This window comes from Pyrus communis, chromosome 11 (assembly GCF_041283825.1).
Source record: "Pyrus communis isolate YQ-2024b chromosome 11, ASM4128382v1, whole genome shotgun sequence".
Classification (NCBI taxonomy): Eukaryota; Viridiplantae; Streptophyta; class Magnoliopsida; order Rosales; family Rosaceae; genus Pyrus; species Pyrus communis.
Genome location: NC_142575.1, coordinates 11,903,802 through 11,974,964, shown reverse-complemented (window position 1 = coordinate 11,974,964; position 71,163 = coordinate 11,903,802). Strand labels below are relative to the sequence as shown.

General features: G+C 37.8%; 7 protein-coding genes across 8 annotated transcripts; 3 read left to right on the top strand and 4 right to left on the bottom strand.

Moving 5' to 3' along the window:
• Positions 1–7,004: 7,004 nt before the first annotated feature.
• Positions 7,005–8,471, bottom strand: LOC137741510 (uncharacterized). Its single transcript, XM_068481215.2, has one exon. It carries the CDS (start codon positions 8,035–8,037, stop codon positions 7,132–7,134), a length of 906 nt encoding a protein of 301 aa, XP_068337316.2. The 5' UTR covers positions 8,038–8,471; the 3' UTR covers positions 7,005–7,131.
• A 10,073-nt stretch (positions 8,472–18,544) lies between these two features.
• Positions 18,545–19,030, top strand: LOC148692902 (uncharacterized). Its single transcript, XM_088680259.1, has one exon. The coding sequence runs from the start codon at positions 18,545–18,547 to the stop codon at positions 19,028–19,030; it is 486 nt and encodes a 161-aa protein (XP_088536385.1).
• Positions 19,031–32,915: 13,885 nt separating this feature from the next.
• LOC137743738 (uncharacterized) lies at positions 32,916–34,436 on the bottom strand. The gene is made up of 3 exons (XM_068483684.2): positions 34,195–34,436; positions 33,973–34,073; positions 32,916–33,189 (listed from the first exon to the last, which is right to left on the bottom strand). The coding sequence occupies exons 1-3, from the start codon at positions 34,335–34,337 to the stop codon at positions 33,158–33,160; spliced, it is 276 nt and encodes a 91-aa protein (XP_068339785.1). The 5' UTR covers positions 34,338–34,436; the 3' UTR covers positions 32,916–33,157.
• Positions 34,437–38,105: 3,669 nt separating this feature from the next.
• Positions 38,106–41,933, bottom strand: LOC137743608 (phosphoglycerate/bisphosphoglycerate mutase family protein). The gene is made up of 9 exons (XM_068483534.2): positions 41,446–41,933; positions 40,420–40,525; positions 40,081–40,297; positions 39,866–39,984; positions 39,548–39,646; positions 39,333–39,386; positions 39,144–39,242; positions 38,834–38,941; positions 38,106–38,564 (listed from the first exon to the last, which is right to left on the bottom strand). The coding sequence occupies exons 1-9, from the start codon at positions 41,838–41,840 to the stop codon at positions 38,190–38,192; spliced, it is 1,572 nt and encodes a 523-aa protein (XP_068339635.2). The 5' UTR covers positions 41,841–41,933; the 3' UTR covers positions 38,106–38,189.
• Positions 41,934–42,253: 320 nt separating this feature from the next.
• Positions 42,254–44,738, bottom strand: LOC137742721 (putative ribosome biogenesis protein RLP24). Of its 2 annotated transcripts, none has more exons than XM_068482659.2 (5): positions 44,541–44,738; positions 43,690–43,799; positions 42,978–43,091; positions 42,712–42,848; positions 42,254–42,615 (listed from the first exon to the last, which is right to left on the bottom strand). In XM_068482659.2, exons 2-5 carry the CDS (start codon positions 43,768–43,770, stop codon positions 42,459–42,461), a joined length of 489 nt encoding a protein of 162 aa, XP_068338760.2. In that variant the 5' UTR covers positions 43,771–43,799; positions 44,541–44,738; the 3' UTR covers positions 42,254–42,458. The 2 variants fall into 2 exon arrangements, with proteins under 2 accessions (XP_068338760.2, XP_068338761.2); XM_068482660.2 differs by having other exon boundaries at positions 44,566–44,707.
• A 2,154-nt stretch (positions 44,739–46,892) lies between these two features.
• LOC137742080 (nucleobase-ascorbate transporter 12) lies at positions 46,893–57,244 on the top strand. Its single transcript, XM_068481826.2, has 10 exons — positions 46,893–47,716; positions 47,981–48,078; positions 48,178–48,348; positions 49,856–49,956; positions 52,899–53,034; positions 53,167–53,217; positions 53,381–53,668; positions 54,362–54,596; positions 55,238–55,524; positions 56,577–57,244. The coding sequence occupies exons 1-10, from the start codon at positions 47,185–47,187 to the stop codon at positions 56,796–56,798; spliced, it is 2,121 nt and encodes a 706-aa protein (XP_068337927.2). The 5' UTR covers positions 46,893–47,184; the 3' UTR covers positions 56,799–57,244.
• Positions 57,245–57,919: 675 nt separating this feature from the next.
• LOC137741360 (agamous-like MADS-box protein AGL61) lies at positions 57,920–58,874 on the top strand. The gene has a single exon (XM_068481082.2). The coding sequence runs from the start codon at positions 58,042–58,044 to the stop codon at positions 58,597–58,599; it is 558 nt and encodes a 185-aa protein (XP_068337183.2). The 5' UTR covers positions 57,920–58,041; the 3' UTR covers positions 58,600–58,874.
• Positions 58,875–71,163: the final 12,289 nt, after the last annotated feature.

Genomic DNA, 71,163 nt, shown 5'->3' with positions numbered 1-71,163 from the left:
CATCAGTAGTGAAGGCCACCTCAGATAAGATTTGTTAAATGATTGTTAAAGCTGTTAGATTTTGTTAAAATGTTAGTTGAGTTTGTTAACATTTAGCTTAAGGCATATGTGCCTTCTCCCAGCTATATAACTCTAGTTGTATCTCATTTGTATACACAGATGAAATAATCAAAAGCATTTTGAGCTACTTGTTCTCTTTCAATTGTTTCTCTCTCTAATTCTTCAGTTTCCTCCATTCCTGATCTCATTCTTTCTCAATGTAGTTAATAGAAAGATGTGGAAGCTGTCCGGTTGCATTGGGTTAGGGTCTAGCTGGTACCAGTGGCGGATCCAGGATTTTAAACTCGGGGGTCCCAATTATAAAGGTCAAAAAAATTATAGACAAAAATAACATTGAAAATTTAAATATAATACATTTCATTCAAAAATCATATGCAAAACAATATTACAAATTATAAAATCATAATTCAAGTGTCCATTACGAGGTTTCATAAGTTACTAGGGATTACCTAAGTTATTGATTATCTAATATGAAGCACTAAATTTAAAGGGGTGTGCTATTCACACACCCCTTTTTGCTTCTCACACACCCTTTGTTTATTTCTGTCATTTGATCTTCTTTAATTCAGTCGATCTGACGGCCGCAAATTAAGAGGGTGTGTGGATAGCACACCCCAATTTAAAACACCGGTCAAATAAAACTCTCCCCAAACTCCCACTATCTTTCTAACCAAACACACCATTTTTCTCTTTTACTAGTTTCCAAACATCCACCTTCTCTCTCACTAAGAACAAAGCTGCCATACCTCCACCAACCGCCTCCCTCCCCATTCTCCCGAAGCCATGGTAGCTCCACCACCAAATTTCACCAACCCATGACAGATCATATCCATCTTACTAACCTTATGAAGGAAATTTCACCCATAAGAAAAATTACTAAGATGGTTGAAATAATTTGGGAAAGTTTGGGCTTATGTACTGCCCCCGCCAGACGACAGAGAAAGGTTGGAGGAGAAGTGGGTGGCACCGACGGATGAGAGCATGGCAGAAGCAGGGAGGAGAGAGGCAGGAAGGGTCCCTATTTCTTTCTTCTCCGTGCGCGGTCATCTTCTCCGAGAAGAAGATAGCCACTGCAACCTACACAGACCTCATGCACGAGTACGAGGGGTCCCCGGAAAATTTATAGCAACGATTTAGGATTGCCAACGGGTCCTGGGACCTCCCTGGTCCCTATGTGGATCCGTCCTTGGCTGGTACGGCATTGTGTTTATGTTTAAACAATAACAATCTTTGTCACTGGCACAAATGGCTTCCAAGAGTTCTCGTTTGCACGGGAACTGCCGGAAAGACTAATTAGTCGAATTGTAGTGGCAAATCGTTTTGATCTTTCGGTGGTTCCCTTTAACCTTTCTGGATAAGAGAGTTCACCGGTTCAGTTGTGTTAATCAATACTAGTAGCATGCCCACACGGCATGAGTGTCCAATAAAATTTGTCATTTTTTTGCTACGAATTAATTTTTATAAGCATAATTGAAATTGAAACATATCCTAGTCAGAAATTTTTATTATGTCGGATTATAATCAGAGATTAATATGTGTTTTGGGTGGTTTGAATTGCACGAAGTACGGCGGTTTGAGAAGAGTTGAGGTGGTTTTTTTTTTTTTTTTTTTTAATTCCTTGATTCGTTTATTTTTGGTTTTTTGTTGTATTATATTTTATTTAACTCTACATTCTTTAACTTTCATGGTGTTGATAATAAGCAAAGCTGCGCACTGTCGATGGTGCTGATAATAAACAGAGTTGTGCAATTCCGATAGAACAAGAGCCGCCCTTACTTATGGTTTTTAGATTGTGCTATGTGTGACGCTCTTTTTTTCACTCTAGAGTTTTTTTCTTATGTAATTTGCTTGGGGAAGGTTTTCACTGGGGTCATGTTGTCTTTTTATTTTTAATTTATCCATGATACTTCTTTCTTTTTTTTCTTTTTTTCTTTTTTTTTTTTTTTTGTGAAACGATAGATTTTGTTAGATTAACCATCGGCGGAGTTCGAACCCACACCGTCATGTAAGGGCTCAACTTCTTTCTACCACTGTGGTAAATGGCCACTTGCTTCTATCTGTGATACTTTTCGAGCAACGTATCTTTTGTAAGATGCAGCTTGTGGAGCCAATAATAATTCGAAAAATTCAGGAGCCTCCACATGAACAATTGCAGAAAATACAATTAAAAGGCCGAAAAAAGAGTCAACCCATAATAACAAAGGCCCTAAATTTGGAGAGGAAAACATCAACCTTCACCAAGTTAGTTGTGCCTCCATGTAAAGGCCGCCGCCACCACCAAGGGAACGAACCTACAAAAACAACTAGATCAACAAGCAATGGGGGTAGTGTAATGACCCGAAATTTCTAATTCGGAAGCTAATTACTTAGATAGGCCCCAAATTCATTTTCTTAACAAATTTCACTAAAAGATTAATCTTAGTTATTTTATTATGGTTGCATCTAACCTTCTCGTTAGACTGCTTACGTACCCTACTAGGGATCAAGCCATTCATAGTTCACATTACGCTTCTAGAACAACATACTAAAATTTCATTTCGATCTAACGGTCGGATCTCCGCCAATCACAACATTTGAGTGGCGGTCGACATTTTAATCTACTAATTTGCAAATCCAATTCAGAAAAATTTGTACATCAGATTCCCGATCTGTAAGTTCCTAAGGTCTTCAAATATTATGTACTATAATGTCTACAATTTTGGTGACGATCCAACGGTTGAATGGTCATCAATTATGAAAAATCGTACAACTGTACAATTATCCAAAAAATTGAATATTTGAATCATCGCATCAAATTTCAACTAACGGACTTTGGATATGGGCTCAAGACATCAAGGATGTCCCGCTGTCCAAAATCCATGTAAACAGATTCTCCCCCACGCGCCGCCATATGCGCCGCCGCGCGTGGTGGTTTTCGGCGATCGGAAACCCACTTTTTCGTCTAACTCCATATTCTACCAAAATTTACAAAAAGATAGAGCTCAATAAGAGGAACAAGTTTTATACCTGCCATGAAGTCCAAAACTAGATGGAAAAGGGTTAATTCTACTGATAAAACCGGCCCGTGCCTAAAGCTTCCTGGTGTCGATTCGTGGCCCACGGTGGTCCAACGGGATCAAAGCTGGTCGAGATTTACTCCTGGGATGATGGGCTACAAAACCCAAGTGGTTGCATCGGCCATTACTTTGCCGATTCACCGGAAAAATGAAAAGGGTGGCCGGAGCACCATTGGTTTTCATCGGTTTTTATGGCCTCACACCTCCACATACAGTGGCTAATCAAGGTATTTCTTGGTTGGATTTTGTAGAGGAGAGTGAAAGCTTCAAGATGGTGGTGGTAGCGTCGAAAAATTCCACCTAAGTTGGCCGGAATCGACCTCGTAAAATGGGAGGTCGCGGGAGTTCGAATGGTGGTTTTTCTAGGTTATTTGGGCCTCTTCCCCAAGTTTCCCTCTTCTTTCATGCTGACTAATTATAGACTCCCTACTAATAGTAAGTCCACATGTTTAAAAAGTCTCACTACTTATGAGGCTCATAACTTCTTCGTTCGAATTCAGAATTAGGATCCGTTTGCACCTATGCTCTCGTATGGTCGTTCTCTATTCAAATATATTTAGAAATACGATAAAGTATATGAGGATAAAATACATTCTCATAAAATTATATTTAGTCAACGAAAGATATTTTCGTCTTTTCACTTTCCGATAAATTTGTTCCTCATAATCATATATTTAAAACTTTTCAGGGTATTACAGGGTAGCAAGCCACCCAAGCAATTAGCGCTACCATAATCCTACCAAATAGTACTAAAAGCACTTTAAAAACCACACAACACCAAAGTGTTCCGCCGAAAGAAGACACCCGATAGGTTGAATGGTGGAGGTTAATGGTTGAAGACTTGTGACGTAAAACGGCTACTGAGTAAGAGAGGGGCATGAAAGCCAAAATCTGAGAGAAGCTCATAAAATTGAGACAAAAGCTCAGATAAGGGCACCAAAACTAGGGCCAAAGTTAATAAAAGAAGATAAATAAATGCCATATTGATAAGGGGCTAGAAGGAACATAATATTTGTCGTTGTCGCTGACTCCAACCCTAAGATTAGAGTCGGCAGTAAAGCGAGAGATAAGCTAGGTTTGGTCTTTCTGCGAGAGGGAGATAGAGGGTTTATCGAAGGTGTGGTATTTATCAACTAGATTTTAGGTTAGAAGCGTCTTTTTCTTTCTTTTTTTTCTTTTTTTTCTTTTTTTTTTTTTCCTTTTTTGTTGAAAAAAAATTACAGTAGTTTCACTAAAAAAGGGTGTGTGCCTAGCAATCCCTTATTGCATAAAATCATGTTGCAAGAGCTCAGATGTTTGTTCACCAATTAATGAAATAGCTCTTAATTATAAGTGATTTATTTACACAACAAAAAAAGAGAATTCAAATTCCAACTTTTCATCTACGAATAACTAAATTTATTCTTTTCCAATTTAAAAATTAAGACTCAAAACCTCCTTCAACAAAATCCAGACTAATTAGGTCTTGTTTGGCAGATCGGATAAAGGATCGGATAGGATTAGTTATACGGACTCGGGTGTTTGGTGTTCACTCGTACTAAATAAGCGCCGGATTAATTTAACCGGTCGGATAAGATAACACGGTATACACCCGCTTAATAAAACCAACCAAAACGCCCGGATTATTTAGTCGGGGAAGAAGAATATGGGAGAGAAAGGGAGGGAGTTTGGGGGGTGTGGCGGAGAGAGCTGGGGAACAATTATTTGGGATTCTTCTACAGTTGGGGAAGAAGAAGGGAGAGAGAGGGAGGGTGTTTTGGGGGTGCGGAGACATCTGGGAACAAAAAAATGATTTCACTTTTTTTTAATTTTTTTTTTTTAAGTTTGATTCCTCTTATCTAGTATAATACCAAACACGGTATAAATAATATGGTCACTAGTCCGATACTGCATCAAACACCCGACTAATTTAGTCAGTACTATCCGGTGGCTATTTATCCTATCCGACAAAAATAGTCAATACAGTCCAAACTGCCAAACGAGGCCTAAGGTGGTAAATGTAGTGTGGATGCTCCCATGATAATTAAAGTTGTACTGTGCTCTTGGTTTTTAGGTTGTTGTCCCCTGCCTACTAAATGACCCAAGATCAACCTTAACTTAGCTGTAAATTTGTGTTGGAGACGCTCCATGCATGCATGCCACTGAATCTTTATCTTGCCCAGGGACATAAATCTTCGTCAGAGCATGATTTGGCTTGAGAATATTTAATGAAAAGCAGCCCCCATCCATCCATCTACTAGTCTTACACCAATATATTACCACACACGTACACACCTGCCATCCAATTATCCAGCCCTTTTATTATGAGAGCTAGCAAAGCAAGGCGAGGCAGCCTGGCTGCTTATTACTTTATTGGGACTTCTTCTCATGCATACACTACATAAGAAAACTATAGCCACTTCACCGTTGGATTAAGATCGAACAATGAATTATTACAATTTTCTTGGATCTTGGAGTTTAGAAGAACGATTAAGATCGAGCAGTGAATTGCCACGATTTTTTTGGACCCTGAAGTTTAGAAGGAGACTCTAGTACTGTAATTGTATACTCTACAGATTTTAAGTTCACTCTAGAAAATCCAGATATTGCCTTATGCTTTGTAGGTCATCTACCCCATGGAAGGGCTTTTTTTGTTGCTTTGGGAAGGCAAGCAATCATTCGATTCTGCTAGTGACCAAAACAGTTGGTTTAAAGACAAGGGGGACCATGGATTTGTACTACCAGTGGGTCTGAGATGTAACGAGTTTTGGCCCTATCCTCAGTTTAGTAGCCATTTCAAAATTTACTTGGTCATACTAGTTAAGCATTCGTTCTTGGCAAAGCTGAGATAGTGCTTGTTTTACTTTGTACTTTGATAATTTTGCCTTACCAATTAAATTGTTTGGAATATTTGAATTCACAACATTGTTGTTCGGTAAAGTGAAGGCTAATTGTAAGTAAATCAAATGTTCATCGACAATTCTATTTTGCATTTGTTCTTGGTAAAGCTATGAACAACTTGCCCCAAAGACTCTTTCTCTCTATATATAAGTAATTTAGTTGAATTGTTGAAAAATAACAAAATGAAGATTTGTTGTTGAACTGTTCTGTTTGCCTAACTCAATTCTTCATAATCACACCCTATATCATTCAAGCAAAGCCTGATAGAGTTGGCTTCTTGGACTAAATTGGATTTGTCCAATTTTTCCTGACAAGTCAAGAAAAAGGTGCTAACAAGGTGGGATACTATGATGTAATAAATTAAAATTTAAATACTACACAAAGGATGCATGCAGTGTTAATTTGTTTGTATTCATAAAAACTGAATTTGCCAAAAAAAAATGGAAAAAGAAGTGAAATTTCCATTAGTTTTGATACCAAATAAACAATAAAAGTAAGCATTAATATTGCAAAGTCCTATTAAGCTATATATACTAATCAATCATATGTTTCCCTTGCTTAAAAGATGTACTTCTCAATTTGGCTAATTATTATGTGGGAGGATTTTCAACTTTATTTGATTCCTACAAGCCTGAAAGCAGTTATCATACATGATTCTCACAATTCCCACTTGCCTTTTAGCAAATCTTCTGTCATATCTCTTGCTATCTTTTTGTTAAATTATTTAAACCTTACAGTCACCCCTCTATCATAACTAATTAACTCATTACCGCTTTGCAACCAATTTGATCCAATGACTTGGAATTGATGATGGATTATCGTTGGATCAACCGTGCAACGACACTCAATACCTATAGGTACCCAAACAAATGGGTTGCATACCATTTTCTAATTGCCATGCAGTATTGAGAGAGAGAGAGAGAGAGAGAGAGAGAGATCAAAACTTGTCAAATTCATCTATCTACAATCACAACCCTTGAACATTAACTTATCTTGTTTTCTTAAAAATGATGAAAATGAATGGCTATCTATTTCTCTCTTGAAAGGAAAATTAGAAGAATAGTTGTAGTAAAGCTTAAATGTCAAGAATTAACAAACAAAAAAGAAAAGACTTAATGACAACATTTCATATTAATTAAGAGCTCTTACAGGCATACATCAACAAGGAGAATTCAACTTTGTCCTGCTCTTTGTGCACCATCTTCTCTTCCAACCACAATCGGCTGTCCATCCCACTTCTTGTTCTGAACATGAACACTGCATACCTTGATGAAGGATTGAAGAACCAATTATGAACATCCCACATCAGATCAACAAGCAACCCATCAACAAAAATTGTCTGATTCCCTCTAAAATTCCATTGCAGCCTCTTTACTCGGATCACCGTCTTTTTGTCAATGCAAACAGATAAAACCGGATGTTTTAAGCCTTCATTTTCTCCACTACATTTTATCAAAATGTCATGTGCAATGCCTGTGTCACAGAATTGAGCTCTTGTGGAATAAAGAGCATTTCCGGAACAATTCTCTTGCCTCGAAACAAGACAGGCTTTTGCAACACTACTAGTCTTGAACTTCTTGCTTACAGCTTCTTCAGCCATGTCACCTAGAACTAGGCCTATTTCTGAATCAACCAAGACCAAAATGTAAAATCCCTCAACAGGTTCAGGACCACTAACATCATACTTTGCTCTAGAGAGATCCCAAAAGATTTCCATCCTCGATTTATCGGATTCGATGACTTTGGTGCCTTTCTTCTTTCGGAAGATACGCGAATTCGTGTTCAACTTGAAGGATGCTGCTGATGGATCATCCGCTAGCTTAATGGTCAACCCTTGTACATAGTGGTTTTTGCACCAGGAGACTGTAACCATGAGCTGCTTTTGAGCGGAGGAGAGAGTGATTCTGTAGACACACGAGACTGCATTTTGGACTGAAGGAGTTAAGTTTGGAGAAACACAAGCAGTGTTTGCATAGCTAGAACATGAAGGATGAGACACTTTCACTGCATTTTCATTGAAACAAGAAACTATGTCTCTCATTGTGTAAACAAACAATTCTAAGTTTCTAACCCAATAAACAAAATCCTGCAGGCAGGCAGGCACTACTTTTGAGAGAGAGAGAGAGAGCTTTTGAGAGAGAGAGAGAGAGAGAGGGATCTGAAGGGTTTGGAGAAATGGATCTGTCTGGTTTGGTTTGGCTATTTGAACTGTGTTTTCTTGTTAGAATTTTGTAAATGGGAAAAACTTGAGAAGTTGAGAATGAGAAGGAAGCTAAGGAAAGAAGAGAAATGAATTTAATGCCTTGAAAACTGCATCTTGAGAAAGGAAAGAGGTAGAAGATTGAGACAGAAAACCTTCAGGCTTGCCTTGTTTATCTGCTTTGCCAGTTCATATGAGACATAAAAAACTCAAAAGAAAAAGGAAAGGAAAGGAAAGGCTAACAAAGGAGTTGGACCTGGTCTGGACCGTCTGGTACCAATACTATTTGTGACAGGATCATGGCTGCTTTTAATTCCTTTCTTTAAACATAGGATGTGAGAAAAAGGCAAAAGACAGGTAATTATAAATTTATAATGGATAATACTTTGCTCTTTTGTTCAAAAAAAAAAATTACTTTGCTCTTAATATGTAAGGAGTTGTTTTCTTTTATAAGAGGACGTGTCATCAGTTAACTATACAACCGTTATATAAAATGATTTATTTTCTTTTTATCATTTTCTAAAATTATCTCTAAAAAACTCATTTAATTACGATATTATTTAATCATTTATACGCGTCGAACAAATTAACAATTATAATACAAGTAATATCCCATCCTTAACCGTAAAATTGCTTGATTCATATGAATGTCTGAACAATTTTCAAATCGAATGAAATTTTCTAAATACAAGAGAATAAATGGTTTGGATTATGACGTTCGTACGATGAGATGATATCAAGTAATTACGGGCTTGTTTGGAAGTGCTTTTAAAATGACTCAAAATACTTTTGGTGAAAGTGCATTGGAACTAATCTTTAGTAAAAATGTAAGTGAATCCTGAAAAAACACTTAAAGTACTACATGCAAAAAGCACATAACTGGACGCTTCTTGCAGAAAGCACTTCATTGGCTTTTTGAAATCTAAAAACAATTTCACCAAAAGTACTTTCAGTCATTTGAAAAAACACTTTCAAACGAGATACATAGAGAATTCACTCCTTAAAAGTTTGGAGTCAAGCATTGTCCAATCATATTTTCATGTTCTCAAATTTATAGATTAATTACTTGTCAATTGTCATCCAACCAATTTTATATAATTCTACATGTGTAAGTTTATCTTATGATATTGGTCCCAAGCCTGGATAAAGAAAGAGGGAGAGTGTGTTAGGTAGTCGACGTCTACACTCTGTTTTTTCACATTGAATCCCTATGTAATGAATCCTAAGTGCTAAAGCCAGGTCATTACCTAGAAGTGATGCGTTGTGAGGCATGGGCACAATGATAAGTGATCAAGGGTCATTGTATCTCCACTGAAGTTGTTTGGAAGCATCTGTTGACACTAACTTTACCTAGGACATGCAAAAGAAGAATTTTAACGTTACTAGATGGGTGAGGTCAAAGAAGTTAGAACATAAGTGTAGGGTTCGAAAGAGTAGAATACATTTAGGAACGTGGAATATAGGAACCTTATTGGGAAAATCTATGGAAGTAGTAAAAGTTATAGTAAGAAGAAGGATAAGTATTTTGTGCCTCCAAGAAACTTAGTGGGTTGGTCTTAAGGCAAAGGATCTCGAAAACATAGGTTTTAAGCTTTGGTATTCAGGCACAAACATATTGATAAACGGTGTTGGCATCATCGTGAATAAGACTTTAACAAAAGATGTTGTAGATGTTAAGAGGGTTGGAGATAGAATTATAGCAATCAAGATTGTAATAGGATAAGAACTCATCAATGTGATTAGCACGTATGCACCTCAAGTGGGGTTGGATAAGAGTCTGGAGGATAAATTTTGGGAAGATTTTGAAGAATTGGTTCAAGGAATCTCTCAGACAGAGAAGTTACTCATAGGAGAAGATTTAAATGGACATGTAGGCAAGGAGACGTGAAACTTTAGAGGTTGTTATGGTGGTCATGATTTTGGGGAGAGAAACAAAGAGGGGAAAGCCATTCTAGATTTTACTACGGCATACAATCTCTTTATAGCCAATAGCTTCTTTAAGAAGAGAGGAGCATGTGATCACTTATAAGAGTGGGTCATCAACAAATAAATAGATGTTCAAGATTTTGGGGAGAGAAACGAGGAGGGGAAAGCCATTCTAGATTTTACTACGGCATACAATCTCTTTATAGCCAATAGCTTCTTTAAGAAGATAGGAGCATGTGATCACTTATAAGAGTGGGTCATCAACAAATAAATAGGTTTCCTTTTAATTAGGAAGAAGGATCGTATAACTTGTAATGATCGTATAACATCGAATGTTGGTAATGGATGCACATATCAAAAGAGATAAAAAGAAATAACAAGACCTCGAAGTGTCCAAGAACTAGATAGTGGAATCTAAAAGGAGAAAAACAAGTTAGTTTCAAAAAGAAATTATTCGCCTAAGGTATTTGGGATATAGAGGCGAACACTATCCAAATGTGGAATTTCATGGCTAGTTGTATCCAAAAGTTGCAAAAGGGGTATTAGGAGAGCCCAAGGCTTTCTCTTCACATCAAAAGTAATCTTGGTGGTGAAAAGATGAGGCACAAGAAAGGGTTAATGCTAAAAACAAATGTTGTAAAGCCTTATACAAGTATAAAACGATGTAAAATGTAAGAGGTATAAGAGCAAATAAGGAGACAAAGAAAGTTGCAAGAGAAGTGAAACTATTGACTTTTGAGGACATGTATAAGCGAGAGATACCAAAGAAGGAGAGTTGGATATCTATAAATTGGCTAGAGCAAGGGAAAGGAAGACGAGACTTGAACCAAGCATGGTGCAAGAAGGATGAGAATGGAAATGTTCTAGCTACGGAGAACGCGGTTAAAGATGGATGGCTTATTTTCATAATCTTTTCAATGAAGGACACGAAAAGAGTACTTCTTTGGGTAAGTTGAGTAACTCGAATGAGTATAGAAATTACTCCTTTTATCGCAAAACCAGGAAAGAGGAAGTGATTATAGACGATATACCGATCGAAGTGGTGGAAGGTCTTGGGAGAGTCGGGTATAGCATGACTCACAAACCTTTTGAATAAGATTTTGAAAAGGAAAAAGATGCCAAATGAGTGGCAAAAAAGCACTTTGGTGCCTATTTACAAGAATAAGGCCGACATATAAAATTGCATGAACTATAGGAATATTAAGTTATGAGTCATACAATAAAACTTTGGAAGAGAGTAATTGAGCATAAACTGAGGTAATTGATTTTCAATTTCAGGGACCATCTTGATGGTGAGGGTCAATTTCAAGGACCATTTGTGATAAAACCCCTTATTTACAATAAGAAGAAAGGTGGGCTTAACCTCACAATGAGCTATCAATAACGTTATTCAAATTTTCCTTTGACGAGAATCGAACCTTAGACTTCTCACTTACAAGTAAAGATGACATTAGTTAAATTAAAATAGATAAATAAATAGACTCAGAGAAATAATATAAAGTAACTTCATCTAAACTATAAGGGAATGATGATTCAAAGTTGAAAACTTGAAACACAGGGGGTATACCACACTTCTTATTCTAACTTGAATAAGCTGAAATTTACTTTCATCGTTATTTATTTTGTGTCCAATCTGTCCAATTTGAGATTTTAAATTTAGGATGAGCTTGTTTTAACTCGTAAAAAAAGAATTTTTTACTAGATTTTTTAGTTTAAATATTTATTTATACTATAATGAAGAAGACATTTATCTATACTATAATTTAGAGAAGGCTTTTTGTCCACTATTTTGACAAATTGTCCTTTGTACATTTCCTTTATGAGGATTCAAACTTGCGTTTATATATTTGCTAACTTGATTGAATCTAAGTTTGTTTAGCACGCGACTTTCTTCTATATTTTTCTGTTTCCAGTTTGTCCAATTTGAAAATTTTAACTTAGGATGAGCTTCTTTCAATTTATACAAAAATATTTTCTTACTAGATACCTTTTAGTGGACATATTTATCTATACTATAACTAGGAGAAGGTTCTTTGTCAGCAATTTTGACAAATTGTCCTTTATACTTTATTTTCATTATATTAAAAAGGGTTTTTATCATAAATGGTTCTAAAATTGACCATCACCATCAAGATGGTTCCTGAAATTGAAAATCAATCAATGTAATCCCTGAAAATAGGTGTTGTAAATCAATTAATGTGGCACATAAATAGGCCCTACAAGATTTACGAGTTTTTAACACAAATGGTTCCTGAAATTGACTCACACCATCAAGATGGTCCCTGAAATTGACCCATACCATCAAGATGGTCCCTAAATTGAAAATTGGTTAATGTAGTCCTGAAAATAGGTGTCGCAAATCAATATGATCATTCCGCCACAATTCTGTAAAAAAATTTGTTATGTGCTGATGTGAATTTAATAATTAATTAAAAAATTGTCTAAATACCTTTTTGCACAATGAAATTTTTTTTCTTATAGTAGGACCTACTCTGAAGATTTGGGAAACTTACTTGCAAGACTACATTGATCGATTTTCAATTTCAGGAATCATTTTGATATCGCAAGTCAATTTCAAGAACCATTTTGATGTTGCAGGTCAATTTTAAGGACAAAAAAAAAAAGACTTAATGGGACCCATTTATGTGTCACATCAGCACTTAACGGTTAATAGAATTGTGACGGAATGACCATATTGATTGATTTTCAATTTCAAAAGCTACTTTGATTAATTTTCAATTTCAAAAGCTACATTGATTGATTTTCAATTTCAATGACCATCTTAACGGTGATGGTCAATTTCAATAACTATTTGTGATAAAAACTCTTATAAATAATATTATTTGTTAGTAAAAACTAATGATGATATGGGCATGCAATAGAATTATTATGAAGTAACTATGATAGTGAACGTTGACCCGCAAAATAAATTCAGTCTGTAGACGCACCGACTCCCGCTCCCAACACATGACCTCTAATTAAAAGCAAGGCATAATGTGTACATGCAATGAGCTATAAAGTTTCCTCCATGGTTTTCTTTTTCTATTTCTTACTGAATATTTGCTCCACCGTTGCTCAATCTCAATTTTGTTGAAAATATTTTGAGTTTTAATCTCATAAACGATAGGTTAGATAAAAAATAAATCAAAGAGGGATCATCTGTGACTATTTTAATATAAGTTTTGGTTTATATACATTTCATTTATTTATTATATGAAAAATATCATGTGGTTCCTGGTTGGAAAGTGGGATTAGGAATATTGATTTAATGGGAACCCATCACATGAGCCCTATTTATGGGTGAGTGAGCAGCTCCTCCTGTGTCCCTTCCTTATGATTATTACATATATAGGTTCCCAAATTTGTTGATATAGTGATATGGATTAAAGTAGCACTAAAGGTTTTAGAGGAACAGAACTAGATATGATTTAGACTACGATTATGCAGGTATTAGATATGCAGCTATTATGTTATCATGTTATCGTGTTAATTACACCCATTAACATCATAGAGAAATGTTACCTTGTTACACAAGTTTGAGGTATTGTATATTATGTTGTAACTTGTCAGGCTATCAAATCCAACCATTCTTCGTATTAATAATCGTTTTTGTTTCAAGTTAAGAAATGGTTCTGTCAAAAGAAAAGTTAGGAAAATTGTTGAGTTTTATTTTCAACTGTGTTAATGCTTACATTGACGATAAATTTGCATTGTAAAAAGTACGGTTAATTACAATTAAGAAAATTTCTATATATCTGCATATTAACGAGGCTTTATATATTTATAACTTATTGAGTCTTGTTGGTACAAGCGTGAGGCATACCTCTGAGCTATGGACCCCAGATGTTGTGGCTGTGGTACATACATATTCTTCATCATGGCTGAGTTGCTCATGAAAAATGTGGGTATGTCATGATATATTGTCTGTTAACAACTTCGTACTGAATATTAATTTACCTCCATGCAATGTAGAACGATTAAGTTCCCTAACAAACACATTAGGTAAATTCCTTTTATCAGCATATTTCCCTATTATTTTTCCTGCAACGTTCAGTATTTCACATTACCATGTTTGATCATCCAGGTCGTGGAAAATGGGGTTTACCATAATACCATTTAAATTATTGGTTAAAATATTCACCTTTTTAAAAAAACTGAATGTTTCTCTTGCTAAATATACAACTTTTAAAAGTAATTCACCAACATTTTATGTCATTTGACAAAAAAAAAAAAATAAAAAAAAATAAAAAAAAAAAAAAAAACCTCATAAAATGTCAAACTGCCACAAATTCTTCATCGCCAATATTCATATATCCTTAGTATGTGATCTTTGTGATTTCTCTTCGGTTTCTCAATTATTTCTAACTTTGTCGTGTTGTAATTTCTCGTCGGTCCAAAATATATTACTCAAACAATTGAAAAATAATGCTTTATGTTGTGAACTTTTCTAGTTTAAGTGTGATTGTGTAAATCTTAAATTAGATTTGATTCTAGTTATTCTTTCTTATATGGACTTGTATTCCTTAGGGATGAAGGATTTCTTCTCTCCTTTTAGTACTATAAATAAAGGCACTACGTAGGGAGATAACAGATCCTCAATACACATTTCCCCTAAGATTCTACAAACACATCTCTCCTCTCTTTCTCTACCCTTGCCGCCGGTCCCCTTCTCCTTGTCAGATAAAATAGGCTATAACATGTTATCATCATGCTCCTACCATTGTGCTTAGGAATCTGACGTTGAAGATTTTTCTGCATCAAACTAGTTCATCCATATCATCACGCAATCAGGTTCTTTCAAAACAACAGTTTTTATCTCGATATTTTTTCAACCTTGATAGCTTGAACATTCATCATAATACTTGACCCAACTTTACATTTTTCGAATTTTAGATTCTACATAAATTGTGTATGCATTATATTCATAATTGTTGAATTATGTGAATTTGATATTTGCCATGAATTGCATCAAATATATGTAATGCATTAAAATTATTAAATTGAATATGCTACGAATTGAATTGAAAAGAAAAAAAACAAAAAAAACACATTGAAATCACCATCTGGGTTCTTCGAAATCGTGACCCCGAGCAAGCATGGAGCATCAAGCTCTTTTGGAACTCGACGCCTATGGCATCCAAACCCAGAAAAGCCACATCGCCTGAAGCGAGACCACGGCCTTGCCTTGTAATTTTTTGCCTAAATCCGACTTGGTGTCGTGATTTTTGATCCAATATCATTGAAATTCCTGAAGAATTCCATCGAATTTAGGTGAAATTCCAGTTTGAATTTCTTAGGTTTCCTTTTTCCTTGATGTCGAGGTACTATCTTCATCCCTAGGAACTTGCTCGTCGTCGAACCCATGACTTTGCACCGAGAAATTTCTCCCAAAACATAGCCGCATGCAGTGCCGGCGCCGGCCTTCATCCCTTGTGACTGCACCCAGCTTCAACTGAGGTGTTCTTGGTTGAAACCCTAAGCCCAATATTTGGGCTGGCCTTCTTAGCCCGCAGAGAAAGAAGAAAAAAAATTCTTCTAGAACAGGCTCGCAGATACGGCCCAATACCTAGCTCAACCAACACTGGCCGAAAGGGCCATGGTGTCCTAGCAATGTGTGCCGCACTAGATCCTAGACCGGTTGGGGTATCTGTGTTCCCCCGTGTTGCATCACACATGATTTGGCCCTCGTCTGGGCCATCCTTTTGGGCCCGACTCTTTTTGTGCAGCCGGTTTACCATATTGGGCCTGCAGCCCACTATGAATATTCAGGCCTGATCAGCCTGTGCCCACTCTGTTTACAATATCCAAAGGTTGTTAGAGTTGTTACCAAAATTAGTTAGTTGAATAGATTAGGCTGCAAGCTAGTCATGATGGCTATATAAACTGTATTCTAATAGTTGTAAAGATCAATTGAGTACCAATGTAATCAATTACTTTCTCTCTCTCTCTCTCTCTCTTTCTCTCATTTCCTTCTCTCTTTTCTTCTTCGATACATGTTCTTTCTACATCTCTGGGTTTTCTGCATTTCTGTTAACATGGTATCGAGCCAGTGATTCTGCTGTGAGAGTTGAATGTCTGCTATGTTTCCAGTTCTACTGTTGCGTCGTTCTGCTACTTCGTTAATGGTGATTTCAGATATGGCAAGTCTGCTTGTCTCGTTTTTCTGGTGCTGACTCAGGTGAAAGTTTCTAAGTTCTTCTTGATCTCTGTGTTTTGTAAAGATTTTTCGAAGTTCAAAGATGTATGTTCTTATACGATCTGGGTAGATTTCTTATTTTTATGATCAGTAGAAGAATAGTCAAAGATTGTTGGGGGCATGAAGCCATTTCTAATTGAGTAGTTAAAGATTGTTATGGGCACGAAGCCATTCTTGGTTGTTCAATCTTTAATCAGCACAGTGGATTGTGAATTGGGTTTAATTCCTTATTTGGTAATTATGATTCTTGAATATGGTCTTAGGGATTCAATTTGTTCGTTTTGGATTGCTGCTCAAAGGACGTACTGCAGTTTTAGGTTTCGTCTTTCTTTATGCACTCCATCTGTTTGTTTGATTGTCTCAATGAAGAAGGCACAAAATCTTCTCACTTTTGATAATCTTTTTTGGGTTTGAATAATTGTTTCAACCTTCGAGGCTGTTCTTCTGTTGTGATCATTGAGGGTTTCTTTCTGTTCGTCGAGGTTTTTGGTAACTGATTTGTTGAAGCTTCTGTGATGGGGTTTTCTGATCATCCCCTCAAGTCTCAGGTTTTGTTACTCAATTCTGCACTTCATCTGTTTGTTTAATGTTACACTGAAAATTTGCTTCTTCGATGGCGTTTCTTGTATGCCAGTTTGTTTGATAAGGCCGATAGCCATTTTTTGTGAGATTGTTGAAGGAATACAAAGGCCGATAGCCATTCCTTTCTACTGTTTGACTAGTTCTTGTTTGAGATTTGTGCACTCCATAAGGCCGATTGCCAAAAGTGTATTGAATGCAATTTGTTTCCTCCATAAGGCCGATAGCCGGAGTGAAAAGTTCTGTCTCAGAAATTGTGTATTACTCCTTAAAGGCCGATAGCTGAACTAACGTTCTTGACAAGTTTTGTTTGTTGTTATTGTGTGCAACTCGATTAAGGGTGATTGCCGGAGTGCAGTTCTTGTGCCCTTTCTTCATTGAAGGCCGATTGCCGAAGAAGGTTGTGTTTCTTGATTTCTGTGATTGTAAAGCTTGTTGTTGGAATTTGTGAAAATTGAAGGTCTTCTAGGAATGTTGATTGTGAAATATTGGAAACCTTATCGCAAAGAACACATTAGCTACAGCGATGTAGAAATCAATTTTAGGGGCTGAAATTCTTTATGGTTGGGTTTGCACCTCTAACTTCAAGAGGATCACAGTAGTACCGTTCTCTATCTATGCCCAATTTTACCCAGCAGATGTGGGATGCCAAAAAAAAAAAAAAAAAAAAAACATGATGTGTGCTTCTAATCCGTGCTATGGACGTTACCTTACTACATCTGCTGTATTCCGTGTTAAGATGAGCACCAAAGAAGTTGATGAACAGATGATTCATGTCCAGAACAAGAACTCCTCGTACTTTGTTGATGAACAGATGATTGATGAGTGGTCTGCTTCAATCTCAAACTAGGCAATTCCAGTTGAGATTGAGGGGGGATGTTGACAATATCCAAAGGTTGTTAGAGTTGTTACCAAAATTAGTTATTTAAATAGCTTAGGCTGCAAGCTAGTCATGATGGCTATATAAATTGTATTCTAATAGTTGTAAAGATCAATTGAGTACCAATGTAATCAATTACTTTCTCTCTCTCTCTCTCTCTCTCTCTCTCTCTCTCTCTCTCTCTCTCATTTCCTTCTCTCTTTTCTTCTTCGATACATGATCTTTCTGCATCTCTGGGTTTTCAGCATTTCTGTTAACACACTCAAGCCCAATTTTTGGGCCTAGGCCGTATATTTCACACCACTCAGCCCACCCGTAGACTTAGGCCTTATTTTGGGCCCCGAGTTTAATTGCCTAATTATTTTTAGGCCCAATGGGTTTTATATTTTTTTTCGCCCGCACTTTTAAATTTGGCCCAAAGTCCAAATAATTAATTCAATTATAATTTTAGACCTCAAGTTCAATTTGCATATTTTTCTTGTTGCATATTTCTATGTATATATTTGTGTTTATCTACAAGAACATATGAACCTGAAGTTCATAATTATTTCAAAACCTGAAGTTTCTATAAACATGCCTTGTTGGAAAACCTAAAGTTGTTCACTTAAAAACATCACCCATAAGAACCTGAAGACTTTTTCATGCGAATATTTAACCAATACATGTCTGTTAGAACATGAATGTTCTACTCCTACATGAATGGGTTGATTTTTTTTTTTTCCTCCATTGCACTAACCACATCTTGTCCTTTATTTTGTGATAGGAACATGTTGAATTTGAACAAACTCTACTTCACCACTTTGGAGGTCTCTAGAAGGAACTACCTCAAATGGGTCCAAGATGTGAAGCTCCACCTCACTGCAAAGAATTTGCATCCCGCCATTGAAGATGAGACAAACAACCCTATTGGCAAAGCTGAGAAAGCCACTGCTATGATCTTTATCCGAAGATATATCCACGACACCTTGCAAACTGACTATCTTGCTGAGGAGGATCCACGAGCACTATGGGTCGCTTTGGCTGATCGTTTTGATCACCAAAAGGATATCTTCTTGCCTGAAGCAAGACATGACTGGCAGCATTTGTGCTTCCAAGACTTTAAGTATGTGAATGAATATAATTCTGAAGTTTTTCGAATCCGATCACTTCTCAAGTTTTGTAATGAAACTTTGACCGAAAAGGATCTCATAGAGAAGACCTGTTCGACCTTCTCTGCTACTAATATTATCCTACAGCAACAATATAGAGCTTAGAAGTTCACTAAGTTCTCGGATTTGATCTCTGTTTTACTTTTCGCTGAAAAGCAGAACCAAATGTTGATGAATAATCATCAAGCTTAACCTACTGGGACGACTGTTGTGCCTGAAGCACACTATAGCACAAACCAACGCCCAAAATGCCAAATGAGGCGTCGTAGGGGAGGCCAGAAGCCATCCCACCAAGGTCAATAAAGTTAAGGCCCATCCAAATGAGGAAACAAAGCCCAGAAGCACCCAAACCTCACTCCCAAGGCCCCTAAACTTCAAGAATAAGGGCAAATCACCTAAAACCATGGATGTGGATATATGTTATCGCTGTGGTTCAAAAGACCATTAGTCCTATATTTTCCGAGTTCCCCAGAAGGTTGTAGCTGAATATCATTCTCGTCGTAAAAAGTTTGAATCAAACTTTGTGCAAGTGGATGATCCGGAGAGTACAAAAATGGAGGTTTCTGACATTCATGAGGCTATCACACCTATGGAAGATTAGAATCTTAGACATAGACTTATTTTTTAGTTGAAGTAAAACCATAGGGCCAAATTCCACAGTAGTGGCCGAACCCCCCTTATTTTTTGGTTAAATTTTGAACAATTATCCTTTATATATGGATTATTTGTTGGTGATTTATTTTTCGGATATTAAGTTTTTAACTAATTTTTGTCCTTGAATACTTAAAATTATTTTGAATGGATATTTGTTTTTAGAACTTTTATGCATGTGACCGATTCCAGTTAATTTTTCATTCTAGGTATGATTAGTGGGAAAGTTAGTTGTCTGGCAGATAATGCAACCACACATACCGTTTTGCGTGAGCATCTAGGTTACGAAGTTTTTACCTAATAATGCACCTCTAACAACCCTCTCAAGCCTATCCAACCTGATCGAAGGATACGGTAAGGCACATAGAATGTTGTCCAATGGTACAATTTTGACCATTGATGAGGCATTCTAGTCTCCACGTTTTGGAAGAGCGTTGTTGAGTTTTAAGGGCATTAAAGACAACAATTACTACGCTAAAACCCATGTAGAAACCGGAGTTGAATTTCTGTGCATAACTTCCTACAAATATGGCCAGAAGCATATTCTAGAGAAAATGGAGCGTATCCCGAGTGGTCTGTATACTACAACCATACGCCCCATAGAATCCCATTATATGGCAGACCCTACCTTTGGGACCGCATATGAAATTACACTTTGGCATGATCGTTTAGGACATCCTGGACAAATAGCGATGCGCCGTATCCCCAATTCATCACACGGGCATCCACTAACCCGAAGTTTAGGTTCAATTTAAGGAATCGCATGTCAAACATGTTCTATGGGAAAGCTTATTACTAAGCCTTCTCATGACAAGATTCGTTCGAATCCTCCCATTTTTCTACAACAGATTCAGGGGGATATTTGTGGACCGATTCACCCTCTATGCGGACCATTTAGATATTTTATGGTTTTGGTTGACGCTTCCACACGTTGGTTACATGTGTGCTTGTTGTCCACAAGGAACGCTGCATTCTCCAAATTGTTGGCTCAGATTATCAAGCTCAAGGCTCATCACCCTAATTATCCGATCAATTCTATTCGATTGAATAATGCTAGATGATTCACATCTAAAACTTTTGATGACTATTGCATGTCGGTTGGGGTTGAAGTTGAACATCCAGTACCCTATGTTCACACCCAGAACGGCCTGGTAGAGGCATTTATTAAGTGCTTACAAATGATTGTTCAATCGTTGGTCATACGTACCAAGCTCCCGATTGTTGCTTGGGGCCATGCAATATTGCACGCAGTCATGTTGGTCCGCCTGAGGCTTGTTACTACCCAACCATATATCGCCCTTCAGTTGGTTACCGGATACAAACCAGACATATCGCATCTGCGCGTTTTTGGTCGTGCGGTCTATGTGCCAATAGATTTCACGGCCCTTACATACAAAAATGGGTCCTCAGCAAAGGATAGGAATCTATGTCGGATATGATTATCCTTAGATTATTCATTACTTAGAACCTTTGACAGGCGATCTTTTTACCGCTCATTTCACGGATTGTCACTTCTATGAGACAATCTTCCCGTCCTTTGGGGGAGATAAGAACGTCAATGGTCCTGAAGAACAATGCAAATTATCGTGAAAAACTCCCACTTTGTCTCATTTATATCCCCGTACCGCTCAGTTTGAAACTAAAGTACAACGCATACTAAATCTCCAGAGCATAGCTCAGAGCATGCCAAATGCTTTCATCAATCTAGCACGCGTGACAAGATCACATATTCCAGCTGCGAATGTGCCTGCAAAGATGGATGTACCGAATGTATGACGGACTTCCCTCATGGAAACCCGATGTAACGACCCGAAATTTCTAATTCGGAAGCCAAACACATAGATAGGCCACAATAAAATAATGGTTAATTATAATTCTAACTAACCACACTAAACAAAAATTATAATCATTTTGTTTAATTTATGGCTGCATCTAACATCCTGGTTAGATTGCTACGTACCCTAAATGAAAGGACCAAGCCATTCGTAGTTCACCTTACACTTCTAGAACAACATACTAAAATTTCATTCCAGTCCAACGGTCAGATCTCCGCCAATCACGAAATCAAATGGCGGTCAACGTTTTATTTTACAAAGTTGCATATCCAATTCGTGAAGATCCGTATGTCGGATTCCCAATCTGTAAGTTCCTAAGGTCCTCAAATATTATGTACGATAAGATCTCAAAGTTTAGTGACGATCCAACGGTCGGATCGTCGATTCACAAATTGATCAAGTAAGGTATCGTAGTGAATTTAGGTTCAAACGATCAACCTACGTCATAGGAATATCAAAACTGAAATCAAGGCATCTAATTTAGCCTAAAAATAGCATTGACGGTCCTCTAGCATGTGCTGCCATGGGTGGCGGTCGGTTGCCCCGACTCACCGAAGAATTTCAACTATTTCCAAAAATACTCAAATTTTATAGAAATGTAGATCTCAAAGAGTAGAGCAAACTTTATACCTGTGGCCAAGTCTAATTTGGCTAGAAAAGGCTCCAAATTAACTCGAACCCGCCGGAAACCCTTGATTTGTGTAGTTGTCGATTCGTCACCAAAACGAATTTTGTTGCCTCATCAAAGGCTTGGGCCTTGATCCTGGGGTTAAGAAGAGTCTTTTGGTGGTGGTCATCGACATTGAAGCTCGCTGGAGCCACCGGAAAAAGATTAAAGTCGTCGAAAAAATTGTGGGTTTTGTGGCTTCGAACTGGAGAAATGGGAAAGAAATTAGGAAATCTAACACTATAGAGATGTAAGGCTCATCAAGGGCTTTCTATAGACACCAAGATCACCCAAAAATGGCGGGTCGAGTAGAGAAACCGGGTTGGCCGGTTCTTACCTTCTCCCTTCCCTCATTTCCCTCATTTTTCCTCGTTCTCTCATTTCCCTCCTTCCTTGTTTTCTGATTGGGCAATGCTCTCTCTTTCCCAGCCAATGCCACACACGTGGCACCTCACAATTATCTGGAGAAATCCAAATTATGGTCAAATGACCATTTCACCCCTAACTTCACTCATTCATATCTCATTCGTTATAATTTCGTTTCACAAACGGTTTGCACCTACACGTTTGTGAGATCAAACTCTATCCAAATATGCCAAGAAATATGATGAAGCATATAAGGACAAAATACGTCCTCATAAAATTACGTTTAGTCAAAGAGGAATATTTTTATCATTTCACTTTCCGATAAAAATTTCCACATAATCATATATTTTAAATTTTTCAAGGTATTACACCCGGGACACCAATCTTGGTGATCCACGTACATTAGTGGCTAGCCAATCATCTGCCCCTACACAAAAGCATGGCAGACCTCTTGGTTCAAATGATTCACATCCCCGAAAGAGGAAACCCACAATATAGGCACCTGAAGAACCTACCGTGAATCTGACTGTCGCTTACTCATTTTATCTAACTCATGAGGAAATTCTAGATTACAGAAGCGTCCTTGAAGAGACGAATCCTTCTCCTGAGAATCATGAGATTTCGGTCTATCATGCTAGCTTAGATAATGTGTGGTGTAGAAATGAGATGATAGTCGACGATGCATTAACATATGCAGTAGCTACTGAGATCATGTTGAGTGATGACATTGAACCTCGTTCTATTGATAAATGTCGATGTAGAACTGATTGGTCAAACTAGAAACAAGTAATCCAAGTCGAACTCAATTCGGTTGCAAAACGTAAAGTGTTTGGACCCGTAGCTCCTACTCCTCCACATGTGAAGCTTCTTGGCTACAAGTGGGTTTTCATTCGGAAGTGTAATGAGAAGAACGAATTTGTGCATTACAATACTCGTCTTGTTGCGTGAGGTTTCTCACAACGCCCCGGGATTAACTATGATGAAACTTATTCACCCATTATGGATGTGATTACTTTTCACTACCTTATCAGTTTGGTAGTTTCTGAAAAACTGAGTATGCAACTGATGGACATAGTAACTGCGTATCTCTATGGGGATCTTGATATGAAAATCTATATGAAAGTTCCCAAAGGACTTACATTGACTGGATCAAATATTTCCAAACCTCGGAACACGTTCTCAATTCGGTTGAGGAGTTCACTTTACGGTTTGAAGCAATCCGAAAGAATGTGGTATAACCGTCTTAGTGAGTATTTAACTAGTTAGGGACATGTGAACAACGAACTATGCCCTTGTGTTTTCATTAAGAAGCCAAATTCCGGTTTTGTGATAGTTGCAGTATATGTCGATGACATGAACCTTGTCGAAATTTGAGATGAAAGATCTAAGTAAGACTCGATACTGTCTCGGTCTCGAGATAAAGCACCTTTCAGATGGAATCCTAGTACATCAAACAAACTACACCCAGAAGGTGTTGCATCACTTTAACGAGGATAAAGCAAAGCCTTCGAGTACTCTTATGGTCGTTTGATCGCTAGATGCAAAACGATATCCCTTTCGTCCGAATGAAGATGATAAAGAGATTTTGGAGCCTGAAGTTCCTTATCTAAGTGCGATAGGCTCTTTATTGTACTTAGGTCAATGCACTAGACCCAAAATATCCTTCGCCGTTAATCTTTTGGCAAGATACAGTAATGCACCAACACACATACACCGGACTGGCGTGGAAGACATCTTCCATTACCTTATGGGTACTATGGATTTGGGCTTGTTCTATCCCTATGGATCCTCAAGTGATGCCGCACCCTCTGCTTCTTGAGTCGATTTTCGCCTTGTTGGTTATGCCGACACAAGATACTTATTTGATTTGCACAAGGCGCGTTCTCAAACGATTTATGTCTTTACCATTGGAGGCACTGCAATCTCTTGGAGGTCAACTAAATAGACCTTAGTTGCCACTTCGTCTAACCATGCTGAAACTCTCGCCTTACATGAAGCAATTCGGGAATGCTTTTGGTTAAGAGTAATTGTTGGCCATATTTGAAACTCCTGTGATCTCTACCCCGCCGTAGATGTCCCTACGAGGATCTTTGAAAACAACGCAGCATGCATCGAACAGCTCAAGAAGGGTTACATCAAAGGAGACAGCACCAAGCACATTGTGCTGAAGTTCTTCTTTTCACATCAACAACAATAACATCAGAAGATTGAAGTCATGCAAATCCATTCACAAGACAATATGGCCAACCTCTTCACCAAATCACTACCGAATGCGATGTTTCAAAAGCTTGTTCAAGGAATTGGTATGCGTAAACTTTCTGAGTTAACATTGTTATTTCTTCTTGGAATTGTGTCAAACTCAGGGGGAGTATCCAGAAGAATACTTGCTTGATCTTAATGTACTCTTTTTCCCTACAATTAGGAGTATTTTTCCCACCGGGTTTTTGCTACCTAACTAGGTTTTAATTAGGCAGCCACCTTAGGTTGATCATATCCCTAATGACGTCCCGTAGACATTTCTTTTGACTTTGCATTTCTCACGCATTTTTCCTTAGACTATGGATTTTGTCCCTACTCAAGTTTTTGCCATAGCCTTGGGGAATTTTAGTGAGACTTACTACTTTATGCAAGTTCCTACCTTATTGAGAATAAGCGTTGTTCCTTAAAATCAGTGCCGACGAGTCAACTTCCTCAACTTCTGCATGATGTTGGATCTACCTTGAGTATTCACACACTCAAGGGTAGGTGTTGTGAACTTTCCTAGTTTAAGTGTGATTGTGTAAATCCTAAACTAAATTTTATTCTAGTTATTCTTTCCTATATGGACTTGTATTCTTTGGGGATGAAGGATTTCTTCTCTCCTTTTACTACTATAAATAAAGGCACTATGTAAGGGGGATAACAAATCCTCAATACATAATTCCCCTACAATTCTACAAACATATATCTCCTCTCTCTCTAACCTTGCCACCAGCTCCTTCTCCTTTTTAGATAAAATAGGCTACAACACTTTCCAAATTAATTCCTTATTATCTTACTTCAAGAAAATATTCTTGAATCATGAATTCTTAATTGCAAGTATGGAAGGAAATTAAATCCTGCCAACCAAATTGATTAGGCAGCAGATGTACTTGTGCATTGTCAATACATAGTAAAGGTTATCTTTTAAGTGTGTGACACCCCAAATTTCATAGACTATTTGATCTGTCATTCATTAACTAATTATAATAATCTGCCTATTGCCAATTTAACAACTTCACTTTGCTTGGTTTCCCAACAGACTACCTAAAATTGCAGACTTCTTCAAAACCCTTTACAGAGAAAAAGAAAATAAATAATTACGAGAATGATCGTACCATACCTTTTCAAAAGGCAGCCGTCATATACCTAATGCCATGCAATCAAGATTCGAAAAGATGCCAGATGTTTGCCGGACAGCGGACTAGAACCTAGCATCTGAACGGATTTTTAATTTTCATATAACATATAAATATAATTGTCTATACTTAAAAAAATACATAATTGTATTGAGATACATAAATTACAAAATAGAATACCATATAGTTATAAAGTATTAGAAATGGGTTGCACTATACTACACAATGCTCAAAAAATAATTGGTGTCAAATTCTCATGAGAGTTTGAACCTAAAATTTTTCATTACAAATAAATATTATTACTACTAGATTATAGAAATCTTACTAATAAATATTATTACTACTAGATTATAGTGCTAGTAGCACCTTTAAATATTTTTAAAACAATGCATGAAACTGGTCGAAAGTGTATCATGGTAGAGACTTCTGACCAGAAAAGGTCGCTCTGTAGTTGTATAATTCTCGAACATAGATGCATAAGTTTTCTTAATAACAATGCAATTTCCCTGAGCAGCCTAACCTTTAATTTCGCTGGGAAGGATAAACCCTAGAGAGGGTTAACAAGAAGACTTTTGGGACTTTAGTAGGAAAGAACTAAATATGGGTATATTTTAACTAAAATAGTTCGTCTACTTCTATTTTCTGTGATGATATTGTGATTTGTAACTCGGTTTAGGTTTAGAATTTACGGCATTGAGTTACATTAGAAAAACAATTAGAAGGAAAATGCTTGCATTCACCTCATATGCACTCTTTGCGGATAACGTATCTTCACTTATCAAGTTTTATAATCGAAATAATTCAGGTTTTGATAATCATTTGAAGATCATTCATTCAGAAAATCATTTGAATCATATATCGTTTAGTAATCCAATTAAATGTATGGAACCAATTGATAGTATAATAAGTAGCAAGCAATATATTCATGATAAACCGTTAATTTATTTAATATAAAGTTACTAGTGGACATCATGGAATTGTTAATCATCATTATTCATTTTTTGGCTCCCTTCATGTTTAACAATGTTACAGCTTAACCTTAATATTCAGCGTATGAAACACACTCAAAAATATTATGTGACATTACAATCGTCAAATCTTACAGCCCAATATTACATAGTAATAAATACTGAGGTTCTAGTTAATTACATAAAATCACATTGTTATAGCATTGTTACTATAACAATGTTTATGTCGTGGACGTCCTGTTACACTGTCAAGATAGCCTATTATATATGCATGAACGTGTATGCATTATAAAGTTATTGTTCAGAATAAATGGTACTGATACTCCTCTTTTAAAGTAACAATCTCTAATGGAAGTGACTCTACCATTTACAAAGCCGGTCTTGAGAGTAGTCGAAGTATGCGCCCGCCTAGGGTCCCTAAATTTTTTACAATTCGAATACAATAAAAATATCAAAAACTAAAATCATAGGCAATAATATAATTTTCCACCAAAAAAATAAAATAAAATAAAATAAAATGTTTTACTTGTTTTTTCATTTCCCTCACCCACATGTAACTTTAGTTTTTCACATATACGGAAATTATTATCCTCTTCACTCAAGTATTTTCCCCAGCTGTCAGATGCAGTCTCTGTAATTCAACTGTTCAATCATTTACTGAACGTAATAAGTAATATTGTAATAATAGAAAATTGATTGGAATTTGGCGTACCGACGCTTCGACTTGGGCATTTTTAGTTTGTTTCTCTATCAATTTATTATTTTAAGAATATTGAGTTGATTGTTGCATTGTGATTTCACAAGAAAGATTGAATGAGTTAGTTATTTTATTGTAATGTTTATCTATCTTTCTTTTTTTGATATATTTTTTAACGATATTTGATGTACAAAATAGACTTTTTCATGTGTTTAGCAAAATTTTTTTTATACGTAAGAATGTACAAGGGACCAGATCAAAGAACTCTGGGACTCAACTTCAAAGGATTGCCTAGGGTCTCCCAAATTCTGAGGGCCGCCGTGGATAAATACTTAACACACTAGGGCTATAAAGGCTCCAAAATTCCGAATATTATCTTATATTCTCCCATCCAAGAATTTAGAGAAGAAATATTATTTAGGAATGAGTATGCCGCTTTTTTTAGTTCAAACATGAACACCTAAATCAGCGGCCGCCAACGTGTGAGCAACAATGAAAACAGTTCATAGGAAAAGGATCTTTCTATTTTGGCTTTGTACCTAACAATAACTAACTGTACCAGCCTATAAATTGGACCAGAAAGCATTGAAAATCTTTCATTTGACACAAATTACCGTTGATAATAATGTGTAAAAGAAAAGATCCCACACTGGAATATTTTCTCATGACATATGCCAAATCTGCAGAGTTTTGAACGTGGACCTCTTGTTTTGTTCAAAGGAATTAGGCCATTTTGAGGAGGAAATATTGGAAGATAGATATATAGTCCACACTGCTAGGTTATGGATTATCCTTCACTCAACACTTTTGGCCTTTCTTTCTTGAGGATCTACATAAAACTGGAAATTGGAAGGCATGTATTATGTCCTGCACGTTGCATGCAAGTGCCTATTCAACTTTTGACCACCAAAAAAAGGCCATTCAACTGAAAACATGAAATGGTGTCGGAGCTAACTGTTTTTTTTTTTTTTTTTTTTTTTTTTTTTCTTTTTTTTTGTCAAATTCTTACTCACGCCTTGGTGCAATGACAACACTCTTCTTCATCATTATAGTAGAGGACCACTTGTGTCGGAACCAACTGTTTTCAATATTATAGGGAAGTTGCCGGCCTGGGTTGGTAACTCGGCTTTCGAAGAATGAAAGAAAATAAATAAAATAAATAAAATAAAATAAAAATTAGTAAAATAAAATAAAATGATTGGGGTTTGCCCCTTTGTTTAAGTGCATAAAAATTCTGCTGATCTCAATCAACATTGTCGTGTTCCGTGCGTTTATGATGATGGGCACTGAAATTTTCTTCTGAATAATCAAAAACTCTCTCCCTCCATCTCTTAATATAATATTGTGTGCGTGTAAGCAGGCATGTGTGTGAGAAATGGACACGAGACAGAGACAGATAGCTCTACACCGACAAGATAGAGATAGTCAGCTGATGAACAAATTAGTTTCTTTAATTTTCTCTCTAATGGTTTATAAGATTGCTAATTAATCATGTTTTCAGGTTTATCAAGAGCTTAAAGCTTTGGAATTTATAGTAGATTATACAAAATATATTAATCATACATTAGGATTTGGATGTTGGCCTGTTGTTTTAGGTCAAGGGGAGGAATTTGATAGTCATAGATGAAGATTAATTTTAAATTTATGAGAAGGTGGGTAAAGAATTTTTCAAATAATCAAGTCTTAAAACTGATTACCATTAGGCTTTGGAAGTCAACTACTCAAATGATCAAATCAAAACATCTCATAGAAACTAAGCTACACTTGGAGGAAATAACTCCACTCTATTAATGTGTACAACACGTTGGAAAGCACCTATTGTTTGATCTCAACCATGATTATATCTTCGTGTGATTCTGTGAGTGGCTCATTCAGTATTTGATCACGTCATATTGTAAGTCAAGACCAAACGCTCATTTAAAAAGATATATCTTCGATCTTATTTATCTTGTGATTAGAATATTACACTTACACAAAAATATACTCATGTGACAATGAAGTTTTTCTACACAGTAAACCTCTCCCACGCATGACAATAACTAAGTATGAGGTCCCCTGTCGATCTTCTTTCTCTCCAAGTCTTTTCAAAATCACAAGTCACAACCAGTGGCCTAGTTGAATATATGGCCAATTAATTTATCAACCAAATTTAAAATGACATCTCATCTACTAATTAATTAAATAAAGCCATGTGAAAACTTAGGTTTTCAAAGTAAGTGTATGTATTAAAATATATGACTTAAATAATCATGCGATGCATCTCCCAATTAAGTCAAAGATATTGCATGTAAGCATCCATTAAAACCTGATGTATTTGTTGCTTCTTGGAAGTTGTTAAAAGTCCATTTTGGTTATTAAATGAAAATTAACAAGTGAAAACTGACTTAGAAATTGCCATTCAATTCCTGCATCATCAGAATAATATAATATTTCAGAAAATATTAACAATGTAATTTAGCTCCATTTGTCGGCGCATTTGTATTGCTATTTTTAATATAAATTGAAAATAATTTTTTTAACAAACGATATTATCTACACTAAAGGGGTCAAGGAGTGGATTAAGCCTCATAATGAACTAGCAATAATTTGATTCAAATTTGTCTTTTACAAGAATCGAATGATACCAAACGTAGTTATATCGTAATTGTAGTAAGCCTTTCTATTTGGGAGAAGAAGCTGTTTTTGGTCAACTTATGCTGTCTTCAGGAAGGTTGCAGATGTTAGACAAGATGTACAATCATCGCAAAAACGAATCTTTTGTTTGAATATGTTGCTAACCAAACCACCTTTTTTTTTTGTTTTGAAGTGTACGTACAAGTGGTTTGGTGTTAAATTTGTATGTCTTTTAATAAATGTTGAGAACGTGAAGAACTTGGAAAATAAGTTTGCTTGCCACATTTAATCATCTTGCTGATTACCACTTAGTCTCTAGGTATGTACTCGTTCTACGTTGAACAATTGAAGGAGGTTCTAAGTTCTGATCTCATGGTCACTAGAGGAACCCCATCTATGTGTTCGATTGGTACAAAAATATTGGGAAATTGGTTGTTCGAATGATTCGAAAGCATCCAAATGTTGAACTAAGGGTGATATGATGAGATGAGGAGGACGTCCAATCGATTTGTTTGGCAACCAAAATTTAGCTTCCGATCATTTTAGCTAATTGCTCAAAATTATTTGTGTAACAATAAAACAACCACACGAGCAAAAAAGTATAATAATAAAATAAAAAACGCGTTATAATATGAATAAATTTAATAGTGAATTTTTCACCAAGGAATTTATCACGTGAACAAATTTGGAAAATGAAATCATAGCGGCAACCAAGGTTATACGGGTCCATTGAAATTTTAGCACAATTGAGAAAAAGTAATGCAATTGGGCCGATCCAGTTTACTCTTCTTCTACTCTGCCTTTGCATCACAAGGGAGGATTGTGTAGGAGCAGTTTGGTTTAGGGTTGCCCTCCCGCACACTTTTTTCCATGAGTGAACGGTTAAAATTTAACTAAATCCCGTTCACTCATGGAAGAAAAAAAATGTGCGGAGGAGAATTTCGAATAGAAGGTGATACGTTGGAAGATGAGGGTTGTTTTCATGAACAAAGAATTTCAGCAGATTGATGCGCCATGAGCAAATGCTGTAAATCGTGTTTACATATATTTACTGGAAAAAATTAACTGAGATCTAGACTCTTTAGATTTGAAATCAAAGTTGATCTCTAAGGAAATGACTCATCCGCATTCACAAATCAACAAAGTTCGAACAGGAGCTATACTATCATTTAGGGGGCGTTTGTTTGCCCTCACTAAGTTGGACTGGACTGGACTGGACTAGCTATTAGTCCAATACTGTGTTTGTTCCATGCTGGGACTAACATTAATAAGACTAAAGGGGACTAGTATGGACAAAACCCTTCACTAAGAGGTCTTAGCGAGACCCCCCAATAACCATGGGACTAGCTAAGACTATCCTCTCTTTCTCGTCCTCGTCATGCTCAACGACCACTCCCGACAGACTCCTCGTCATCTTCGGTCACCTAGATCAATCATTAACTTTCCGACTCTCTTTCAGATCCATTTCACAACCAACTTTCATATAAAATATACCAAATTGAAGTTGGGAGTGACAAGATTACGATTTTACCTAAATCGAGGCTAAAATGTGGTCGAATGTGGCCGGAAAATGGCCTGAAAGTCTCGGCCTGTTTGGGCTTCTTCAAATCCATGACAGATTCGAGCATTCAAAGCTAAGATCTCGATCCAGGGATGGTGATGAATTTTTTGGCGGTGCTAACTTCATCCAATTTAATGAGGGTTGGCCGGAAAACACATCGGGAAACCTGCAACTCGTCGGGAAAATTGAAGCCGTGAGGTTCCGTTCGAACAACGCATAGCTAGAGAGGGAGGGAGGACAGAGAAATAGAGACTTGAATCAATAAGAAGTTTGACCAGGAATGAGAAAGAGACATGAATTGAGAGGTCTAAGAGGAAAAAAAGAGGGAGAGGGTGGGACGATGAGAGAAGAGGAAAAGAGTGGGACGGAAATGGTAGGAAAAGATAAAGAAAAAGATAAAATCATAATAAAATATTAATAATTTATATATTAAATAATATAATATTAGAAGTTGTTATTATCCAGCTTCTTAGTCCAATACTGCACCAAACGCTTCACTAAGTCCAGTTTAGTCTAGTCTAAGCCAGTCCAGCTTAGTCCTTGAAGCTAATCCAATCCGAGATAGTCCGGCGCAACAAACGCCCCCTTAAGGATCGAAGCGAAACAGGATAAGCAATGAATGATCGATTGTTACTCAGCAAATAGCAACAAGGGTGCCAAGGGAGTGATTTATACAAGGAAACGAATACAAATGACTGAAAACAATGGATAATATGCTTCTAAGAAAGATCATTCAGATCAAAAGGAGGAAAAAAAAAATCAAGTCAATCTAATTACCCCAGAATACAAAACGACATTTTTAACTCCGAAACAAGCCTTCTGTTTTGTGCTCAAAATAGAAGTTCAACAAACTTAAACTATCCCAAAACACCGTCTCCAACAAAGTAAATTAACTATCGCTCAGTAACAATATGCTTTGCACGACTAGTTGATAACCTAGCCTTCTTCTCATCTTGCTAGTTGTTACTAAGTACACTCTACAGCAAGCAGCCGGTTCAATAGATACTAACATACTTGCCTATTAAGCAAGTAGAGGTACAAGTGACAGGACTCCTTTAGAGAGACGTCCTCATTCCAATATCTCTCGCAAATCAAATATACAACATTGTAACCCAAAAAGAATATTACTAAAAGAGAAACAACTGAGACCTAGATTTCAGGCCTTACCATTCCACAACCAGGGTTATTTCTTTTCCCAAAAGCAAACCGTCCAAAGACAACTCGTCTCGTATTTTATTTGTTACTCTGATACAAATTATTAAACTTGACATTTCTTCAAAGCAATCCAAGTACATCATCTAATTTATGAATGTTAAATTGAATTCACCATGTAACAAACAAGAAGAATTTCACGAGATGTCAAAGATTTTCTATTTAATTCAAAACAAGCATGTTCAGCAGTTAACCTCAAAAGACAAGCATTTCGACTTTCCAAGGGAACTTATCGGCAAATTCAAGAAAAGTAGAAGAACTCTTGATCTATGCATGCACACGCCCCTAGATGGGACTGATGTAATTCACAAATCTACCTGTTGACCATGGGAAAATAGAACCATCAGGTAACTCCAATAACGCCTATTAAATTTGTAAAAGAAGAAGTCCAAAAGTTCAGCACATAAATCAGGCATCGTTGCTATCTCATTCTTTCCTCTCTTTTTTCATTTGGTTTTGACAACTGACGCTTGATAGCATAAACCACATAAATTTCAAACTCTTGAACAACAATACTTGTAAGTTGTAACATATTCATTATTCACCAACGACATTTCTGACAACAGTGCAAGTACATCCCACCTCTGCGAAAGATGTAGTCATTAAACTCAGTGAATATAACAATACTACTAAGGAAGTGATTTCAGCACATCCCTTTTGGCCTCCTCTCCCCCCGCAGCCCCATGTTTACTTCTGGCCTTTGGATTGAACAAATGAAACGATAATCAAAGGACATAAGTAAACAACAGTGTGCAGAAGAAGAAAAGAGGTGTGTGGAAATCATTTCCCTACAGCAAACATTTACCCATTTGGCCAATTTAACGAATCAATGGTAAACGGTGCTAATTTATGATTATTGTATTCATAGGAATTTAACACGGTTAGAGCTTACCTTCTTAATCTATCAACTAACATTAGCTTTTATAACGAAATAAAGGACAATAAAAGTGGCAAAATTATACAGATGAACATTATACTATATAACAAACCTATAGAACATTGAATAGCAATTAACAAACAACACGCCGGTAAAACGATAGGAAGACGTAAACATGGATGCAACAACACCAAATTAAGAGAAAATGAGGAGCGGTAGGAACCTTCGGAGGAGGTGGCCAAGGCGGGGAGCTTGGAGATAAGGCAAGCGGACGCAATGGCAGTGTGGAGCGGTTGAAGAGAGCTCAATTCTCGCCGCAACAGCCTTCCAATGCAAATATAAACAAGATTATTACATTCATATACATTTGAAATGTATGTGTGTGTGTGTGTGTGTGTGTGTGTGTGTGTGTGTGTGTTGCATCTATATGAAAGAAAGAAACTACCTTGAGGAAGGGGAGCGACGAGCCATGAAATTGGACGGAATCGAAGGGCATGGTGCTGCTGAAATTCTTGTTCTTGCTGTTGACGTCGCTGCTCGAAAAAACGCGCGCAGAATTGTCGATCTTCCAGCGATCGAAGCTGACATTTTTTTATCTCTGTTCGTCTGTGTATTTCGATTCCAAACCCTAAAACCTCTGTAAAACCCCCATTTCAGTCAGAGAGAGTGATGGGGACACAGCTCTAATTCACGTCCTGCGTCGTATTGGGTTGGGCTGGATGAAATGGTATCGTATACGGGCCCAATATAGTTTGGCCTTTTAGCCTTAACTTTCAACCAACATGCCAAGTGGGTAGTTGTGGAAATATATTTCTTTTACAAAGTGATATTCTATTATTCTGGTATGGGGCTTTTAGATCACGGTCCAAAAGTGTAGGTTGTTTTTCGGACTAGGTACAGTTATTTAATTACATATTTTTGTATCAATTCTTCAATTTTATATTTTTAGATAAAAAGTTTAAATTCATTACCTTTTGTGATAAAGGCATACAAAAATATATATATGTAATGCAATTAATCTGTGTTATAGCTAGACTAACAACAAAAACCTATGGTATAGGTAGTTAGACAATTAAATATATATTCTACCCATAAGCAAGATATGAAACATAACTACAAAATACAAAAATATAGCACCTACAAGTAAGATACAACTATACATGTTTATTATAAATATAAATCTTTCATATAGTAGATAAATACAATCAACCTGTGATATAGGTTTATTATTGACACACCCCGACCGAAATCAAGGCGTGCTGGCCGTCACGCGAAGGTGACGTAGCCATGTGCACAGTGCGGAAGCAATATTGATATAAGAAATGCGAATAAATAAAACTCAACTAACTAAAGCACTAGATAAGATAAGGTGCAAGACGAAATAAGTGTGGATTCACAACCAGAGCATAAGTAGCCTAAGTGCAGTCCAGCATGACAAATACTAATTATACAACAACAAAGGTAAACCTACAATGGTGATAATCTGTCAGAGTTGCCGTGGATTCCTCGCAAGCCACCAAAAAGCACTTCTAACTAGAACCTGGAGGGGCACAAAACAGAAAGTGTGAGTGGGCAAAAACAAAGTTTTTCAAAACCATTTCATTTATCAAAGATTGTAACCCGTCGCCGTAAAACCTGTATAATTTCCCAGAAAATAGAATACATATCTATACCACAACCATGCTCAAAATAGCAAAATTCACAAATATGCCATGTCGAATATCTCAGCAATAAAATATGTAAGCCAGGTGATATAAATCAATGCAAATGATATGTCAACCGGAGTCACCTAACGTGACATGTACGGCTGAATCTAGAGCTCATCCATCTAGCCGGAGTCACCTAACGTGACCTGTACGGCTCAAATCCACATCTCAACAAATATACCTGCACACGAGTCGGAACCACCTAAAATGGTTTGTACGACAGGACTAGGTGTAAATAAGTACGCTCAAGTGTTACAATCACGTGAAGACTGTGCGAATAATCGTGGGTCACCTACGAGTCGGAACCACCTATAGTGGTCTGTACAATAGGACTGTGCACCTAACTTAGATCCAAGGTGAGCGTATAGTGCGGGAGGTGAACATCACGTGAAGGACTGTGCCCTAACTCTGGGCGGGAACACTAACACCGGGGTGCAGGTTTATGAGCTCTCAACACATCTCACATAATCAACCAATTTACATAAACAATTTACAACTCACCTGGTACTTACTTGAGCATCCACATCGTCAAATCACAATATGTACATATCATACAAATTCATAATCTAAGCATAAATCAATAGGCATGGCATTTCAAACATAATTTCATTTAAATCGATTTTCTGGGAAAAATCTCAAGTATATAGGTATATACGGAAAACCAAAAGCCCACTCACTAGTATGTGAAAGCGTCGTAGGCCCCAAGCCTCGATTGACTGCGCTCGTCCTAAGGATAGGTCTCACCTATATGCGAAACAACTATATAAACGTTAATTTAAAGCACATAAATGAAACTAACTAATAACTTCTCATACATTGCTCAAATGAGGTGTTTGAATATACCAACGTGATCTACTCAACACCACAAACATCCCCATATTTTTAAAATAATTTTTGGACCACCCACGCACCGCCACGAGCCGGCAAGGGCACGGCCAGACGCGCCCCCACACGCGGCCAACCCTGACGGAAACTTAATTGTCGTTAGGAATATTCTGTTAAACATACCTGATACCGTTAATCGTCGTTAGGAATATTCCATCAAAGTTGACGGAATATTCTCCTTTCTTCTCCGGTGGATCACCGGACTCCGCCGCCGGGCGCCAATTGTGTCACCGGAAATTGGAAAAAATTTCAAAGCTTGATATATCTGCCATTTCTCAACCAAATTTCATGAAATTTGTACCAAAATGAAGCTTACAACGAGTAGAAAAAAACCTTACCACTTCAAGCCTTGAAATCCACGGGATCTCGCCGAAGAACCCTCGAACACTCCAGCAACCTCTGCAACTCGATGAACTCGAGCTTCCTGACGTCCAAAACACTTCAAAATTACTCCCCGAGCTTCGTGAAGACGTCCTAAAGCTTCCTATAACCTTAAAACTCACTGAAAATTCCACGATCACAACTGCATGAACAGTAACCCCAAAATTGGGTTCTCTGGTTTTCGGGTTTTACGAGTTCTCACGTCGAACTAAGGGTATGGATGAGCTCTTGAGTTCACAAAGAACACAAAAGCAACCTTCTCGACATTGATCCGTGAAAGATGAAGCTAGTTTGAAGAGTGACCGTACAACTTGTACGGACAACGGATGTAATCCGAGAGAAGGGGAGAGAGAGAGAGAGTCAACGGAGAGGTTTAGGCGCGTGTGCGTGGTCCTTGTGGGTCACCAACCAAAAACAAAAGAAAATAAAACCTAAGTCCTAAGTAGTTCCAAAAGTATAGGAAAGTTAGGAATTGGACCCCAACCAAAAACATATCATACATAACACATCTCAACGTCCATGGGTAATTAAGTCATTTCCTTACCCTCGAGGATAAAATAATATACACCTTCGGGGACGGGCTGTCACAATTATAAAAAAATAAAATAAAAAAATTATAAATGGGGTTTGGAACAGAAGATCAAAAAATAAAATAATAATTAAAGAGATTACTAAAAAGAAATTAATTTTTATAATAAATCTTATCAATAAATAATATTTACTGATAATAAAATGATCCTAAATTTAAAATTTTGGATTTATTTCAAGAAACTGGATTATTTCTAATATTGGTTAAAAAATTGGACTTACATCAAGTTTTTCCTCCTAGTAATACGAGAGTGTTGAGGGATTTGAATTCGATTGAAAGGTAGTAAGAGCAAGAGCACACTATTCAAATCAACTAAATTGTCATATATCTATGTTGTACAAACATTATGTGTTATCTGTTGCACCATTTGATATGTTATAATCTACTCGTGAAACGGTGAACAAGTTTTGTATAGCATTAGAGTCGGGAACTCTCCAACAACAAAAAATTTGGCATGCGACTTGCTCATCTGTGAATGACATCATAATGCTCGACTCTATCTACTCTTTTATAACCATCTAGTTTCTCTGCACGTGCTTAAAATACCAATTGGCTTTCTCGTGTGTGCAGTCTCCGAATCATTATTGGTATTTGTTTAATTTTACTACCTTTACCTTTAAAAAAATTGTATTGGATTCTTTTTTCCTTTAGAAAATTGGTAGTTTGAAAGTTTCACCAAACTCTCCTAGTTTATGTACTTTTGTATGTGAGCTACAAAACAGCAGGAAGTGAAAGATATCAGCTTCCGTGGAGCAGAATTTAACCTCATTTTCTCATGATCTAAGCAGCCTGTCAAAACTCAGAAGATCAATATACTTACGTACTTGTTACTAGATGAATCATTTCCAATTTACTTAATATCCTTACAAATTCTCTCATCTAAAACTCTTCGTCGTCGAGTGTTGATCTGGTGATGGGGGTCGCCCATCTCCCCATATGAGCGGTATAGTTTACGCACCGAATAACTCCTCTTCCATTAGGACCGTCAGGAAAGTCGATGACACTGATGCTTCCTGCATCAAGATGAAATGATCCCAACCATTCTTTTGTCAGATTCAGGCAGTGGCCCATCAGTGCTATGTGCAATGCAGGATGGCCAACTGCTACAACAACTCTTTCTGGTTCGGCTTCAGCAGCTAGTTCGTTTATGAGATACTGCCAGGCCTTCTCGGATTGGTCCCACACATCCCCCATCACACTGTCCTCGTATCCATTCAACCAACCAGGCCGAATAGGTAGAATCTTTGTTCCACCCTGCAGAAAGAAAACAGTCACTCAATAAAACACACTGAAAAACAACGTTACACGACTAGCTTGTTTACCTTGGCGCATGGACTCTATTACAACAAATACAAAAGAAAAAAGAGGCGACAACGTGAATGTTTGATGCTAGTGCTGTACTGTTTTATTCTGTTGGGCTCAATCACTCAGTTATCTATCTCAGTTTAGGTTAATAAGTGAGATTATTTTCTGCGATGTAAACAAGAAGCAAGAACTTCTGTTATCAAGTTCAGATGTCTTGCCTTAGATGAGTGCTGAAGGATGTCTTCAACATCAAGGTTCTCCATCTGTTTCATTTCCATGTCACGCGGCACACAATCAACACCCAAGCAATCTGCAGCTTCTTGCACCTACAATTGCTTTAGCATGTAATTAACTAGGGAACAAAACTTAATACACTTTTAAACAGAAGATTTAAATCTCCAATTCTTTCACAACCCCCACCCACCAAACCGCCCAAAAGAAATAGAAATTTTAGTTTCAAACAAGGAAGAGTAAAGGAGAGAATACTTTATTTTACTAACGGCTGGGGAAGATCTAGGATGAGCTTACTTTGGAGATGGTAATTGCTGTTTCAACACAAGCTTTCTTCGGACTGCTAACTATAGAACTCACTTTCAAATCAAGAAGTAGCTCTGCAGTTTTCTGGGACTGTAATGCATCCCCAAAAAGTACATTCAAATTCAGATCATAAGACAATGTTATGAAAATGTAAAAAGAGACAAAAAGTGGATGCCACACCTTTATAACCCCAAGCATGTCCATTGGTTGATCCCCGGTCGAAGGAAAACCAGTCTGTTTAACATTGAAGGTGACAATTTATAAATAAACATCTGAGGAACATTCAGCTTGGTGAATTCCCTTGATAGTCCAACCATAAATTTATACTCAACAAAACCAAGTGACAAAATATCAACCAAAAAATCGTGAGTCACTTTCAAATTATCACCTCATACCTCTGTGTCGCTCTGTGTGGATCCATGACAAACAAGTACAATGCGCTTACTTGCTTTCCTTCCCCCTGAACTTCCACTAGCAACCGGTGAACTTGGGGTCTGCATTAATATTGCAATACCATTTAGAGGACAGCATATCCAGTTACACTACCTACATAACAATGATACCTCCATGAACCACACAAATAATTCAAACAACAGAGAGGGAGGGAGGGAGGGAGGGAGGGAGGTTTGAAGATCTTTTTCTCCATACTTCCTAGTAAATAACAGAACGGAGAAATTAATCTGTTTCTTCTTTATCGGTAAGATGCCCTATACCTGGTTTAGGCGATTAAGGCAAATTAATGGTGATCCACCCTCAGCTCGTGGGATGAAATCCAGCACACTTACACCACAATTGCTCTGAACTAAAACCCTAAAGTACTCAGTTCCCAATCCTGATTTTTCAAAAAGAAAGTTTTAAAAAGTAATTAATGAAATGGATAAAAGTATGTTAAGAAAGAAATTTCGTATATCTGAGAAAGGAAAAATACCAATAGCAGTTGCAATGAGAGCTTGATTAACAGCATTGTGAGCAACCACAAGAACAGACCTGCTTTCATGCAACAGTATTCGATTCCAGCAGCTCCTAGCACGCGCCCATAACTCTCTCACAGGATAATGACCGTCAATAATAAAGTTTGCAGCATCTACCTGCCATTGATGAAAAGCTTCACCAAATTTTGCTTTTCCCTCATGCTTCAAGAGGCCCTAGCATCAGAAAGTATATTAGCAATCATTGGACTATCTTCACATCATTTTGTTTAGTTTAACTCCTGCTGATGCAAAATTTGAAAAGTAAAATGGTTAAGAACATAGAAAATAGAACTCACTTGGAATGCATACAAGTCAATTTCCCTCAAATCAGAGTCCATAATCATTTCCTCTTCGCGAGGGCCCCATATAATTTCAGCTGTTCTCTTTGACCTTGTCAGGGGACTGCAGCACATGATGCAAATTTTAGCAGGGACGAAATGCAAAAGAAGAAATCTTGAACAAGGACAGTTAACGAGACTCAACAAAACTAAAAAAATCATAGATTTGATATATGCTAAAATGTGGTTGGTGGAAATGCTCAAGATGGTTGAAGCTAGTACATTGTCTTTGCTTATCGGAACAACACTACCCTCACTTACAGTTTTGTGGCCTCTTGCATCACTGGAGATCCCAGCATGTGAAGTTGGCAAATTGCACAACTGTTGTGTTTCGTATCAAGAATTTGATTTCCAGAATTATAGGTTAAGGTTTTCTTTGAGTTACCACTATTCGTAAAAACTTAAGCTGTAAAAGGTGGAACAATTATTCATACTCAAATAGGAGAAAGTGGGATAAGGAAAGGCTGTAACGATTAACAAGACAGCTACCTTGGCTCCGACTACTCTACAACTAGTACAAAGTCTATGTTTCAATTGGATTTATATAGGCCTGAGTCCTGACATAACAGATTGATTGGATACTCCCACCAAATGCTCCCTTTTCCTATTGGATTTTCAGAATCATGGGAAAAGGTATTATGCAACGAACATTGCTTAACTCCTGCAAATCATAGTTGACACACATGCAAAAGAATCTCATTTAAAATCACACCAAAGAGAAATGCAGAGAGGCAAGGCTGTGATTTGTCTGCAAGTAGGAATGACTCCTTGCATCGACGCAGCCAGTCTTTTACTTAGGCAATTTAATTAATGCTTATAATCTCATAAATATTTTTCCAAGTGGAACCTAAAACCCCAATCATATCCTCAAAAATTAACAGCATTAACAATTGCTTAAAACAATGAGACCACATTCCCAACAATTCAATTATTTCTCAAGCATTACATAAGCTACAAAACAAATCGAAATGCAAAGATCCGAACCTGGTGAAGCAGACATCGAAGGCATCATCGATGAGCATCAGGCGAGAAGTCTCAGCCTGAGCCTCGCCTTTCTTGGTGAGCACAGAGAAATTGGAGCTCCCCTGGATCCGGCCCTCCTCGTTCCACGTGCTCTGCCCGTGCCTCACCAGCACCACCCTCTTTGCCCCCTTCACCGCTGGGAATGGCACCGACGAGTAGAGCTCGGAGCTCAGCTTCCTCTCCTCGGAGGACTTGGGTGCCTCCTGCAAGCCCGAGCCAGCCGAAGAGCATCGGATCCTGAAGGGGCTGGTGCTACTGCTAGGGTGCACCCTTGTCGGGTTTGGGATCGGGAAGATGAAGACGACGGCGGAGCTTGTGCGGTGGACGAGAGAGGGAGTAGGAGTGAGTGAGATCATAATCTGGTATTTGGATTTGGAAGCGTTTGTTTCTCTGTGTTTTGGGTTGTTTGGCGCTAAAGAGCAGGAAAATCAGCTGGAGGGGGGGTTTTGTATGGTTACCGTTGCTTCTATGGGTCAGGATGAGGAGAGGGAAGGTAATACAGTGACACATGCGACTCTTGAAGTTCTAACTTTATTTTTATTTTTATTTTGTCGAACGATAAGTTTTGTTAGATTAGGTGTGAAATTAGTTATCAACGAGATTCGAACCTACGCCGCCTTGAAGTTATCTTGCTTCATCTTCAAGAGAAATTTTTTCAACTACATGGGACACAATATGGTATTCGGCGTGTCATAATATAAGTGGGAGGAAACGAAAAATTGACTTACCGCAATCCCTAAGCAAAAATAACTAACTTTTGGAGCATAAATTCAAAAACCTACATATAGCATATCTTGTTATAAATGTTTACAGCAAATCTGGGACTCAACAAACATAATTTAGATTAAATCAGTAGCTACAATTCATGAAAGGAAATCGGGATCCAAAACTTCAATCCACACAAACAACCGTCTTGCTATTTGATGGAACCGTGGACGCAAAAGAGACACAAAACCATGGCTGCAACAATAAAATTACTCCTCCATGGCAACGTTTTTGTCGAGTTGCAATTGGGAAACCTTGACGAGTGATGGCTCTTGCTGTAGCGCTCTCGGAGCTTTGACCAAAATGGTGCTCTGATCAATCTCTTTAATTGCCTCATTGCGCTCCTTAGCACTCTTGCCCTTCATCCTGCACAAGTTTTTCAACAAGTTTCGTAAGATGAAGAAAACCAAAAACAGGTTTACCATTTCTACAAAAGGTTAAAAGGGAAGAGGAAGAAAGTACCTATTCTTGTGGTGTCTGGCCTCTCTCTCCACTCTGACTTTGTCTATCTTCTTAATTGCCTTCAAAGTGTTTTCTGCAAGACTCCTGTCGTATCTCTCAGGCCTATTTCGCTTTCTCTCAAACTCAAAGGTTGAGTCCTACAGGGAAGAAAGCAAAGAGTAACATAACTAACAGTATATTACCCCAAGCACTTCAACGGTCTAACTAAAATGTTTGAAACAATAAAATGACCAAGATTGGACTAAGAGAGATCAATGTTTGTTTACCTGTGTCATATCCTTTCCACGCAACCGCCTATAAGCCTTAGTCCATTTCACTTTACGAGGATTCCTCTTCATTTTAAAGTTCTTGTGGCATTTGGATCTACAGAATCGAAAAATCTAAAGGAGGATTGGTGTCAGGTAATCCAGTCCCACATCATATATGTGAACGTAATCAGTAACCATCATCCATTTAGCAGTGAAACCATAAGGGGTACAGAAAATGCAAACTATTCGTGGAGTAAATCTGAACTAAAAGATCAAGAAATTAACTTGACTTGAGGACCTCAATCCAAAACAAAACCCCCAAAAAAAGCCCAAATTGAGTGCCATATAAATTGACTCATTCTAACGTCAACCATGAATGGAATGAGCATACATAGCATCCTTGACATAACCATGTAAACAAATCTAATCTAGGCTGACTTATACTTCCCTATCAACCCAACCAACAGTAAATAAGGCAGCAGTTCAATATAGACTGGAAAACCATATAGGTTCAGCTGTTCGGGACTAAAGTGAGTACCATTTTCACTTTTACATGTCGTCAAAGGTAAAGTCAAGTTTAACGACCAGGACAAAGCATCTGAAGTTAAAATATCTTACTTAGAGTTCACAAGTGCATCACCGTATAACTATACCATGGTCCATATTGAGAATACTACAATATGAATACAACAACTTCTGTGCTTTAGTAGGGAGTATATAACAACTTTACCTTTGCATCGTTGCGAACAAACTGAATCCCATGTCCAGGGTATACGGTAGAGGAACAAAACCAGCATTTTTCCAACCTCATTGCGTCCTGTGATTATATAGTACTACTTTCTGGAAACAAAAATAAGGACACTGTCATTAAGAATACACAACCAACCACATCAATTATTACAAAAGTACATGGAACCCCTTTATTCATCTATCCAAATCCATCCATCAATTACAACCGAAATGATTACAAAGATCCCGCCAAGCAGCATCACAATATATACCCTCCATTCACATTAATCTACCAGGCATTAGATCGGTTGATATATCAAAAAAGCACACATTCTTAAATCTCAAAGTTAGCTCTAACAGTCATCTTCTAAAGTCCCACTGCTACAAAAAAGTTATCGAAAGTAACATAGTGGCCAAAAAATAAAATCCCAAGTCCCACCTATGACACGAAATAGGCACAAGTATGGCGATACAATACAACACGATAAGCATTTTGGGAAAACTCAAAAATTCAGGATACAGGTACGGCATAGATACGTCAATCAGAAATATTATTTACAAATTGTAACCTACAATATCCCAAAATTAAAGAAAATAACTAATTCCATATTAATTTGGATATTATTGTTTTTATTCTAAAATCAGGATGCAATTTGTGGCCAGTTTTCAATCTTTTTCCCCAAAAAATGAGGGGAAGAAAAAGGAAAATATTTCGACATGAATTTGAACATCCAGGTTGGGATTAAGCCTATCAACCAATATCAAGCAGTGGACGCCATTTCCAAAATCAGAATCACAAAAGAAAAACATAGCAAAATTTAGAAGTGAAATTAAAGAATCGATTGAGATTACCTATTGGGAGAGAGAGAGAACTCACCGACTGAAAAGAGAGAGAGAGAGAGAGAGAGGAAGGCGAGGGGTGGGAGAAGGTGAAGCGCCTGCAAGAGGCGTCGCAGGAGACGAGAGGAGGGGGGAAAGAAGAGAGAAGTCGGGTTTAGGGTTTTAGTAATAGTTGGGCTGGGCAATTCCGGGTTTACACAATAATAAAATAAAGCAGTTTTACCCAGGCTTGGTAGTTCAAGTGGTAAGGGCTTGTTCCCTTAAGCAAGATTTTGAGTTCCAACCTTGTAAATGGAGAAGCCAATATTAGAAGAGCTTGCCGTTCGAATGGGGTCCAACTCAGCTCGAGGGATTAGTCCTCACCTACGTGTTAGGATACCCTGGATTCATCCAAAAAAAATAGCACAATTTTGTTTTGGGGTGTGATATCTACACACCCCTTTTTACTTCTTACATCCCTTTAAATTTTCGACCGTCGGATTGTAAGAAGTGAAAAAGATCAAAAGACAAAAGTTAACAAGGGGTGTGTGTGGATAACACACCCCTTTGTTTTTTATTGTGAGGTATGATTTTTCATATCATAGCGTATTTATTACAACTTAAACTGAATACTATTTACCAATAAGATTTTCTAAAATTTAAACAATCATATTACTAGTTTTTTTTTTTTTGTCAAACTATTACTTTCATTAATTAAAAAAGGCAAGTACAAGAAAAAGACAATCCACTACCTAAATACAAGCCCAACAACAAATAAGAAAATACAATAGATAGGCCAAAAAGTGGTTAACTGAACAACAACAAAAAAACCCTAAGATTGGAATGTAAACCGGGAGCCGTTAGATGGGCCTCCATCGCAAGGCCACCACCACCACCAAGAGAACAAACCAACGGAACAACTGGATAAACCAAAAATTAGGGTGAGCCAGCCACTCGCGCAGTGAGCACTCCCATAATCCTAATAAATAGTGCTAAAAGCACTTTAACAGCAACCCAACACTTGAGTAGAAGCACATGGGTCGAGTAGCAAAGGCTGGTCATTGAGGATGCACGACATAAGTAGCATCAGAGCAGGAGAGGACCATGAATGTCTAGATCTTCATGGGAATTAAGACAAAGTTTAAGAACAAAACTCAAGGGAAGCCAAAACAAAGACCAAAAGAGAAAAAGTTGAGAAATTAAAAAACTTTTTTAGTGAAAGGATGAAGGAAGGATGAAGGAAAGAAGGGGGAAGAAGGAAGATGCAGACAGTAGAGATGGATGAGAGAAGGAATGAGGGCTAGAAAAGGGTAGGAAGGATGGGGGAAGGATACGGGAAAGATGTAGAAAGAAGGGGAAAAAGGGAAGATCCAGAGGGTGAAGGAAGAGAAAGAGGGAAGGATGGCGAAAGAGGTGGGAGTTGGGCTGCCGCCAAGCCCAAGCTGGAGCAAGGAACGACAGCTAGGAGGGTTTTTGTTTTCGTGAAGGCAGAAGGGAGGAAAGGTTTTAGAGAGAAAGCAATAGTCACACATCAACTTTTTTAGTCACATTCCTAACTAAATTAAGCTGCACTACTCTTCTTTGAGTGTGTAAATATTCAAGTAAATGGTGCATTAGGTCGCCAATGATGAAGTAAGTTCAATTGATGGGGTCGTCAACATAATAAGCGAATGCGAGTCTTAAGTCAACAAAAGAACTCATAAAAATGTAAAACTCACAAAATCTCACTAAGGTAAAACCCAATATGGGAGAAAAACCCATAGATTAAGGAGAAACGTGAGAAGTTTGCATTAAGTCAAAACTAAACATCTTCTGGACATAAGTAGAAAAGATCATAAGGGTATGACCAACCTAGGATAAGTGTCTCATTAAAACTTAGTTAGGTAGCGAAAACAGTGAGACAAATACTCTTAATCATAGGAAAAAAAGAGTACATTAAGCTCTACTTCCGGATACTCTTCCTGAGTTTGACAAAATTTTCAAATGAGAAATAAAAGCATTGCATATGAGGTCAGTAAGGTTGTCTGGGATCCTATTGCTTGACTTCAATCTCCTCATGTTTTGTTGATGCGATTTGGATGCAATATACTTGTCGTTGACTTCATTGATGTATCATGTCTTGGTTTACTCGATACATATAACATAGTCTTCAGGGGTCGTCGTTGGAACTCATTGATGGATGAAAAATCATAAAAAATGCAGGGCCCATATTTTACTGATGTGGCAGTTAAGTTTAACGGATTGCCTAACGAAAGTTTAATATTGCATCGAATTTATCAATTGATGTGTAATAGTGCAAGTGTTCAAAAGAGAAAGGGATAGGTTTGTTATACTACTCAAAATTGAGGCGTAATTAACCAATTTGTTAAGTCATCGTTCAAACTCGGGAAGCAAATTACGATAGAAATAGAAGAAACGCGTTTCGAGTTTCTATCTTATTGGTTCTTGTCGTTTCTTACTCTCTCCCTCCTCTGTCTCTCTCTCTCCTCTCTCACTCCACTCCCTTCTGCACTACTCACTCTCACACTCCAAAACCGTCCGCCTTTCTCTCTCTGGGTTTTATTGGTGTTGTACTTCCTGCATTTCTCAGAAAGTCCTAACCTTGGCGTACAACACCAGATCTGCGCTGACATTCATTCAGTTCAAGCTATGCTCCAATAGTTCACTCAACCCCCAAATGTCGAACTCCGACCCGAAAACCCGACCCCGTCCAGGTCCATGGCCTCCCGTCCCGGAGTCCTCCCCAATTCCCCCTTCTTCCTGGGCTAAGAAAACCGGGTTCCGCCCCAAGTTCTCCGGCGAGACCAATGCCAGTGATTCTGGCCAGATATCGCTGCCGCCACCCCGGCCCCGGGAGCCAGAAGCCCAGCCCGATCTCGAGGCTGGTCGGGCCCGCCCCCAACCGGTGCTGAATGGTGTACCCGAGCGCGAGATGGCTACACCGCCCCCAGCGGCAGCGGCGCCTTCGGATAAGGACAACAAGGTGAAGAGGAGGAAGGAGTCTGATGGAGGGTCGAAGAGTGCGGCTAATGGGCCCCATGGGGCTAATGGGCAGGCTGCGGCTGGGACTACGGAGCCCAATTCGCAACCGCGGAGGGCGGCCAGGAGTGAGGAGGTGGTTGATGTTTTGCCACATGGGCTTGACGATGATGGGTATGTGTCTAGGCACTCTCATATGAAGTATGAGCTCAGAGATACTCCTGGTCTGGGTGAGTGTATTTTCTCATACAAATGTGCTTTCTTTCAATAAATTTAATTGGTAAATTTTGAGCTCGGTGTGTTTGTACAGTCGTTGATTGTCTAATTTGATTCGGTTTTTTGATAATTCAAAATGTATTATGTTTGTTTGTGATTGTTCGGCGGTTTACTTGTTTTTTGTCTTGATTAAGCATTGTAAATGTAATCGAATTTGCTTTTGTAAAGTCAATTTTTTGTGATTGATACGGTTTGTGTTTGTTGGTACAATGTTGCAGTTCCCATTGGTCTCTACGGGTTTCAGCATTATCTTTCCATGCTGGGTTCGATAATTCTAATTCCACTCGTCATAGTTCCGGCAATGGGTGGTACTTATGTGAGTAGTTATGCACATATATTTATTTTATGTTATGCTTTTGTTTACTGGAGGGTACAGTGTTGGATAGTTTGAACTGACTGGATTTAGAGTATGTAGGAGGATACCGCAAATGTTGTCTCCACAGTGCTTTTTGTTTCGGGAGTGACCACTCTCTTGCAGACATCGTTTGGATCCAGATTGCCCTTGATACAGGGCCCGTCATTTGTTTACCTAGCTCCTGCATTGGCGATAATCAACTCCCCAGAATTTCAAGGACTCACTGGAAATGTATGCTTCTGTTCTTGCTTTTGTTTAGTTTGACTGGGAGCTTAGTGAATATCTTTTTGTATTTACCACAGGCCCTTCAATAGTTAAGTGTTCAGCCAAAACAAAGTGAATTTTGTTAGTGTTATCTTATAAAATTTCTGAATACTTTAAATAGCGCACATCTTAGTGATTACTCCAGGCATGATGTCTGCCATCTAATAATGTTGTTTGCTTTTCTTCTTTCTGTCCTTTGTTGATTAGCTCGTACGGTTATATTATTAGAAGTTGCGTTTTGTTTCTTCAGTTTAAAATTTGCATTTTAATAGGGTTCATGTAAGTTATCAGGATTACTTTACATGCAAGGATTCTATTTCATTGTTTATATATTCTATGAACTGTTGCTTTATCCTATTTCTGAAGAAGAAAGACTCACTGATTACAAAGCTGTCTTTCAGTGGATCATATCAGTTTTATCTTTATTTTTAACAATACCAAAACGTTAAGACACTACATTCCAGTAAGATAGTCTAACAGAGGAAGAATAGTCCCTAAACTTTGGAGAAACCGAAGCCCATGAGGATGCCTGAAATTGGACTCTTTCTCATAAATTGTCGACCTTCTGCCCCCTAATGTCATCAATTATCCTTCTATTTCTATACTCCCAAACTACCCAAAAACCAGCCATCACAGCACAACTCCCCATTTCCACTCCCTTCTTATCTCCAAAAGCCAGAAACCTCTCCCATAACAAAGAAGCACATGAGACTGGGATCACCCAACTCAGGCCAAAACAGCCTCGACCACAAAGACAACACAACTGGAAGGTAAAGAAGCAAATGCTCCAAGCTTTCAGCCCCACCTTTACACATAGCACACCAATGAGGAGATGGACAAGAAGAATATCGGCTCCTCTAGACCATGTCACAAGTATTCAACGACCCATGAACTTATTTTTGCACCTGTACATTACCTAGGCAGTACTTGAGACTTCAAATTACATTATGCCATGTGCTAAATGAAGAGAAGATTTTGTAAAGTTTCTTAATCAGTGCCCAAGAGTGCTGAATGTACATTGGGTAGACCTTGTTTATAAAGCATAATTATGTACTTAAAGAAATGTCTTTCCCACTCAAAAAATAATTGACATATATTTGGCTTGAATAATCTCAATCTTGAAATAGAGGTTTTCCTAAATTTTGGAAGGGAATCTTAGCATTACAAAATAAATGTTGGGAAATTTATCCAGCCACCAGTTGATATATATATATATATATATATATATATATATATTTTGTGATATTCAGCAACTGCAATTAAGTAGTAAACCAGAGGTCATTTTCACATACAAACATCAGTGATACGTTATATGCAATAAACTGTGCTGTTACCATCTATGAATGCCTCAGAATTCCTGTTTTCTTTATTTTATTAGTTTCATTCAACTTTTACATTCCTTTTGAAATTGAATAGCTATTTAACTACTGGTGAAGTCTTATCCACAACTGATGGTAATCCTTTGACTTGGCAGAATTTTAAGCATATCATGAAAGAGCTACAGGGGGCTGTAATAATAGGTTCAGCTTTTCAAGCAATACTTGGATATAGTGGACTAATGTCAGTATTTTTGAGGTTTGATTCTAGCATCTTTACCACATCCCCCTCATGTTTGGTTATTTATATTATTTCTGTTTTATATTTTTGTGCTAATTGGGAAAAAACTGAGCGCAATGGCGTTTTATAATTCATATAGCCGACCCCACTTAGTGGGGTAAGGCTTTGTTGTTGTTGTTGTGCTAATTGGAAAAAATCAGAATGACAAGTATTTGATAGTTTACCTTCAAATACTTGCCATACCTACAACTGGTATTGCCTAATCGGAGCTTGAGTTGATAGATATTAGTTTCATTTGCTGTAGTGGTAGTGGTTTCGAATGTTTGTTGGTGTTTGTGCTGATAGTTGACATGTTTATTTAATAATATGTTACTACTGTAATGATCTTTAGTACTAGTAGATAGCAGCTTCGTTGTTATATGTGTGATCTGTGGCTTGTAAGTTGCAATAATTACTTTTCAATTCTGGCAAGATAGGTAACGGGTTCTCCAATATGAAAAACTGGAAAACAGACAATTTTGTGAATGTAAGGGGAAAAAAGTGATACAGGATGCTTCCCAGAAACCACCGATTAGATTTTCAAGTCTCGATTTATTCAGAAGGGGTATTTGGGATTGAATCATTTGATGCAGCTTAGTTGACAGTGATCCACTATTCCATGGGTTTTGGTCTTGGCTGTGGTTGATTTGATATGCCATCATTATTATGCATGAAAAGGGGGAGTGAACCGTGGGACGATTATATGATAATAGTGTATACTGAGTTTTTAATATATTGAAGGGGATCAAGTATTTGTGAAGAGTGCAGGTAAGCAATCATATGAATAATGTGGAGTGCATGGTGATATTGTAAACTAGCCTAACGTTTAAACCAATTGATGGATCATTAATATGTTAGAAATATTAATCTTGGTTGGTACTGGAGCTGATTAAATTAAAGGCTTATTTTTTGCTATGCCCCCTGTACTCAATAAAAAAATATCACTTTACCCCTACACTATTTTGTTTCACTTTACCCCCTGTGTTGAGAATATTGTGTTTAAGAATGGAGGGTGCAACCCGCTTTAATTGGGTTAGGTGGAAATCAAGCGGATGACATGCTTTACTGAAGGTGTTAAGAGCAAGCAAGCATGTCTGATGCTGATTGGACCAAGATGAAGATAAGCGATGTTTTCTGGCAAAGAAGTCTATAATTGCCTTTGCCAATGACGATGGTAGTTCTGATCAGGGGGAGCCTGGTCAAGAGAAGTTTGGTCAAGTGAATTTTGGTCAAGAGATGTTCGATCACATGGAGTCTGGTCATGGGTATTGCGATCAGATGGAGCCTGGTCAAGAGAAGTCTAATCAAGAGGGTCTTGGTTAACGAATAGTTCGATGAGGGGGAGCTTGGTTATGGGTAATTCGATCAGGAGGAGTCTGGTCATGAAAAGTTCGATCAATGGGAGTTTGGTCAAGAGGAGCAATCCTATTTTTTTGGTATACCTTCCTCATGGTCTGAAGGGGGAGAATGTTAGCTTTTTCCAGCCCATGATAAGTTGTCCTAAGTCTATAAGGAATAATAGTCTTAGAGGATTAAATTGTTTTTCCAATTGGAGTTGTTTTCCCAATTGGAGTTGTTTACCCAATTGGAATTAGTTCCTCAATTGGAGTAGGATTCATAACTAGATTCCAATTAGGATTAATAATCCTTATTGAAGAAGACCTTTATTATGTCTATATAAAGGGGCTATTGTACTAGTTTTGAATTTAAGGGAGCAAAACGATAAATTGTATACCACTCAAGGGATTAGAGTGAGAGAATATTGTAAAGTGTGTGCAAGAGAAAAGAAAAGAGATAGTGTATTTCTTATTCTTGTTCTTCCAAGTTTTTCGTCAAGTCCTAGTTCTAGAGATTTGGCAAGATTATTGGTTGTACTCATTATTGATATGGTGAAAGATTGTTGTTGCTGTCCTGTGGACGTAGGCACATATTGCCGAACCACGTAAATTCTTGATGTTATTTATCTTGGTTATTTGTTTTTGATTTCCGGAGTTTATTCTATTTTTCCCATTCTTAAACGCGATATTCTCAACACCCTGCACTCATTTTTTATGCCCCATATTACCCCATTTTGTCAACTGGTTGAGAGAAGCATTAGTTTTGCTGATGTGACAGTGTTTCTTTGGCATTTTCAGCAGTGAATTATAGGGATAGGTTAAAAAATTGTGAGTTTTGAAGGCAGTTTTGGGAATTGAGTCATTTAGGGTTGCCAAGGAAAGAAATTGGGGTGTTTTTGGTGAGTGTTTTGTTTTTTGTTCTTCGTGCCAGGGTATTTTTGTGGTTTCAGATATTCTAAATGTGCAAATGAGCTGAAAAGACCAAAGACCATTTTCGACATCACCAAAATTAAGCCTCGTTTAACCAGTTGATGAAATAAGGTAAAGTATAGAGTGTAATGTGTAAAGTATAGGGGGGGTAGCAAAAATTGCATAAATTAATTTAGGGGTGTGCTATCCACACACCCCATTTTACTTCTCACACACCTCTTGATAATTTATGTCTGTTGATCTTCTTCAATTCATCCGATCCAACCTGCTCTGATATCATGAAGAAAGTTGAGGTTCCACCATAAAACCAATTGGCAATATGGGGAGTAGCCCAACCTCTTATAAGCCCATGCAAGGTCCCTCCTCTCATCAATGTGGGATTCATTCTCAACAGTAAGATTATTGAGAAGAAACTTAAGTAAAACAAGAAGTTCATTGTTATACATGCTATACCTCACAATTCATAGGGTCTTTCAATATAGGTTCTCCACTGAATCACTTTTCATTATGTGTTTGCCAAGTATGATATCTTTGTACTCTTGAAATATTTGTGTTGGATTTGGTTCCTAGATTTCTGTACAATACTTGCAATAATTGGGTCATGTACTGCAAAATTAATAACTTAACGTCAGTTCGTTTGCCTTTCCTATTCAGGTTGATCAATCCAGTGGTTGTGTCACCAACAATTGCTGCTGTTGGACTTTCGTTCTATAGTTATGGTTTCCCGTTAGTTGGTAATTGTCTTGAGATTGGTGCGGTGCAGATATTAGTGGTCATTCTTTTTTCTCTTGTAAGTATATGAAGCTACCCTTTTATTTGTATTTGGCCATTTCTTTTATAGGTAAATTATAGATTATTCATGTGAGCTGTTTATTTTTTCTTTGCCAAAACACCTAACACACCGTTATTTTACTTTCTGCAGTACTTACGAAAGATATCTGTTTTTGGTCATCGTGTATTTCTGATATATGCGGTAAGTTCCTCCATGTAACAAAATAAAAAAGATATATTCTGTAACTTAGAAAGATTCATAATTGTGTCATATTCATACTGTTTACGATGAGTAATCTCAGCAGGTATGTAACACTTGTATGCATGCCTTCTGTAAATTGATGTGGTTCTGTCTAAACTGCCAGGTTCCGTTGGGTCTGGCAATCACATGGTCGGCTGCTTTCCTACTAACTGAAGCTGGAGCATATAGCTATAAAGGTTGTGATACAAATGTACCTGCATCAAACATAGTATCTGAACATTGCAGAAAGCATGTTTTGAGGATGAAGAGCTGTCGAGTTGATACTTCTCATGCACTAAGGTCTTCCCCCTGGTTTAGGTTTCCCTATCCGTTGCAATGGGGTACTCCTGTATTCCACTGGAAAATGTCCCTTGTCATGTGTGTGGTATCAATTATTGCGTCAGTTGATTCGGTTAGTTTTCTTGTCATTCATTTTGGCTATAAACTTCATGGAGTTATAGTTCTTTATAACATGAACTTTTATATTTTCATTTTTTTTTAGTTCCACTGTTAAGCACACACTGGACTCATGATTTTAATGGACACGACAATGGTATTTGTATGAGAGTTCCAAATTTATATATGTTATTAGAAGTCTAATTCCATTAAATGGATGAGTATGAAATGAATGATTTGGCTTTAACCCAGTTTGATAAATTAGTCCTTAAGCGATTCCTGATTGGAAGGTTTCATGTCCTGGACTAATGCTTTATAATTTTTTCTCTTCATTTGTCTTGGTCCCCTAGAACTTTTTTGATTAGGATAATAAACTGAGAGCAACTCATAATTTCTTTGTTGCTAGGTGAAAATCTATTGTCTCATGGTCTTAATTTTTCACTTTAGAAAAACACCAGTCTGATTACGTTGTATTGGTTTTAAGATCCCGATTACATCAGTGCATGAGATGGCCTCCTGAGAATGCCCTCTATACTTGCGTCATGGAAATATTAAAAAACTACCAAATTACTGGTTACAATGAAAACTATTTACAACGTTAGGTATTATTCTTCTTTTTCTCTCTCATCATGCTGCTAGTTTAATTTGTTGTGTCAGACGGTCTGATTAGTTTGGTTTCTGACCTTTTCTTTGTGTATGAACTTCCTAGATTGGGTCATATCATGCATCGTCATTATTGGTGGCATCCAGACCTCCTACTCCTGGTGTTCTTAGTCGAGGGATTGGTCTGGAAGGTCTTTCTAGTGTCTTGGCTGGTCTATGGGGTACTGGAACAGGGTCCACGAGCTTAACTGAAAATGTGCACACAATAGCTGTCACTAAGATGGGAAGCCGTAGAGCTGTTGAGTTGGGTGCATGCGTTTTGATCGTCTTATCCCTTGTGGGTAAGTGTGTTAAACTTCTGTTTTCAATTGTAACAATGAGACTGTACTTGAACAAGAATCTGTATGACTACTAGTCAGTTTCTCATTTGGTTGGGCATTGCAGCATTTAAATATAAAGTGTGTAGTTTGAATATCTATAATAGCAGCTTTTCTATTGGTTAGTGGATTATAATTGCTCACTTGATATGTATGTTTGTGGCCCGTTGGGTTACACATTTTTCTCAATCTTCTTTATACACTTTTCGGGATTACCATTTGCTTATTCTGCAGTTATTTCACCACCACTGATCTTTCTGTGCAATTAAATTTTTAGCATATTGTTGTGCTCCACTGTTTAAAACTTTTGAACAAAGCTTGTCTGCAAAGATTACAATGAAATATGTTTGTATTTTCATATCTTGGACAGAGCAGATCTTCTGCTGTAGAAATTGGCTATTTGATCCTGACCATTGTTGTTCGTATAATAGAAACTTATAATCAACATTTGTTTTGAATGTTTCCTCTGTTTCTCATGTCTTCATATCACCACATCATGGTGATCTGATATCCATTACCCCTGGTACAACTTAAAAGATGCAAGTTATATGTAGAATCAAGGGCATGTTTCTCACTGCAACTAATAACAGACACTATACTTGCAGGTAAAGTTGGAGGCTTTCTAGCATCTATTCCCCAAGTCATGGTTGCCGCACTGCTCTGCTTCATGTGGGCGATGCTTGCTGCATTAGGCCTTTCAAATCTACGTTATAGTGAGGCTGGAAGCTCTAGGAATATTATCATAGTCGGGTTATCTTTGTTTTTCTCGCTGTCAATACCGGCCTACTTTCAGCAATATGGCATCTCTCCAAACTCCAACTTATCTGTTCCAAGTTACTTTCAGCCATACATTATAGCTTCTCATGGGCCCTTCCGCAGCAAAAATAGAGGGGTATGCTTCTACTTGGCCTTCTGCTATAAGAAGAATGTGTTCTGTGTTTGTTTGTGTTTCCTTGTTAAATAACTGCCATACTACAAGAGAATCCATGTCCTTTGCGCATAATAGTACATAAGATAATCAGCTGCCTTTCTTTATTCATTCTAGCGTTTAAATAGAGTTCGTACAATCCCGTGAACATAGGAAAAGTCAAAACAAGTTAAGCTACTCATATTCCAAAACTATTTCACGACTGGTGGAATCATCTAATACTGATTCAATGTCCCACTTATACTCAACAACATCTAGTGGACTGATGTGAGAGTTAATACTTGTACAACAATTTTTGCCCCTAACATGTTACTTATCTAAGACTCAATACTCATTCCATAACTTTCTCCCTGAACATACTGTAACACTTAGAAATTACCGTGTTGATACTTACCTCCCTTTTCCCTTTTTGCCCTTCTGTGTGTTAGGTGTGGCGCATACATTAGTCATCAATTCATTGAATCCTGAATCCCTGATTCTACCTTGTTTTCCCAGACAAAGCACTTGGTGGTTGGGAAATAGAACCAACCACCTTACTTCAATTACTTGGGACAGTTTTAGATAATTATAACCATTTTGGTAACTGGTCCTTTTCTACTTTATTCATTGTATTTTCTGCATTCTTGTTGGACAATGTTTTAAAATTCTGTTCGGCGATTGTCATTTTTTGTGAAGATAAAATCGGTATGTTTTGGATAGCATGGGAGATGGTTGGTTTCAATTATTAGGTGTTATATCTCTGCATATCAACCCTATAGAAACCAGTATGTTTGTCGCTATTTCCCTGGCATATGCCTATTTGGGTGGCATAGTCGATCTACTGATCATTACACGTGCTGGGCCTGCATACATAATAAGCTCTACTTAAGATGTTCTCTTTGCAGGTGCACTAGTGCTGCTAAAACACTGGATATATCGGTGGCACAATTAGTCTAATGTTTCATAAACATGCTGGGCCTGCATGCGTAGTTGATTTTTCAAACCAATAAACTCTACTTAAGAAGTTATTTTTGCAGGTGAACTATGTGCTGAACACGTTATTCTCATTACACATGGTGGTTGCATTCCTTGTGGCTGTTATCCTGGATAACACTGTCCCTGGCAGTCGTCAAGAACGCGGGGTGTATGTGTGGTCTGAATCTGAGGTTGCTAAGAGGGAGCCTGCAGTTGCCAAGGACTATCAGCTGCCCTTCAGAATTAGCCAGGTTTTCAGATGGGTGAAATGGGTCGGCATTTGACAGAATTTTGTGGTTGGTGTCGGCATTACTCAGAAGTTCAGGCTTTCCCAGCAACCATTTTCAGGGGACGATTGTACTCTACTGCGATTCTAAATGTAAGTTCGGGGCACATACTCTTAATTATTGGTCTGGAAACACTTTTTTCCTGCACGAACGGAGTTGCAACTTGTTAGGTTCGTAGTCTTATAGAGACATTGGTGTACATTTGAGGAACCAGAGGATCTGGTTTTGTTGTATTCTTAGATTAATGTATGTAGTTTTGAGTCATGGGAAACATCAGGTGGACCTTTTTCATGCTGTCTAGTGAGCTTCATGTATATGTTATTTCGTTTGTTGTTTCGCATATGTTATTTCGTTTGCTGTTTTGCTTTTGTTTTCCTTGATCAGCTAGACAGCTACTTCCACGAATGTCAGATTCTCAATGGAAACGAAAATATTCACAGCGAGTGAGATTTGGACGGTGGAATGTTTTACTTTCTTCTATGGTTATGTTCATGATGAACTACATTTCTGATTGATTAAGGGCTTATTTTTAGCTATGCCTCCTGAAACTCGACTTTAATCTTAATTTACTTTATGTAACTCAAAAGTCGTAGCTTTACTTCATGAAACTCCAAGTTCGCTTCATTTTGTCCCGTGGAACTCGATTTTAATTTCATTTTGACTCTTGGAACTTTGTCAAATACTAAATAAAGACATAACAAGCACAATGAATGTTGATGAATACACATAATGAGAGCTAATGGAATAGAAAAGTACAAATTATTGTACCAAAGTCGAAACTTTCTACAATATCTCGAAGTATACCTCGGAATATGTGATACTCCGGTTTGGATCCCTTTCCGATTGACAACTGGGATTCATCTGAAAAATATGAAATCTAACTCGGAGCCTAAAAATTCTCATAAAAACATAGACAAATTTAAGAAGGAGCCTTAAATATCGATGTACTTAAAAAAAAAAAAAAAAAGAAGGAGAAACATTGATTTGACACGTGGCAAAATCCCATTTAAATGTTTTCCTATCGTCGTTGGGATGAGGGATGCCGTGTTAACTTGGGAAACAATTAATCTATAAAAAAAAGGGCAACCTGGAAACCCTAACCCTTCAAATATAAATACAAAACCGCGTCTTCTTTTTTGGGTACCCACAACTCCCCTCCACCAATTTAGAAGAAGATTCAGAGGAAGAAGACGACGTATATACATATATATATATATGTGCAGATTATATACGAATCATCATGGGGAAGAACAGGATCGACATCAAGAAAATAACCAACAAGAACTACCTCAAGGCCACATTCTCAAAGCGGCGCAAGGGTTTGTTCCGAAAGGCCACTGATCTTTGCTGCTTGACTGGCGCCACCCTTGCCGTTATTGCCTTTTCGCCCGGTAACAATCCTTTCCTCTTCGGCCACCCCTCTGCAGAATCTGTCATTGATCGATTTCTTGGTGAACGAGCGAGGTGTGCATCCGATGATGGCGGAGAGGAGGTTCTTGGGTCAGCTAGTGCCGGCAATGAGCACCAAGATTTGGAATCGAGTCGAGAGGAAGTGAAAGAAGGTTCCGATGTTATGGACGAGGAGAAGGGGAGTTTGTGGTGGGAGAAGCCGATTGAAGAAGGATTGGAACTGCCGGAGCTTAAAAAGTACAAGTCTTTGTTAGAACGTTTGAGGGAGAATGCGGCTATTAAGTTGGATGAGATGAATAGGAGAGAACTTTGTACCAAGGATTATTTGGGTTTGAATTTCGATATTGGTTCGAGCTCTTCTACTCCTGCCGACGAAAGAGATGTATGAGAGTAATGGCTCTGTTGACAATTTTGGGTTTTAGTTTTAGTGGCAGTGATGGTGGCGGTGCCACCTTCAGCCGGAGGAATCACGGGTCCAGAGAGCGGTGGGCAACCGCCGGCCTTCCTGGAGCGGAGCCTCATTGTCTAAACGGAGTGTGATTTTTTTGTTTGTTTTAGTTTTGAATAATTAGGGAACCTGTAGCTTGTTTTAATGCATTTGTGACTTTTTCTTGAATCTTTCTTTCTTGCAATATTTTTGTACATCAATCTAAATTTCCAGAATTCTGGCTGTCTCGGTAATTTTGTTGTTCATCCAATTAATTACAAGTGCTGAACTAATGTACAATTCTCTGTGCTGGACGTTTGATCTTTCTCAAATTTCGAGCATGACGTCCAATCAATTGGCCAGTAATTACTAATGATTGGGCATGAAATTGCTGTGAAGTTCTGTCAATTGAATTCATCTGCAAGAGGTTTTAGGAACGCTAACATCAGATGCAGACTTAAAAGTTTAGCCAGAGCCATTTTTGGTCTTTGGACTTGGGTTCATGGCTAGGTATCACTGGCATTCACTAGTCTTGTGGTAGGTGGTGTTGACGAGAGAATCTCTCATGTAACCAAGACAAACGCTCTGCTTATTCGTGTCGACCCAATATGGTCGCTGTTGTTTGCTTCTTTTTGACCCATATATTTTGTGTAGGAAAAGACATGTTAGTGTTACATATTTGTTGGTGCCTCGAGTGCGTTTTAAGAAAAGAGAGGTTTGAGTTTTAAGATTGGTATAAAAGTTTAAATTTTGGATAATTTTGTCTTTACATGTCCATATGGATTTGGTTTTCTTTTTTCTAGTTGACAAGGATTTTTTTTATGCATTCCAACATCCTAGTGAATAGTGTTGAGTGTTAGGCTTCTACTTATGCGTTTTGGGTTCAAAACTCCTAAATTATTGTAATAATTTCAAACTCTCCCTCCCTAATCATAGTAAAATCTAAAAAAAAAAAAAAAAAGATTTCTAATTCCTTAATTCTATTAAGGTTTGCTGCCTACTAGCTTAGAGTTGTAAATACTGAAGAAATTATATTTATGTATTTTTCGATCCAAACGGTTTTCAATCATCCTATCCCGTTTCCTGCTGCATCACTTTAGGTTTGGCTGGCATGGATTGACATGGGAATGGCTTGCAGTATTGGACTGGACTGGATTCATGTCCGTTGTTTGGTACTCACTAAGCCAGTAGGAGCGAACTGGCTTTGGTTAATTTTTTTTTTAAATAATTAAACTTAAAAAAAAAAATTAAATAGGAGATCGTTGGAATTTTCTGAAAAATGAGAGAAAACGCCATAATTGAAGAGTTTCATATTGTTGAGAGAGAGATGAGTTGGACTTTGTGACTAGCAATTTCACAGCTTGCTTCAACAGAGAAGAAGAAGGTCGGCAAGTCGACGGGATTCATAACCCGTGTGTCGAGTCGGGATTGAAATCCCTTGAATTCTGGACTCGTGTCCACGATGGGTAATCAATCAATCGGAGATACAGTTTACACTCACCAAACAAACGTCGAGATTAATATTCATTCTAATTGTCCGTATCTTGTCCCTAACAAGCACACCAAACGGGCCGCGAGAGCGAGATTGGCTATGTGCAGTCAGTCGACCGATTTGGTCATGTCATGTAACTTATGGGCGTTTTGTTGGCACTTGTGCCGGTGTGCGACCGTCCTCACCAAGCTTTTCTTGGGCCTTTAGCCTTTAGGAGTGGGTTTGGGCTCATTGGGTGGTGTTAGATTGTACTGTTAGAAGCATCGGCGTGAGATATCACACATTAGTATATCCAGGGTATTAAATAAACCAGTTTAAGAAGTAATAATTATTCTAATTAATTTTGGAAATAATTTTTTTGTTATTTTTTCTTAAATTTTGGTTAAGAGCTATTTAGAGAGCCCATTCAAAATGCTCACTGCACTGCACCAGTAGTTACAAAAATACAGCATGCTTAGTTCACTAAATAGAGGAAAGCGAGTTGAAGAGCGAACTGTAAACATGTAAATTTTATTGCATACAAATGATACATCACAAAGTTCCATGTGGCAAATGACCCATCACAAATGGAAAAGTCATCAATGGCATGTGGCACAAATCAAGCAAAGGAAGTGTAAAACATTCCCAAAATTCGGCAAAAAGGGAGAAAATCCCCCTTAAAATCGGTAAGGGGCCCAAAATCTCTCAAAACCGAAAAGAAAGTCAAAGCATCTTCACAAAATAAGCAAGAATTGAAGATTGCTCACAAATAGGCAACAAGGCCTATAAATTTCGGCCAATACGAGGAAGGTGGTTGAAATTAAGATACAAAACATGCCTAAATTCTCCCATGGACGAATCAAGACACAAATCAAGGCCAAATCCATCCAAAGGCATGGCTTTGGAAGTCTATAAATACAAGGACCCAAGACACACAAAGGGGTTGAAAATTACACATTAAGAAGAACCTCTACACAAATATTTGAAGACTAATACGCTACCAAAGTTCTCTTCGAAGAACACACAACCAAAGCCGAAGCTTTCTATTGACCAAACCCGAAGCACTCCCTTGAAGAATCAACTAGCACTCGTGCCGATTCCTTCAAGACTTTGTTGCAAGCTCAAAACTTGTAACACATTTGTGTTAAGATCAAGTCGCCAAGACCCTTGAATCAACTAAATCTTACATCAACATCACCCTTTGCTGCAACTTTGAGGTGAAAACCATCCAAGCATCGTTTCAAGCCCAAAACTTGAGGTAATCATTCAATCATTCTTCTGAGATCAAGTCATCGCGACCCTTGGATTAAGAACCTACACATCTACATCAAAATTGAAGACTGAATCAGAGGAATATTGTAAACAGAGATTGTAACCCTACAAATTCAAATCAATACAAATCTAGTTTGTACACATGTTCTCGTTTCATTCGTTACAGAATTTTCGTGTTTACAAATTTGCCACGCCCGGTGGGACTTCTCTACCTCTCATCCCTGTCTTCAAATTCACAAGAAGCACAAATGGCATCAAGAAATGATCAAGCTGTTCCTGCAACCAACGTGAAGAACAAAATCATCCTTGCCATAAATAGTGGCACTTTGGGTATTATAACCCGAAGCAAGGCAAGAGCTCTCTCTACCGTGCCTTCCACCCCTACATCAACTCTGTTGAATAAGCAAGAGAACCCGAGGCACGAGCCCGTGATCACCCTAGCCTCGTTAAGGGCGCCAAAGGAAGAAAGCCCGAGAAGGTACTCCGAGTCGTTAACTTCCGATGCCGACTCAAGCATCAGTTTGTATCCCATAGCCATGCAAGTCATGACCACTGGTGCAACTTCAATCAAAGAGTAGCTGGCACAAATGAGCGAAGCGATCGTAAGGCTGACAAGGACCGTGGAGGAAAATGACTTGCAGATTGCTACACTCGTCAACCGTTTGGAGGCACATCATAACGAGAAAGCTGACCCGAAGGTTGATCCACCAAAGGAGGAAACTGACGAAAAGGAGGAGCCTTTGATGGACAAAGCTGAGGAGAAGCTGAATATGGACTGAGCTACCATGCTTATGGGATATCTCTCTATCCAACGACTGCAAGAGATGATCACAAGCACCATTAAGGTGCAGTACGAAGAAAGCTCACATGACTTCGTGCTGTACTCAAAGCTATACTCCAAGAAGATTGACACCTTGAGGATGCCAATAGGTTATCAGTCGCCAAAATTCATGCAATTTAATGAAAAGGGCAATCGCAAAGCCATTGTCACACCTCGATCTCAACATACGTCCAGGATCGACACATGATGTCATCAAATAACCATATATCTAACATACTAGCCTCAAGGATATGTACCAAGCACATCCTATGCCTTGAATTGTGTAGTAATTTTTTGTACATTTTATGGCCGCATCTAACCTCCCATTAGACTGCCTACGTACACTTAGTAGGGATTAAACCATTCGTAGTTTGTCATTTTACTACGCTTAAACATCCATCACATAAATCGCTATGTCTCAACAATATTTCACAATGCATACCATGCGATATGTCAAAGAACCAATGACAAAGCACAATATTCTTCTCAAGCCATATTGATCAACTAAAATAATCATAATAATAACATCCATATCCAAAGTCATTTTGCAATCCCGTCAATTAATCAATTCATGAATAAAAAAATGCATGATCTTAGCATTTATTTACGTTAATCAATCAATGCGATAACTTATCATTTCACGAATTTAACTAAGGAACTCTATATAATTCCCTACTTGGATTATGAGTAATAAGTATGGTAATTCTAATTTATATTCACAACGTCTATTAGGGATAATTCCCATTCACTCGAATTTAGGGTTCTAGACTAACCTTATGAAAATGAGCAAGAGCAAGGATTCCAGACCACTCAACGAAATCCAACAATCTTAGGTTCCGAACCACTGAACGTAACTAAAATACCAAGCTGTTTCTCGCAATCACCTCATACCTGTCATATCTACAATCATGCCTACATCAAGGAGATGGCACACTGGGCAAATCAGACACTCGAATAAGCTACGAAGTTCAGGTGAGTGACAATAATACAAGTATGTGATATCCAATAAAAACAGGTCATCGATCACAATCTATAAACATCAAATATAGAATCATGCTTTATGAAATCATAATCATGTCGCTGAAAACTCCGAAGGAGTCACCTAAACATCTAACGACTTCTCTAATTCAAACCATAAGATTCCCAAAAAACCATCGTTCATATGTACGTTAAAAACTAGGGTTAGATGGACGCAATTCGGCCGAAACCTACATAAGCAACCAAATAGAAAGTGGCCCCCATAGCGGATTAACCAAGCAGAGCCACCCCTGAGTAACCATGTAGGTAGTGACCCCCCATCGCGAATTAACCAAGTAAAGTCGCTCCCACGAATCTGTTAGGCAGTGATCACCCATCGTGGATTAACCAAGCTTGATCACCCCTAAGTATGTATGGCCATAAGGATCACCCATCCTGGATTAACCAAGCACGATCCATAAATAATATGGTCCTCCATTGCAGATTAACCAAGCAGGACCACTAGTGACCCCCCATCGCAGATTAACCAAACAGGGTCAAGATAATCAAGTAGGCAGTGACCGCCCATCGTGGACTAACCAAGCAGAGTCACACCTACGGAACTGTTAGGCAGTGATCACCCATCACGGATTAACTAAGCATGATCACTCCTAAGTATACATGACCATAAGGATCGCCCATCGCGGATTAACCAAGCGCGATCCTTAAATAATATGGTCCCCCATCGTGGATTAACCAAGCAGGACCATCCATGTACCACTGCTACATGGTGCATACTCGGTTTCACCTAACCTTGCGACACTAAGGTAACGGTCCCCTACTAGCCCTCGCATTTCTCAACATTTCAAATGTATATTTATAACACAATTCATAAACATTTCAATATGCACTTCAACTCACCTTTTCCCAAATATTTCCAATCCATGAATCAAATCAAATTTAATAAAAATAGATCAATGACCAATTATAAAATCACATTTTAACAAAAAACACATTTATAAAACCAAGTCATATCCACAAAGGATACTAATATAAGAAAACAGGGTAATAACCATATCACATATATTAAAGTCACTCACCAAGACAAGTTCGCAAAGCCTCACTGAGTCTGTAGTAATACTAATTTTAGTAAGTTAAAATGGTTCAATACCTATTGACCAAAAGTCAACTTCCGATCAACGGTAGGGTCCACATCTTTACGTAATTTGATCCGGAAGATCCACACATCGGATTTTGGATCCGTAATCTTCTAAAATTCACATTATTCCTCTAGAACAACATACTAAAATTTCATAGCGATCCGACAGTTGGATCGTCGATTCATATTTTGATCAAGTAATGTGTCATAATGAAATTAGGTTCAAACGATCAAACCACGTCATAGGAATATCAAATAGAAATTCAGGACATCTAATTGAACTGAGAAAGGCATTGCCAGCCCACTGGCCAAAGTGCCGCCGCCAGTGCGGTCGGCCGCCTCGACTCATCGGAAAATTCAACAATTTTAAAAAATTACCAAATTTTATAGGCAAGTATATCTCAGTGAGGGGAGCAATTTTCATACCTTTGGCCAAGTCCAATTTGGTTAGGAAGTGTCCCAATTTCATCCAAATCCACAGGAAACCTTAGAAATGGGTGTTTGTCGATTCATCGCCAAAATGAACTTCAACGCCATATCCAATGCTTGGACCTTGCTCCAAGGGTTGATAGGAGTCTATTGGTGGTGGTGATAGACGGTAATCATTGTTGGAATCACCACAAAATGAGAAAACTTGCCGAAAAACCCTCGGCACTTTGTTGCTACGACCTTGAAAAATGGAAATCTAACACTATATAGATGTAGGACTCATCAAGAGCTTGACATAGACACCAAGATCACCCCAAACGGAAGTCAGATGAATGAGATATGGCTGGGTAAAAAATGGGGGTTTGCGGGTCAAAAATGACCCATTTCAGGTTTCTCATCTACCTTCCTTTCTCATCCCTTCCATTGGTCACTCCTCCCCTCTTTTTTTCTCATGCGACTTTATCTTCTTCTCTCTCCCGCTGCCATCTGGCAGCATCTAGTCCCTTCTTTTTTTTTCTTTTTTTGAAAAAAAAGAAATTATACCAAAACGTCTCTAATTTCTTGTTATAGCTCCATTTCACGAACAGTTTGCGCCTATGCGTTTTTAAGATTGAGCTATATCCAAAGATATAAATTGTGACCTCGAAACGCCTACGAGTTTTAAATAAATAATTTCCAAACTTCACTTTTCGTAACTAGTTTAATAAAAAATCTAAATTCAAACTAATTAAAATATATTCTCGAAAAATAATATAAAATCTCAATAATACGAATACGTAGATTATAATAGTGAAATCCAGGCCCTCTACTCATGGCACCAACCCAATTTTTTTGGGCTATGTTTTCTCGATCCAATGTTAGTATTTTAGCATTATTTAGCTTCCACAATCGACCCCTTTTGGTCCTGATCTATTGAATTAATTAAAGTGACTTGCAGTCCATTAATCTTATAATGAATCCAAAATTATTGACTTGAAGATCACTTTTGGACATTAACAATTCAATAATTTATTTTTATACTTTGAACCGTTGACATACTTTCGTAGTAACGAAGCTCTCACACTTGAGTTCCCAAAGAATTTGAATTCCACTATACTTAAATCAGCATATTGCATTTTATGTTTCTTGCAAGAACCTCTCTTTTATGAACTAATTGTTCATAAAACTAAATTGAACCTGAAGTTTCATATTTAGTGCGTTTGAAACCCGAAATTTTCATTCAAAATTTACCACATGAAACCTGTAGTTTTGATGCATAAATTATACCAATACATGTCTATTAGAACCCAAATATTCTATGGTATATGTTTATGGATCACCATATGACTAATCACGTTTTTTGTACCCACCATTTTAGGGACATGTTGAACTTAAACAAGCTCGATTTCACCGCTCTGGAAGTCTTTGGAAGAAACTACCTGAAGTGGGTTCATGACGTGAAGCTCAATCTCACTGCAAAGGGTATCAGAGCCATCATCGAGGCACCTCTCGAAGACAAACATGTCGATGAAGCTCAGAAAGCTACTACAATAATCTTCATCTGAAGACACATCCATGATGCTCTACAGACCGAGTACCTTGCTGAGGAGGACCCACACACCATCTGGCTTGCTTTGGTCGATCGTTTCGATCACCAGAAAGACATATACTTGCCTGAAGTAAGGCACAATTGGCAGCATCTTCGCTTCCAAGACTTTAAGTCAATGAATGAATACAACTCTGAAGTTTGTAGAATTTGATCACTGCTGAAGTTCTGTAAAGTGGAACTAACCAAATTAGATTTCCATGAGAAGACCTATTCGACCTTCTATACTACCAATATTGTCCTGCAGCAACAATATAGGGCATATAAATTCACCAAGTTTTCAGATTTGATCTCTGTGATACTTCTCGCTGAAAAGCAGAACCAGCTTTTGATGAAGAATCATCAAACTCGACCGACTGGCTTGAACGCCACATCTGAAGCACATGCGACACATTCTAGTAGCCACAAACGACGAAAGAACCATCGTGGCCGTGGTAATGGGAGGCAAGCCCACCCAAGGGAGGAAATGTGACCCAACAGCATCCACCCTTTGCCCTTAAGGCCCTGAACTTTAAGAACAAGGGCAAAGCTCTTGTTTAATCGGCTTCCATTGAATTGGATATGTGTTATCGCTGTGGATCAAAGGATCATTGGTCACGCGTATGCTGAGCTAACCCCGAGGCTATTGCCAAGTTTCATTCTTGTAATACCCTGAAAATTTAAAATATGTGGAGTAAATCAAGAATAAATAGATTTATGGTTATGAAAATTTGATTTGAGAAATTTTAGAATTTTGTTTCCAGGATTTATTATAATTTACGTCGAAAACTTTTGATAAGTGGAAAAGACGAAAATGCCCCTAATTGACTAAACGTAATTTTACGAGGATGTATTTTATCCTCATATGTTTTATCGTATTTTTTGACATACTTGGATATAGGATGATTGCACGAGCGTGTAGGCAAAAACCGTTTGACAAACGAAGTTATAACGAATGAATTAGAAATGAACGAAAGTAGGGGCAAAATAGTAATTTTCCATGAATCTGGAAGGCTCCAAATTTGGCTGGAGGTGTGTTTTAGTGGAAATATGCCACATGAAGGGCTTTGAGAGGGAGGGAGAGTAGGCCAATTGGGAAGGGAATAAATGAGGGAAATGAGGAAATGAGAAAAAGGAGAAAAGGGATGGGGACTTTAACCCAAATTGGTTCGAACCCTGCAGCTTTCCCTATTCTCTTTCTCACTCTACTTTGCCATCCCTCTCTCTCGCCGTTATCTATCGCTCGGACTCACCGTTTCCGACTTCCCCTGTTTGGTTTTTGGAGAAGATAGTAAAACAGTAGGAGCAAGAAGTTATGAGTGGGTTAGATTTGGATAGTAAATTGGTAAGGCTACAATTCTCCAATTCACATTCCCTTCATCTGTGTTTGTTAATTAGTTTGAATTTTATTGGGTATCTTGGTTATACTTTATACCGAAATCATAAGTGTTTTAATTCCTTAATCCTTGTACCAGTTCTGAATTGGAATTAGATTTTTTTTTCCAAGAAGATCCTTAGAGAAAGACCAACTGGCATGAATTATTGCTTGCCTTATTTCTAGCATAGTAATTCTGACGAAGGAGATAAGAATGAATAATTTTGTAATGCATATGATCGAATTATCTCCCTGGGAAATGCAATGCTTCACATTGTCAAAGTTTATCTTCTCTCCTAAATTCTTCTTAATATTAAATTTTGAATCTTAGTCCATTTAATTAGGTACAGGAAGCTCCATACTTTCTAGCAAAATATTTTGTCAACTTTCTAACTTGATATTATGCGCTTGTTTTTGTATATTTGGAAAGATCTATGCTCATTGATAAACGAAGGGTTGTGTAGTTGAGTGTGCTTACATTTGAGAGTTAGAGTCTCAAACTTGGATTATGGTGCCGATAAACATTGTTGAGTTTATTTCAAACAATGGAGCTGAATCAAACATCATAATTGCGTGGTAATGATGTTGTGATTACTAAGTGCAAGCATTGAGTTGTATGGCTTTAGCGTCACTACGAAGGATATCCAAAAAAGAAAACATTGGGTTCTTCATAAAAATTCAGGACATCTAAAAGTTGGTGAACTACGAAAGGCTTGATCCCACTCAAGGGTACGTTAGCAGTCTAACAGGGGTTAGATGCAGCCTTAAATAATAGAGATTAATCTTTTGTTGGGAATTTGATTTAAGAAAAGAAATTTGGTGATTAATTTGAAAATTTAATCTTATGTTTTTGGTAAGTAAATTTTGGTTATATATTTTGTGAGTGATTAAGAAATTTAAATAATGAATTTTGATTAATGGTAGTTAAATAAACAAGATTTTAATTTGGCCTATCACCGAAATTATTTTCCGAAATAAATTTTCAGGGCATTTCAATTCCCCTTGTGAGTCTAACTTTGCACATGTGGATCATCCGGAAGATGCTACTATATTAATGGAGATATCGGATTTTCAAGAGGTATAAGCTCTTATGGACGAATAAATTAGACATATTTCTAGGGTGTTTACCCTTGATGGCCGAACCCACTAGGAGTGGTCGGCCCCTCTCCCCTATTTTTCTAGGTTTATGATTTAATTTTGAACAATTTTTCTAAGTTTTTGGAATAATTTTTTTGGCTTTGGTTTGTTTTGAATTATGGATTGTTATTTGATGGATATTATTTCTCGAATTGCTTAATTGAATGAGTGGACTTTTATTTATGCATGTGACCAATTCAATCAATTTATTTCTAGGTATGTCTAGTGGGGAAGTTAGTTGTCTACTTGATAGTGCTACCACGCACACCATCTTGCGTGAGCGACACTATTTTACTAACTAAATACCCATGAAAGCACCTCTGACAATTCTTTCAGGCCTATCCAACCTGATTGAAGGATACGAAAAGGCATGTATCATGTTGTCTAATGGTATAGTCTTAACCATTAAAGAGGCACTTTATTTTCCACGTTTCGGAAGAACGGTGCTGAGTTTTAGAGATATTCGAGAGAATCAATATCATATTGAAACCACTGAAGATAATGGTTCTGGATTTCTTTGTATCACTTTGTACGAATAAGGCCATAAGCGTATTCACGAGAAGTTGGAACGTCTCCTGAGTGGGTTGTACATCACAACCATTCGCGGCATAGAAGCCCACGATTTGGCCGACCATATACCTGAGTTCTAGGACACTTTGTTGCTTTGGCATGGCCATTTGGTACATCCCGGACGTGACATGATGCGTCGTATACTCAAATCATCACATGGGCATCAGTTATCTCCCTATGTTGGATTCCCACCATGCAAAGTGTGTTCTTTAGGGAAGTTGAATACTCAACCCTCGATTACAAAGATCATTCACGACCCCTCTAAGTTTCTTCAGAGGATTCAAGGGGATATTTGTGGACCTATCCAACCAACCTACGGACCATTTAAATATTATACAGTGTTGGTTGATGCATCGACACGATGGTCTGTGTTCACTAAACTCCTAGAACAAATTATTAAGGTAAGAGCTCACCACCCTAATTATCCGATCAAGTCGATTTGATTGGATAACGTTGGAGATTTTACGTCACAGACTTTTGACGATTATTGCATGTCAGTGGAGATTGATGTGGAACACCCTATACCCCATGTTCACACCTAAAACAGCCTAGCAGAAGCTTTCATAAAGCGCATTCAATTGATAGCTCGAACTTTGGTTATGAGAACCAAATTGCTGATATCTGCTTGGGGCTATGCAATATTGCACGCAACTATACTGGTTTGCCTGAGGTCCATCACTACCCAACCACATTCACCATTATATTTTTTCACTGGATATGAGCTTGACGTCTCGCATTTACAAGTGTTTGGGTGTGCCATTTGTGCCAATAATGCCGTCACTACGTATCAAAATGGGTCATTAGAGAAAAATAGGAATCTATGTCAAAAATGATTCGCCATCAATTGTTCGCTATTTAGAATCCTTGACAAGAGATCTCTTTACCGCACATTTTGCGAATTGTCACTTTGATGAGACAGTCTTCTCGTCGTTAGGGGGAGATAAGCATGGTAACGTTCCTGGAGAACGCCACTATAATACCCTAAAAATTTAAAATATATGATTATTTGGAGTAAATCGAGAATACATGATTTATGGTTATGAAAATTTGATTAGAGAAATTTTAGAATTTTGTTTCCGGGATTTATTATAATTTACGTCGAAAAATTTATCGATAAGTGAAAAAGACGAAAATGCCCCTGTTGTGCTAAACGGGATTTTTCATAGACGTATTTGATTCTTCCACATTTTTTTTTTCTACTGTTCTTGGCATATTTAGAGATTACATGTTACTATGAAAATGTAAGCGCAAACGGATTGAAGTTTGAAATTCGAATGAGAAAGTTACGAATTTTCTAAATAAAAGAACATTTTGGTAAATTCAAGTGGAACTTTCTAGAAGCCAATGGCTTCCTTTTCCTTCTTCCCTACGTGCAAAACCAGCAGCTGGGGCTGTTGTGTTCTTCTCCTTTTTAATTCTCCTTCCCTCCAAAAACTTCATTGAATCATAACTTTCTCGTACGGCAACGAAATCAAGCGCGGTCGAAGTCTATTATTCGTAGCGAAGCCGTCTTCAATTTGTTACCAAACCCATATGCTTGAACCAAGCGTGCCCATATGTTGAAGCCTAGAAGCTTTGATGGTTTTCATAGTTTTTTCGCATATTCCAGCTAACCTCGCCGGAGATAGGTCTTGACTTAAGAGAGAAAAATACTCTTCTCTTCATGCACTTCCAGGATATGTAAGTGGATCTTCCGAATTTCAAGTTTCATTTTCGAACAAGTTTGAGATTTATGTGTTTAACTTGAATTTCTGGTGTTCTTGTTGAGGAG

What these genes read in the sequence shown, in the direction of transcription:
- LOC137741510 (XM_068481215.2), bottom strand. Translation starts at nt 8,037, where the DNA reads ATGAGAGACATAGTTTCTTGTTTCAATGAAAATGCAGTGAAAGTGTCT.
- LOC148692902 (XM_088680259.1), top strand. Translation starts at nt 18,545, where the DNA reads ATGTTGAATTTGAACAAACTCTACTTCACCACTTTGGAGGTCTCTAGA.
- LOC137743738 (XM_068483684.2), bottom strand. Translation starts at nt 34,337, where the DNA reads ATGTCAGCTTCGATCGCTGGAAGATCGACAATTCTGCGCGCGTTTTTT. An exon ending in CGTCGCTCCCCTTCCTCAAG is followed by an intron (nt 34,074 to 34,194) that starts GTAGTTTCTTTC and finishes TTGCATTGGAAG; the next exon opens with GCTGTTGCGGCGAGAATTGA. An exon ending in CTTGGCCACCTCCTCCGAAG is followed by an intron (nt 33,190 to 33,972) that starts GTTCCTACCGCT and finishes CATGGTCAACAG; the next exon opens with GTAGATTTGTGAATTACATC.
- LOC137743608 (XM_068483534.2), bottom strand. Translation starts at nt 41,840, where the DNA reads ATGATCTCACTCACTCCTACTCCCTCTCTCGTCCACCGCACAAGCTCC. An exon ending in GCCTTAATCGCCTAAACCAG is followed by an intron (nt 39,647 to 39,865) that starts GTATAGGGCATC and finishes ATATTAATGCAG; the next exon opens with ACCCCAAGTTCACCGGTTGC. An exon ending in ACATGCTTGGGGTTATAAAG is followed by an intron (nt 39,243 to 39,332) that starts GTGTGGCATCCA and finishes GATGCATTACAG; the next exon opens with TCCCAGAAAACTGCAGAGCT.
- LOC137742721 (XM_068482659.2), bottom strand. Translation starts at nt 43,770, where the DNA reads ATGAGGTTGGAAAAATGCTGGTTTTGTTCCTCTACCGTATACCCTGGA. An exon ending in GTGGAAAGGATATGACACAG is followed by an intron (nt 42,849 to 42,977) that starts GTAAACAAACAT and finishes TCTTCCCTGTAG; the next exon opens with GACTCAACCTTTGAGTTTGA. An exon ending in GCCAGACACCACAAGAATAG is followed by an intron (nt 42,616 to 42,711) that starts GTACTTTCTTCC and finishes AAACTTGTGCAG; the next exon opens with GATGAAGGGCAAGAGTGCTA.
- LOC137742080 (XM_068481826.2), top strand. Translation starts at nt 47,185, where the DNA reads ATGTCGAACTCCGACCCGAAAACCCGACCCCGTCCAGGTCCATGGCCT. An exon ending in CAGAGATACTCCTGGTCTGG is followed by an intron (nt 47,717 to 47,980) that starts GTGAGTGTATTT and finishes ACAATGTTGCAG; the next exon opens with TTCCCATTGGTCTCTACGGG. An exon ending in CGGCAATGGGTGGTACTTAT is followed by an intron (nt 48,079 to 48,177) that starts GTGAGTAGTTAT and finishes TAGAGTATGTAG; the next exon opens with GAGGATACCGCAAATGTTGT.
- LOC137741360 (XM_068481082.2), top strand. Translation starts at nt 58,042, where the DNA reads ATGGGGAAGAACAGGATCGACATCAAGAAAATAACCAACAAGAACTAC.